The sequence below is a fragment of the Pelodiscus sinensis genome, chromosome 9 (genome assembly GCF_049634645.1).
Source record: "Pelodiscus sinensis isolate JC-2024 chromosome 9, ASM4963464v1, whole genome shotgun sequence".
NCBI lineage: Eukaryota > Metazoa > Chordata > Testudines > Trionychidae > Pelodiscus > Pelodiscus sinensis.
In genome coordinates this window covers 53,425,339-53,497,427 of record NC_134719.1, presented here as the reverse complement: position 1 = coordinate 53,497,427, position 72,089 = coordinate 53,425,339, and the positions used below count along the sequence as shown (strand labels likewise).

Sequence of the window (72,089 nt, the reverse complement as noted above, 5' to 3'; positions counted from 1 at the left end):
TTTTCCCTACTGGATAAAAAAAAGTCTTTTGAATTAACTTCATGGTAATATACAAGTACCTTAATTAGTATCCCTTCAGATCACTTAGGGTGATACCACAGAGTTGAATTGATGGCATTAACATACATTGTTAATGCCAGTTATGAAATGGCTTTGTAACGTTGAACAAAATTATGGATGTGGGTCATTTTCTTGACTGTGATGTCCAATAAATGCATGAGGCTAAGCATTTTACATGTGTATTTATTTCCTAACAATTGTACTTTAAAATTCTGTTCCTTGGAACATGGTTTATTTTATTAAACAGCTTTCTTTTTTTCTGAAATGCCTTGAGCAACAATGCCAAGAATTTCTGTGTAGCAGGTTGTCTGGACAGGAAACCCCACCCCTGGAGGCTTAATAGATTACCTGGAGAAATGTATTACTTGTGACGTTTAGAATGTTTTTTTTCACTTCAGTTGGTTTAACTATGTGGAATTTTAATATAAGCACATAATTTCTGGGCTTGGTTTTTTTTAACATTAAAATGCCACAAACAGATTTAACAATATGATTAAATTATGTGAAAATAGAAGGGAAAATATCGAACAGTTGTAAATGCACTGTTAATATTACTACAATATTTGCAAATTATATACTGGTACTAATTTTAGACTATGCATTTCAATAAATATTTTCAGAATCGGATCCTAAATATATGTCCAGAAACATAATTAACAGAAGATATAAAAAGATTTCTTTTAAGCCAAGGTAAATTATTTACAACTTATAAATGTTTAGCCAGTGTTTTTGCTAACCTATTAAGGACAAAATATCTTAATGTTTTATTTTGAAATAATAGAATATTAAATATGTGGGGATTGAACACTATAAGATGAGCTTATTTAAATGCTTACTTTTCCCGTTTTTAGCTAGAGCAATCCATTCTCTTAAGGACTGGAAATAATTATTTCCATTTGCATTGCAGAAACAAGATAAAGGCTTTTCTGATATTGCTCGAGAACAAATACAGAGGCAAGTATTTTCTTCACAGATTTTCTGCAAGATGAGTGGTATATAACAACAATAAAAATCTGAATTTAACACATAAAATGCATTGTGTGCAGAAATGAGGCTGTTGTAGAAATCAATTTGCTATACAATAGCATACACACACCCGAATTGTTTACATAAATAGACTGCCTGTGGCACCAGGGTGCATTTTAAATTGAAAATGGCTTGGAAAGAATCGGAGAGTCTATATTAAAGTTTCTATGTCTTCAGTGTAAATTATACATGTGTTTTTACATCACCTTAAAATCATCCCTACATCTACCACCTGGGGTTGACTTCAGCTAGCTACACAGCAGTCCGTATTAACAGTGCCTTGTCTCCAAAAGCATTTTACATCAAGATAAGTTCCTCAAGTTAGCTGCCATGATATAAAACCACATTTTTTTCACTGAAAACATAGCTAGTGAAAACATCATTGTATTTTGAAACTTTTACCAGGGATAGCTCACTTACCTGTTTAAAACAATAGTAGAATTATTCCTCTTACAAGAACCACATGGACTGTCAAAATATATTTATAGTCCTTCACTTTTCCACTTGCCTTATGTTTTCTCATTGCTATTTTAAATTCAGGCATAAATTCATAGTTGGACCAACATGGCATGGAATGTGATTTATTCTAAGCAATGTGGAGTAACCAGGTTGTATAATTAAGGGTTCACCTTATGTTTCCTTTTAAATTTTCCATTTGATACTGTAATTTGGTGCAAACAAAATTATTAAAACTATGTATTGTGGCTTGAAAATAAAACTTGCAATTTTCTAAACAGTTTACCAGCCACATATTGTAAGAGAAAACTTTCCTTACTGAAAGACAACTCTTGAAATGAGCAATGTACTATTATATTTTGTGTTTTTAATATATATTGGAACAATGCTCTACATTTTACCTTTATTTTCTCTTTTTCTTTAGTGAGAACCACAATTTTTAAAATGCCAGCAGTTCAGATAAAAACTTACACATATTGATAGATACCTGTAGGCACATCACTTCAGTGAAAACAACCTTTAGTCTTTAGGGAATTGTGTGGTTTAGCAGCTAGAATACTGAATTAGAATTCAGGTAGACCTATCTTCTACTCCCTTCTCTGCCTCTAGCTTACTGGGTGACCTTGGGCGATGCACTTCTATTTGTCTCTGTTTCCCCATCTGGTAATGATAGAGACCTATTGAGATCTATAGATGAAGAGATAAGGATTTGTATTAATTATACAGGTCAATAAAAGTATCAGAGCTACAAGTAGTAATAGTTTTTAAGGGTTCCTCAAATAAGCACACATTCAGTGTGCAACAATAAATTTATTTTTTCTCTATATCTTTTTCATAAACTGCCATTTGATTAAATGAAGGGGAAAATAGTCGTCTTAACCTCATGGCATTGCACCAAAGTCTAAAAGATAGAAAATTAAATGAATCAAATCAAAGCAGTCCTGATGGACAGTGATGGTAAATTCTGCCTACAGAATACTGAAGGAATTTGGAATTATTTTATTAATTGCTTCCCATCCCCTTTGGTAATCCTCGAAATGATCAATAAAAGAAAAAAATCCAGTTTGCATTTGCTGAAAGTTTCCAAGAGAATGTTTCAGCATGACATGATAAAGAAAGTCCTGTCTCTGCTGAAACAAGAACCTCTTTAGTGGAGTAAGAGGGAAAATATACAAGAAGATTTTTAAAGATACAAAGTGCAGTGAGGTGCTTAACTCACTGTTAATGCCTATTTGTACTTTTGAAAACTTCCTTCTTCACCTACAAAGACTCCGGAGCTTCCAGGCTTATTTTTTTCTCTCTAGATAGTGCTAGGGTTTAAACCTTTTTTTTTTATTCAGTCAGGAACAGGACACACATTTTGCCTATCACAGTCCCATAACTCTCCAATGCTTCTAAAGATTTTCTGATAAAAGAAATGAACCTTTGTGCAGACAAAAATGAAAGTCACATCCAGACTCTTCAAAGGAATCTACACAGAGCAGCTTCACACAAATGAAGACTATTTTCAAGCACCACGTTTTTGTATGTACCCCTCATAGGCTCCTTTATTTCTAATCTAGCCAGAGGTTTAAAATAGATAATGCATCTCAGTATAGATTGTGGAGTCTCTCAAAGTGTGAGCTGGATCCTTGTGCTTGATGAATGCCTTTTCAAAAATCCAGGGCTGAAGTGATAAAAGTGACAAGCGATGGGGCTATAAAATAAACTCTGAAGGAAATTGAGAGAAATTTTCAAGAGGGTTTAAAACACTGAACAGACCGTCTTAAAGGGTAAGCATTGGTTAAAGTGATCAGTAATTGAGAACTCAGGTCTGCCAGATTCAAGTTGTACCACTTTAAAAAACGTGCCTACATACAAGGTCTATTTTACAGATGGAAACAGCTGGTATAAGGATACATGTTTCCCTTCATTTCTTCCCTCTCACTCCCCCCGCCCTCCCATTCTTTCATGGCATATCATTCCTTTCCCATATTATTACTTTTTCCATTATATTCTCAGTGTATCACATCTGAAATCTGTCACCTTAGTTGTGAAAGTGTTTTTAGAATACACTCTGTACCTGCAAAATAATGTTGCAATATTTTGGTGTTCAGATAATAATCAGTTTGGAGGTTTCACCGTGTTAGTTACATATATAAACACACACACACGCACACACACTTCTAATTAGAAATCTAATCAGATGTCAGTGCCAAAAGCAGACTGAATGTGAGCTGAAAGAGGGAAACAGGTAACTTGCTAGATGGTCACAATGGGTCAAATGCCCCATCAGCCTTGGGCCAGGGTGTGGAGAGGAAGGGATAGGGACAGAGAGGAAAGTGAAGGGGTGGAGTCAGAACCTCTTCCAGCCCAGTGCAGTGAAGTATGCAAGCGGACTGGGGGAGCGCTTGGCTGTGGCTTTTGGGGACAGCTGCCAAGTGAGCTGGAGCTCCTCCCCCTTGGCATGCTCAGAGTTGGCTGCTGTCCCCAGAAGCTCAGACTAGGCAGGGAGTAGACTGCTACCGCCACCTCTCCCCAGCTCTCTCGCAGGGGAGGAGACACGTGTCCTGTATCTCAGGATACAGGACACCAGTCGTGTAGTCAAGTCTCAACATCTTTTGAAGAAATAGCCAGGGGATCTAGGAGCAGCCGAATAAGCCAAATAAGAAGAGGAAGCAATGTGACTTTAACACATTTTGCTATGGGGCAAACCTTTGGATTCACAAATATGTGTGACCTATGTCAGACAACCAGGATATGGTCCATATTCATTTTCAGGGGAGAGGGATGTCAGTCTGTCAAAGAACATTACAAACATTTCAGAACATCAGCATGGTGTGGGATGTGTTATGGCAATCCTTGTTTCTGACTTAATTCAGCTCTTACTAGTGTGTGTGCATATAGTGTGTATCACCAATTCTATAATTACATTTAATCATTTAAACCTATAGGCTGTGTCTACACTGGGCCACTTATTCTGGAAAATCAGCTGCTTTTCCGGAATAAGCTGCGAGCTGTCTACACTGGCCCTTGAATTTCCGGAAAAGCAACGATGCTCTACTGTACAAAATCAGCCGCTATTCTGGAAAAACTATGCTGTTCCCGCTCGGGCATAAGTCCTTATTTTGGAACACTGTTCCAGAAAAGGGCCAATGTAGACAGCCCAGTAGTCTTTTCCGGAAAAAATCCCCAATTGTGAAAATGGCGATCGGGGCTCTTTTCCGGAAAAGCGCATCTACATTGGCCAGAGACGCTTTTCCAGAAAAAGTGCTTTTCCAGAAAAGCAGCCTGCCAATGTAGACGTTCCTTTTCCGGAAAAACTGAAAACGGAATAGTATTCCATTTTAAGCAGTTCCGGAAATTCATGCCAGTGTAGACACAGACGGGCCACATAAGACGGAATAGGTATGCAAAGCAGGCAAGTCAGAATAGGGAAATCCGCAGGGGATTTAAATATCCCCCGCGGGATTTAAATAAACATGGCCGCCGCTTTTTTTCCGGCTTGGGGAAAAGCTGGAAAAGAGCATCTAGACTGGCGCGATCCAACGGAATAAAGCCCTTTTCCGGAGGATCTCTTATTCTTGCAAGTAGGAATAAGAGATCCTCCGGAAAAGGGCTTTATTCCGTAGGATCGCGCCAGTCTAGACGCTCTTTTCCGGCTTTTCCCCAAGCTGGAAAAAAAGCGGCGGCCATGTTTATTTAAATCCCGCGGGGGATATTTAAATCCCCCGTGGATTTCCCTATTCTGACTTGCCTGCTTTGCATGCCTCCTCCGTCTTACGTGGCCAATCTAGATGTAGCCATATAGTCATAGTACAGTGACAATGGTAATTTTGTGGTTACACTGGTCTACAATTTTTCAGAGATAAAATGTGCTATTTATTATGTATTTTGACGTGCTGAATTCAAATGTGACAATTAAAACAACTGATTGGCTACTGTTTCCAAGATATTTAAGTTTTTACATTTTACGTCTATGTACATTGTATAGATAGTAGAGTTTTAATCATAAATTATAAACCTAGGTCTTTTCATGTGTTTATGGTTGCTTTACATGATAATATTTCACCTGTCCTGTTTATGTACCACTTTAAAAATCAGCAAAAGGGTTATATAAATAAAATGTATTATGAAACAAAAGGCAAAAAACTATTATGTACATAGTTTAGTCCTATTCAGTGTCTACTTGGCGCTTCTTGGCTTGTCTCTTGTATTCATTAAATGGAGCATCTCTTGTCACTGTCCAGCAATAGTCTGCAAGTATTGATGGGCTCCATTTGCCCTGATAGCGTTTCTCCATTGTTGCAATGTCCTGGTGAAATCACTCGCCGTGCTCGTCGCTCACTGCTCCGCAGTTCAGTGGAAAAAAATCTAGATGAGAGTGCAAAAACTGTATCTTTAGTGACATGTTGCAACCAAGGCTTTTGTATGCCTTGAGGAGGTTTTCCACCAACAACCTGTAGTTGTCTGCCTTGTTGTTTCCAAGAAAATTTATTGCCACTAACTGGAAGGCTTTCCATGCCGTCTTTTCCTTGCCACGCAGTGCATGGTCAAATGCATCATCTCGAAGAAGTTCACGAATCTGAGGACCAACAAAGACACCTTCCTTTATCTTAGCTTCAGTTAACCTTGGAAATTTTCCACAGAGGTACTTGAAAGCTGCTTGTGTTTTGTCTATGGCCTTGACAAAGTTCTTCATCAGACCCAGCTTGATGTGTAAGGGTGTAACAAAATCTTCCTCGATTCAACAAGTGGTGGATGCTGAACACTTTTCCTCCCAGGCTCCAATGACTGTTGGAGTGGCCAATCTATCTTGACGTAGTGGGAATCTCTTATACAACTATCCCATTCACAGAGAAAACAGCAGTACTTTGTGTATCCAGTCTGCAGACCAAGCAAGAGAGCAACAACCTTCAAATCGCCACAAAGCTGCCACTGATGTTGGTCATAGTTTATGCACCTCAAAAGTTGTTTCATGTTGTCATAGGTTTCCTTCATATGGACTACATGACCAACTGGAATTGATGGCAAAACATTGCCATTATGCAGCAAAACATCCATGACTTCTAGGAATAACATGATGGAATTCATATAATGTATGACGCAATACCAGCTTCAGATTGCCTCATTCATTGTTTTGCCTAAAAAGCAAGTACTGTCCAAACCCAGTCATAGATTTATTCATAGATCCAGTCAAAGATGTATTTTAGTCATTTCTGGTTTAAATTGAGATCCCTCCCCTTTATAACTCACTTATCCTCCGCCATTTGCAAGTCAAGGGTTGTATATACCGTCCCAATAGCATATCTTGAAAACTAGAGCCAATCAACAATTTTAAGGATCATTTTCATTCTCAGTGACCCAGAATTAGTAAAGTTTGACTACATTTATTTTAGAAGCATTTTGGCTGTAGATCAGTGTTATAAGCGAGGACTCCCTTTCATTTTAAGCCCATGTTTCTTCATAACATTCTGACTGAAAAAAAGGGGGGAGAAATCTTAGTGGAACTGAAATTTCTTGCTTTCAGCCTGCAGGAAAACAATTTCAAAGATGAATTATGCATATTTAATTTGGAGTTGTCATAGTTTATTTTAGAGTCCCCTGTCAAAAGTTGCTCTTCCTTAAACAGTTCCATGCCAGGACTGCCTTTAGCATTGTGACCTGTGTCCTGGGAAAGAAGTGGACATCATATGCCAAAACCAAGAAAGCTATCTTTCTGATTAGTAACCAAATATTAAATCTGCCTAGAAATGTGTTTTTCTATTGCATTTCCTACAGTGATATTTTTCAAGCAGAGAGCTGGAGAAGACAACCTATTATGGGGACACTGATGCACCAATGTGCGTAGCGAAAAGAGAGAACATTTACATCTTGTCCTCTTCACACAGAATCCTCCCTCCTCGCAAACTAGTAGCACCCACGCTCCTGCCCGGGGGATCAGAGTAGCGATGAGCACTTTATGATCTGCTCTAGGCAGCACACTACTCTCCTGTTGGGTCTGGGAAGGAAATTTTCCCTCACCTTCAGGCTATCCAAGGTAGGGTAATTTTTTCAGAAGGTCATGGACATGGTTGGCTAAACATTGAAGTTGGATCCAGATGACAAACTTTAGTAGTTAGTACGCATGCAAGGAGTACAGTGCAGCTATGTGTTTCAGATGGGATTTACTTCCCTGGCATACTGGAGTAGGAAGAAGATTTAGGGGAAGATCTCACTTACAGAAATTGGGGGAAGAGGGCTGGGGTCCTAACAAGTGGTACATGAAGGAGAACCCCCTTTACCCTCAAATGAGTGGTGGGTGGTGGGGTGCCAGCAGTGGGCTGAGCCCAGGTTGGGAAGATGGGGGGCTGACAACCTTCCCCAATAGGTGTAAACAATTAGGAAATAAGCATGATCTTTGCTGTAATAGAGTTTCAGGCTAATTAAACCTCATTTGTTGCCTCTTGTCAATTCCAGTGTGGCTGAGATAATTGTCAAATACATTTGTTTCTTGAACTCTTCAATTTCTAATTTTATTGATAGTCCTTGGTTCTATATGTTAAAATTCAAGCTGCAAAAATGATTTGTGGTGAGTCATGACAGAAAATTTCAGCAAACAACATTTGTGGTCAGGATCATTCAGTGTTCCCATTTATTAACCTTTATTGTCTGGGGTTTTAACCAAGTTTTAAAAATTTGCTTCAGGCTGAAGCTTGGCAAACATGATTTTTTGTTTTATTTTTTTTTAATTGTTAAGTTCCTCAAGTTTTAGAATAAAAGTACTGTGAACAGCATTCATGTTGACTCCTCATTTTATAGTGTTGTACCTTAAAAAAAATTAGCTTGTCTTTTGATGAATGCTTTTCACTGCAAAAAAATCAGTGATGAATGTTTGCTTTAAGTTTACATGTTAAAGACTGTTACAAGGAAGAAGGCTAAAATAAACTTAGGTTAAAGATTCAAAACTGATATTCAACTTTTCTTTTTTCTTTTCTTTTTTTTAAATCTTCAGAAATTAGAGTCTGGAGCCTGGGCTTTCTCATTGAGATTTCGTGTGTTTGACTAAGGGCACATCTCCAGAGGAATGGAGTGGCATAATTCCCTTCAGAGGAAGATAAACAAGGGTAAATTGTGCTTGAGTTTAATAACTAAAAGTAGCAGTGTGGCCATGGTGGCACAGTCAATGTCTCGAGTTAGTTACCTGAATAGGTACACATAATGCCATGGCTACATGGTTGGTTTTAGGTACTAGCTTGAGCAGAGCTAGAGTATGTCCATCTACCCATACTGGGAAGCACCCTCCTTAATAGTAGCTTTTTTGCCTACAGATGTGATCTACATGCAGAGTGTAAGCATGATCCTTGGCAAGTCCTTGGCAAATATTCTGTTTTTTCATACGTCAGAACTTCTCTGGGGGAAAGTTTCCTTCATTGTTCGATTTCTCTAACCATAATCTGAGAATGATTACAAAATACTAAAATTTCTGCATTTATAATTGTTATTGTTCAGTTAAGCTGAAAGAATTCCCTTTAACAATTTATGGTAAATTGAGCATAAAATTCTAAAATTGTGTTTTTAAATTTTATTATCTTATTTCCTTGGCTAAATGGGGAATAAAATAGATGGGCTGATTAGACAACTTGGAGAAAGATAACAAAGGGGAGAAATTGAGAGAAAGATGATGTATTACAGACAAATATGCAAAATAACTCAGCAATGTATAAATGTGAAATATTTGTTAACTAGGTCTGCCTTTTAGTGTTCATCTCTTTTTTCACTGAAAAATTGGATATCTGTTTTCAAATATAAGGTAGTGCTTGCTTTAATAAGTGAATGGAGGCCCCTGCAGAGAAGGGCTCTTTGCATGCCATTTGAAGCATCTCTGAAGCAGTTGCATGCACAGTGTAAAATAAATTACATTAGCAGATGGAAATGGCCCACTGCAAGACTCAGAAATAAGGCACCACTGTGCTAAGGAGCAAATGTAAAATAAAATAATAAAATAAGCCACCAAAGTATCTTCAAAGTTTAAGCCTCCTGGAGACTAGGAAAGAAGGAAAAGTGAAGTGCCGGTTCATCCTCAAGGAACACACATTGCAATACATCTTACTAGCATTACACTTTTTCTTTTTTTCCAAAGCCATGGTAGGATGAAGCATCTCTTTATCTTTGAAAGGCAGAGCTGCCTATTTACAAGGCAATAGCCCTTTGAATTACTACTCCAAGACTCCCCAAGAAATGAATAACTATTTTGGAGGAGTATGCGAGTTTCAACCACCGTGGATTTCAAGATGAAGATGGATCTCTATGCCAGCAGATGATATTGGTGAGTCTTCCTTAATATGAGCACCTATCAAACAGCCAAAGTAAAACGAAAGTCAACAAGTGCATAACAATATCTAATTTACCACATAAAATAAAATCAATACTACACTTTGACTCAAAAAAGGCTTTTTTTGTTTAGAGGAAAAATTGAAACTGGCAGGCCAGAGAAAAAGAAGTCATTGGTTGACCTTAGTCTCCTTATAGAAAAGGTGCAGTGATCATATGCTACAGCCCCTTAATTTGAATATCTGCCACAGTGTTTGTGTAGAGTCCTCTACCGCAACCTGTGCTAGGGAGTGGGGATGTTAGCTCAATTCCTCACTTTGCAATTACAGAGAGGCCCCAATGGAGCATTAGACCACAATACTTTCAACATGGAGAAAGTTTGGATGGGGCTCTGAATCCCAACTTTGTGGCTTGGTCACTTCCCTAAATTAACTTATAGATTATAGAAGAGAATGAATATGCTCTCAAGTGAAAGTGCAATGTCAATAATATTAGGAGAACAGAAATTTTCTATACTCCTTACACATATACAGCTCTATATGTATGTAATTATGTTCAATACATCTCTAATATTTGGGGTAATAGCACTAAAAGGAAGAAAATGGCATTTCAGATCTTCTGCAGTGATATTAATTTCAGGCCAGCAGAAGAAGCAACTCAGGTGGAGTTATAATAAAGTAACATTGAGATTTTTTGAGGGGGATCCCAAGATAGTACCAACTTGGAAAACTACAATGGTAATTAAATGATTTACTTTAATGGAATTTAATTTTCAAAAAATATGTGAGGAATATCTAGATTTTAATTGTCCCATATGAAATGTGCTTTGCATTTGAATACATATGCTGTACTGAAACAAATGGTTTTCTTTTCTTTGTTTAGTGCATTCATTCATATTGCAAATCTGGGGAGTAAAATTTTATCTGTGCTTTGACAATGGTTTTTGCTAAAAGGTTTTTGTTTCACTTCCTTTCCAGTAAGGAAACAAATGAAACACTTTTTTCCAAAATGTAGTTGACAGGACATGAACGCACAAATAGATACTATCTCTCATTCTCATTATTATCACCAGCATGTAAGGAGGTTCAGAAATGCAAGATATGGAATTACTAATCCTAAAATGAAGAAGTGGATTTTAACTGTCAGCACAGCTGATAGGCCTATTTTTGCAGCATAAAGATTTCTGAAATGTTATTAAACTTGTCTGGGTTATACACTGTAGTTATAAACTTGTCTGGGTTATACACGGCTAGTTATTGAGTTCCAATAGGAGTTTCTGAAGTTATTAATGGAATAAGAGGCTGTTGCTTTCTTTTTAAAAACATGTAATTTGATGGGGAAAACATACTTGAATTCTGAAATTCTTCTGTCTTGAAAACTAGATCATTTTGGACATTGTTCACAGTATAGAAACACTTTAAATGGCAGATTGCTATTCTGCATGTTCTCTGCATCAGTGCTGAGGAAAGGACATGACCATTCTGATGCTGGTGGTTGTCTGGTGGCTGGTCAAGTTCCCAGTCAGTCAATCCTCATCACAAATTTCATCCCATAATTAATCTCTCTACTGTCTTGGTAGCAACCTCAAAACAGATTTACAGGACTGATTTGACCTGGGGATCTAAATACCCTGTCACCTATTGAGGTGACCCTTCTAGTTAGATTTGAACTAGATTAGAAGGGCAAATTGAAGAAACTTTAAAATCTGCTGCTTGCCTTATCTTTTTAGAAGATAAATAGAGCATTTTAATGTCTAGTGTTGTCAATATGCTTTCACCAGCAATAAAATCACTTATAGCTGTTAAAAAGAAGAGCAAAACCACCAATGAAATAAAAATGATACATAATGCTTTCTGGCTGTAGTTATGTATCATGGTTACAATGGTTATTTGTGACTTGTGAACATTAAGTTATTAACTGTAAAAATCGATGTTAAAGTGAACATTCAAGGTGGACAGTTAAGCACACATAAGTCAGGACATGCCAAAATTAATGGTGAATGTGCTGGGAGATACTGCCCCCATCTATAATGGGCCTTGCCCACAGTCAGTCATAAAGCCTTACCCAAACAAATCAATTCAACCTTCATCAATGAACCCTTGCATTCTCTTCTTCCTTTCCATTCTATTAATTCACTCTCATTTCTTAGATCACTGGGCCACCAGGTCACCCCTTTTACTTACTTGCATGTTCTTTGCAGCAGGGATCTTTTCATTCTATATCTGTACTATGCTTACCACAAGGAGGGGCTTAATTTGGCTCTCTACCATTATGAAATTAAATAAAATGGTCAATACAATCATGTAAATCAACTCATTAATCATATCAGTTCACCCCCCCCCATCGATTAATCAAATTAATTCACCCTTTCTTGCTCCCTTCTGATCAGTTCATCTCCAATAAATTCTCACATCAGACCATTTTGCTGCAAAGAATGAAATCAGTTCAGGTTCTCACCCATGCACTGTACGCTGCACCTAACGTGATATGCCCAAGGATGCCAAATACAGGTGCCCATTTAACTTCAGATTTTTCCATCCTGCTATGCTCGCCTCAGATACATTGCCCTAAGGTTCAGTTCACATCTATTTTACAGCAAGTACACTTTAGGGAGTCCACAGTGTAGAGATACCCTATGAGAAGCTGAAGATGAATAGTTCCAACAGCTTTCAAAGCAAATCAGTGGAAATTATATGTTCTGGAGTTAACACTCGTGTTCATTAAAATGAATGGGGGGGTGGTCACATGACAATCAGTATTTGACAAAGATTGTTATCACCCTGTCCCTGGACACACATCAGGCTGCCAGAAATGTGGATATATAGAGCAGAAAATTGAAATTTATATGGAAGGATAATTTTGTGGTTAAGGTAGCGCAGTGCCGGGAAAAAGGACTTAGTTCATTTCCTGGCTCTGAGCCAGATATTTTGTGTGACTGGGCAAATTACTTAATCTCTCTCTGCCTCAATTTGGCATCAGAAAAATGCAAGTGACAATAATTCATTCTCCCACCCTTGATGTGTGTGGTCTGTTTAAATTACAAGAGCTCTGGGGCAGGGAATATTTCTTTCTATGACTTCTATGGTATGTCTGCATTGCAAGCTTCTTTCGGAATAAGCTTTTCCAGAAGAGGTCTTCCAGAAAAGCTTATTTTGAAATAGAGTGTCTAGACACAAAAAGCACAATGAAATAGCGATGTGTAATTTTGAACGATAGTGTCCACACTGATTGGACACTATCTCACATTTAAGGCCACTCAGAACCAGGTCAGGCAGTTGTTTCCTCGAGCTGCTGCTGCCTGAGACGTGTGCTTACAGGGACCCCCCTGAACAGCCATTTCTCAGGCTCTTGTGCTTGCTTGCCTACCTCTCTGAGAATCTTGGATGGGGAGGACAAGCAGGCAAGGGAAGTGTCCGGCCACACTGGGATCCAATGGCTGGAAGAGGGGCCCCAAGCAGCCTGGGCTTCCATTGGTGTTGCACACACACCTGCGCCTGGCAGCGCTGTCCCTGGGAGCTGGTGATGTCTCGAGCAAGGCACTGCAGAGTCTGTGTGTGGGCATGTGTCCTTGTCTCCAGCACTGGCTGGTGGTGTGTGGGTGGACTCCCCAGATCCTGTGAGCAGGAGCTCAGGCGTGCTCCAGTGCTGAGTCCTGGTGGACTGCAGCGCAATGGCCAGGCTGAGAAGTCTGAGTGATGATTGCACCACAGCTTCTCAACCCCCGCCACACCCACTCTGTGTATGTGAAAAACTCAGACCACTCACCTGATGATCCCTCCCCAGCCTTGAAGGATGCCTGGGACACATCCAGGGCATAGAGTACTGGCTCCAGGGTGATGGTGGTCACTGTGCTCGCCACATCCTCCGCCTCCTTCAGGGGTGGGGAAGGAGGCTGCACTGATCCCCCAGGATGTGGTACAGGTCCTCAAAATAGGGACAGAAGTGGTGTCTTGCCCCAGAGCATGAGCTGTGCTCCCTTGCTCTGGCATAGGCCTGCCGGTTCTCTTTCACTTTGCTCCAGACCTGCTCCAGGCCTGGTGTGACCCTTTGTGGCCAGGCTCTTGGACGTCCAGCCATCTATATCAGCATAGCATTATCTGGAGTGGAGATTCTGGAGGTTCTCCCTGTTGCCCCACACCTCCAGGAGGACCAGGATCGCCGACCCAGACCAGGAAAGCACACACCTCTTGTGGCCCATGATCTCCTGGGAGACCTGAGCATGCTCCCTGGGATGGGCAGAGAGCTCTTGGGGGGATTGTGGCTGGGACGTGGTGCCCAGATGTCAGGCACTGGCAGCTGTGCTGTGGCTGGAGGTTCTGAGAGCCCGCTTCCTGCCGTAAGCACTGTCCCCTGTGTCTGCAGCTTTAAGAGCTCTTGGGGGAACAGGAACTATAGAGTTCCAATGAGTGTGGATGGAGTGGCCAGCAGGGCACCTGTGCGATTTCCTGGACGTCTTTTTTTTGTTTTTTGTTTTTTTACAAAACTCCCTGTTCTGCATCCACACAAACCCTCTTCTGAAAAAGGCTTTATTCCCCATGGAATGAGGATTACTGGCTTCTGTTATTTACTGGCTTTCTTTTGAAATAACGCCATTTCAGCGTGGATGCTAGTATTGAATAATGGATGTGATTCCAGAAAAAAATGTGCAGTGTAGATGCACTCCTACACAGGGGGAAAGTAAGTACCAGGATTCACGGTTATGCAGCCTGGGGCGGCCAGGGTCCTGAGAAAGCAGGGAGGGGAAGCTTTGAGCCCTGAAAAGTGCAGATCCTTGGGCAGAAGGGGTGAGGCTGGTGACCTGACTCCCCCTACTATGCCTAGATCTGCAGTGGCAGCTGTTGGGAACCATGGTGCTCTGGTGGCTATTTGAAAGACTCAGGACTCCTTTTTAAGTCACCAAGCCCTGGGGAAACTGCCTCTTTTGCTCCCCCCATGTCAGCGGCTCTTCTGGACCCTACCAAGAGTGAGGAGCAAAAAGGGCATTGATGTTAGAGAATTGCTGTGGCAGCACTTTCACATCGGCCTGGTACCAGCAGCCTCTTCTTGCCAGGACACTATACTGACCTGTACTGGTCCACTCTCATCTGTCTTCTATGGTGCCCAGAACAAGGCCCAAATCTTGGTTACAGCTTCTGGGTGCTAGTGTCATATACATTATGCTACTAGCAATATGCAGAAGATTTTATTTAATTTTGACACATTTAAAATTGGCTTTTGTTCTGTCCCTCACTTCATTTTTGCTGTAAAGGAAAAAGAAAATGATCATCTGACTTGAAGATGAAAAAGCTACCTTCACACTGAATAAAGGTGTCCCTGATTTCTCTGGTCTGCCAAATCCACTGTGGAATGAAACAGGCCAGAAAAAGACAGACGAGAATTGCTCTTGTACAGATGAGCTCTCCCTATGTACACCGCTGACAGAGATCGTGAAATCCCTGACACTCCATTGAAGGGGGCTTTGGTGTGCAAGTGATTGGCTGCCATCCAGGAGGAGCACAGAACAGAAATCACTAAGGCTATGTCTAGACTGGCATGATTTTCCGCAAATGCTTTTAACGGAAAAGTTTTCCGTTAAAAGCATTTGCGAAAAAGAGCGTCTAGATTGGCACGGAAGCTTTTCCGCAAAAGCACTTTTTGCGGAAAAGCGTCCGTGCCAATGTAGACGCACTTTTGCACAAAAAAGCCCCGATCGCCATTTTAGCCATCGGTGCTTTTTTGCGCAAAACAGTACTGTGCTGTCTACACTAGCCCTCTTGTGCAAATGATTTGCGCAAGAGGGCTTTTGCCCGAATGGGAGCAGCATAGTATTTCCGCAAGAAGAACTGATTTCTTACAGTAGGAAGTCAGTGTTCTTGCGGAAATTCAAGCAGCCAGTGTAGACAGATGACAAGTTTTTCCGTAAAAGCAGCTGATTTTGCAGAAAACCTTGCCAGTCTAGACACAGCCTAAAGGTATGTCTACACTGCAACACTATTTCAAAATAACTAGTGTTATTCCAAAATAATATAGTCCACGTCTACACAGCAGGCAGTTATTTTGAAAGAGTGTCACCATTCTGTCAAGCTGGAAGACTTCTTACTCTGAGTCCTAAAACCCTCATTGTATGAGGAGTAAAGGTGCTGTATTTCAAAATAAGTGCTGTGTAGATGCTCCCTATTTTGAAATGAGCTATTTTTAAATGAGACACACAATTGGCATAGCTCAATTTGTATAGCTTATTTTGAGTTAAGCCCAGCAGTGTAGACGCACCCCATGGGTGTAAGTTAGGAGTACCAAGGAACAGTTTCCAGATGCAAGGGCTGGAAGCAACAGGATCAGGTTGCTCCCTGTGTAAATCTGTCTCCACCGCATGTGAGGAGAAATCAAGTGGGGAGAGAATCCAAATTTCTGTGAGCAAGCCTTTAGGTTACTCCTCCTCCTGATTAATTCAGAGCTCATGGCTGAATTTCAGACCCTGTTGAAGTCTATTAGAGTATGTCTACACTACCACCCTAGTTCAAACTAGGGTGGTTAATGTAGGCAACCGGAGTTGCAAACGAAGCCCTGGATTTGAATTTCCCGGGCTTCATTTGCATATTGCCGGGTGCTGCCATTTTTAAATGTCCACTAGTTCGGACTCCGTGCCCGCGGCTACACTCGACACGAACTAGGTAGTTCGGATTAGGTTTCCTATTCGGATTAGGTACACCTAGTTCCACGAGGATAGCTGTGCAGAGTACCCCAAGACATATTGTTTGATTTTTATTGATTTATTAGTAAGAATTTTGCATTGTCACATGGGATAAAAGATGCCAACTGGTCATGCAAACTGGTTATGGTCATTTCTTTGCTATGCTGTCTTGCTGGTTAATACCTGTAAATGGAAACCATTACATTTTCTGCAGACTACTCAGTTATTTTTTCCCCAGTTTCCTGAAGGTCTGCCCTCAGTACTTCATCAACATACACATTTCATTTAACTGCACTAGCTCTTTAAAGATAAATTAATGTGGGAGCGCTTAGACTAAAATCTTGATTAGCCACCTGCACTCCAAATCATTTCAGTGTGGATTGCACTTCAGTGTGATCCTTCACCATACATTTGGCAGAAGACAACTGAACTGTAAGTTTGAAGCCAGGAGTGTAAAGGCTAGAGCACACTTTGCAGTATGACATAACTTTGTTCAGTTTACTGAACAGTCTTCATTGCTTTTAGTTGTGCTTTTTTAAAGAAAAAAACTATAAGAATTAATGTTTTGATGTCATGTAAATACATGCACAAATATTTCTTATTGCACTCATTTTGTCATTGCAAATAGACTCTTGTATCTCAAAAAGAACAGAGCTATAGTAAGTGAGAAACAGTTGAGAGCATTTTCATACATTTGCCTGTTGATAAGACTTCTAGTCTTTCTTTTATCACTATCATAATATAAAAGCTTTACTATACTTTCATGTGTATAAAAAGTAATTAACTAGTTCTCCAGTTGCTCATCAGGCAAAACACTTTGCTTTGGTTTTGCAGGAATTACAGATGAATTTTTTGTAGCTCTTGTTGTGCTGTAGCTTTTCTTTAGGGTTAAAAAGACAGAGGATCTTTGCATCCGTCAAGCCTGAAAATTCTAACAAAGTGTAATGAAACTTTGTACATAGACAAGAAGTCTTAGTGAGGTAGCCGTATTTTTCTGTAACTTTAAAAACAACGAGTAGTCCTGTGGCAACTTAGAAACTGATGAAGTGGGTTTTACCCACAAAGGCTCATGATTCTCTCTATATATTCTGTTGGTCTCTAAGGGTATGTCTACACTACAAAGTTAATTTGAACTAACAGCCATTAGTTCGAATTAACTTTAATAGGCTCTATACATGAAAACCGCTACTTCAAACTTAATTCGAACTAGCAGAGCGCTTAATTCGTACTAGGTAAACCTCATTCTACGAGGACTAACGCCTAGTTCGAATTAAGTAGTTCGAATTAAGGGCTGTGTAGCCACTTAATTCGAACTAGTGGGAGGCTAGCCCCCCCCAGCTTGCCCTGATGGCCACTCTGGGCACAGCCAGGGAAACTCTTCTGCCCCCCCTCCCAGCCCCGGAGCCCTTAAAGGGCCACGGTCTGGCTACGGTGCCCGTGCCAGGTGCAAGCCTGCCAGCACCCAGCCAACAGACCCTGCACCTGGCATGGCACGAGCCAGCCACCCGCTGCCACCCAGCCCTCCGCCTCTTCCCGGGACCACGCTGGTGGCTCCCAGGAGCCTGCCCGGGGCCGCAAGAGGCAGGCGCCCGCCTGGTCTAGTGTGGAGATCGTGGACCTTATCCAGGTTTGGGGGGGGAGGCCTCCAACATCCACGACCTCCACACTAGGCACAGGAAAGTGGCCATCTAGGGCAGGATAGCTGCCAGCCTGGCCACCAAAGGCCACATGCAAACCCAGGAGCAGGTTTGCATGAAAATCAAGTTGGTCCAGTGAGACCCCCGACCCTGAGTCCTGAGCTTAGAACATAAGAACATAAGAATGGCCGTACTGGGTCAGAACAAAGGTCCATCTAGCCCCGTAGCCTGTCTGCCAACAGCAGCCAACACTAGATACCCTGGAGGGGATGGACCAAAGACAATGACCAAGCCATTCGTCTCATGCCATCCATCTCCCGCCTTCCACAAACAGAGGCCAGGGACACCATTCTACCCCCTGGCTAATAGCACTCCATGGACCCAAACTCCATGGCTGTGTCTACATTGGCACCCTTTTCCGGAAAAGGGATGCTAATGAGACCAGTCGGAATTGCAAATGCCGCGGGGGATTTAAATATCCACCGCGGTATTTGCATGAACATGGCTGCCGCTTTTTTCCAGCTTGGGGCTTTGCCGGAGAAAAGCACCAGTCTAGACGGGATCTTTCAGAAAATAAAGCCTTTTCCGGAAGATCCCTTATTCCTGATTTTAAGGACACTAATAACACTATTCCTTTGGTCCCAAATTCCAGTCAGCTTTGACATTCAGAAGTTCAATGAGTCATTGTCAATTTCAGAAGGTATAATGAAACAGCCAAACAGATTAATGCTGCCTCTTACGTTTGATTCTTAAATCATAACATGCTAATGATAGAAAGTTAATTTTTCAAAAGCAAAGAGCCATTCTGGATGCCTCAGTTTTTAGGTGTGCAACTTGGGATGTCTTTTAGAGGCACAAATTTCATAATATGGCCAATCTCAACTCTCTAAAAATCAGGCCCATTCATGGGGTCTCACAACGGGCATACAAAAATTCAGAATTCAAAAATCACTAGCTAACCAGAAAATCTTGGCCCTGTAGGTATTTTCTTGAAAATGTTTGTCACTTCTTTCTTTGAAGATAATGACATTCTGCCACAGAAATGTTTCCTTAACTAATATATTAGAAGGAATTAGAAAATAAACTTCTACATTACTTTCATGTCAAGAGGTGAAATGGTATTTATTTTAGTCTCAATGGCAATTTACACATAAAAATGCAGAAGATCAATCAGTACTTTATAAATATTTATTTAAACCAACTAGAGACCTTCGTTTCACAGAGGAAGTATGTTGGCTAATGTAACGAATATTTTAAACATTAAGAAACTTTTTTATTTGTATTGATCTCATCTCTTAAATGATTTAAATGATGCATATTGTTCCAAAAGCTTAATTTAGCCACCATGGCTGTGTCTACACTGGTGCGATCCGGCGCAAAAGCGGCCGCTCTTCCACAAAAACTTGCTGCCTGTCTATACTGGCCACGCGTTCTTTCGCAAGTAAACTGACATTCTAATGTATAAAATCAGGGCTTCTTGTGCAAGAACTCTGACACTCCCACTCAGGAATAAGCTGTCTTACACAAGAGCTCTTCCAGAAGAGGCCAGTGTAGACAGGCAACATGAATTTCTTGCACAAGAAAGCCCTATGGTTAAAATGGCCATCAGAACTTTCTTGCGCAAGAGAGCATCTACACTGGCATGGATGCTCTTGTGCAAAAGCACATCTCTTGCGCAAAAACACATGCCAGTGTAGACACCCTCTTCTGGAAGAGTTTTTGCAGAAGAACTCTTCTGCAAAAGAGTTTTTGCGTGAGAAAGTACCAATGTAGACATAGCATATGTTTCATCTTGACAGTCCTCATTGTTATAACAATATATCTCTCTGTGTCTTCTTCAGTTATAAATACTTGCACTTTAATGGTGTGCCTACCTGTAGATGCAGTCCGTGTATACTTCAAGTTTGTTATTAGCCAGACTATTCTGTGTTACTGAAGTTTTGGCCTATAAAGGAGTTACAGAATATAGGTATCATTTGACTGACAGCAAGTGATAGGGTTTTATGAATCACTGATCCTTTTCTACATGCCACTGGATGACTTTGAACATATTTGTTCCTTGTGTGGCTTATTTTACTAATCTGTGCAGTGCCCATGATAATACATTTCCTGTTTTTCTTCACAAGACTCTGACAGATACTAAGTATTGAAGTGCACTGAGTCTGATTCAGCGCTCACTGAAACCAATGGTGAGGTTCCCAATGATTTCAGTGGTGTGTGAATCAGGCATTTTTTTATTCCATGTTGAGTGGTGCTATGTGGGCTGACCCGATTCTATTAGAATCCACTGATCCAGTTAGAGTAAAGAGCAAAATGGTGTAGTTAGTTATAGGATTCTGTGTACACTGTGACAGCTAGTATTCCCTGAATGCCAAGAAGAAGCTGCTATTCATGGATTCAACATCTTGCATTTTAATAAACAGCTGCATCACTTCAACACCTCTTTTAGATGTGCAGTAATTTCCTCTCCCAAATATGTTCTACATCACTCCTAGGGGCATTATGCCGAATGTTGGCACCGCAGACTTAACATCTTCCTCTGCTTGGTGCAGCTTTCCCACCTCGTTCCCTTTTGTGACTCTGACCCTTCTTCCTTGCAAATTCTTACCAGATTTCTTCGTTGTAAACATTTTCTCTTTTCTTAAATTAAAAAAATAGTGAGATATAAAAAGTATAGATAACATTAAAAAAAACCCAACCAATCTTCTATTAGTTCACTTCTTGTTTTTAAAACAAATTTGCTATACAACAAACCCTAATTTTCCATAAAAATTATAAACATTACCAGAATTTACATTTACATTTCATATTATTTCATATTATCTAACAGTAATAAATGAGTTGTCAATTGCATAGCACAATCCCAAAAAAATGGCAAGGCTCAGGACAATGTAATAATGATGTTCCATTTCAAAGTTTATTCTTCTCTGAGCAGAGAACAAGATCCAACCTCACTTTGAGCAAATCAACCAGCACTCCATAGGGAAAGCAATGTGCTACAGTTCTATATTGTACATGGACTTTTATAGCTTTTCACTTATAAATTACAAAGACACTCTGCCTTTAAGATAGAGAAGTTTCTTAGCACAGACTATAGTAGACGACTGCTAACATTTTATTAAGCAGGTATTTTTGTTCCCTGGCGAGGACTGAGTATATACAAAGTAAGCTTGACTCTTAATGCTAGTGTGCACATAATATGAATAAGTTTGATCGTTCATAAACATATAGACATTTTAATACATATTTAAGTCTCACTGAGAGTCTAGGGCTTTTGCATATTAGTGAATTGCAGTATTGGGCTTAAATTCTTTCCTATTTTATTGTTCCTGAACTAAGAAAATAGGAGTTGCCAAAATTTATCACGCCAAAGATCTCTCTGGCCTGGTATCCCTTGTTTTTCAGTTGCAAATGCTAAATTCTTCAGAGAAAGTAACAATTTTTCACCATAAGCAATATCTTGCTCTTTTTCCTCAGGCCAGGCTGTTAGTGCTCCCTATTATATCCAAAACCATGAGAATTTATCTCTCTTACTCATTCCTATCTAAACGTAATTGCGCATATTCTTATTATTCATAGAAAATTTTAACCGTATTGAGAATCTTTCTATGCTCTCTGAGTATCTGTGAGTTCACTTTCTAATTACAAGTATCATCTATCATCAGTTTTAAATTTGTTGCCTTTTGATTTCTTTGACTTTTTACATTGTGAGAATGGGAACAGAAAGTTCAATCTATCCACTTCAATGGAATATTTCATTTTGCTGACCCCTGTCATATTATCTTTTCTTTTCCTCTGTAAATGATATAGTCAGAGATTCCATTTTAACTGCTCTTGTTCACTGAGTAGCCGTTTCTCTTGAGATAAGTGGCTGTTTCCAGTGATGGTGGAGGAGAGAAATTATTTCCAATTAATATTTGTTGGTTCAGGTGAAGTATATTGATTGACTAAGTCCTGTCATTAGGAGATAGGTTTCCTTATCACCATCCCATTTCCCCTACTTTTGACTTGTTTCAATAGTTTTACCATAACGGCAAGGAAGGAATGGCATGAGTGAAGAACAACTTATACAGTACTAGAGAATGAACCCTTACATTAAAAGTTGAGGTATATTGATGGGGACACTGTGAAGAAGTTTGCTCTGCTTCCCTACATATTGTGCCTTCATTTCCCCAAGGTAGTAGTGCTTACAGAAACACTGTATTTCTCCTTCAAAGCATTTAGAGAATGGCAAAAGAAGAGTAACTGGTTTCTCAGTTCCTTTGGTAGCACGCCTGCGAGCTATCATGGTAAGAACTGTATTTTCCCCCTGGACATTCCTTTTTTGAAAGGAACTTAATAAAAGACTACTGAAGTCAGGATCATTTTTTCCATTTACTTTAATGTGTTCTAGATCAGGCCTTTTGAGATAGAGCCTGGCACATTTGCCAGTACCCACAGATCATTTTCACATATAGTGGAGTGGATGCTGGCGCAGTGCTCTTGCCTCTCATACCCCACCAGGCAGTGTGGGGCACCAGAGCAGGCCCCTACACTGCCAGGGGGAAGAGCAGCAACAAGCTCTTAAATCTCCCTGTAGGAGGGGCTGAGTGTTGGCCCTGCTCACCCCACCCCTCCTGCATGGTGAGCACATGCTGCCCACCCTACATGCTGTTCTGTGCTGCCAGCTAGTGCACAGCTGGTAGCATGTGGGGGGGAGATGACTGTGGGTGAAGGCCTGGCTTGGCAAAGCAAGCTCCAGCCCCACCCCTTGCATGCCTATCAGAGCCTATCCCCATTGTGGCCACTGGTCCCATCCCACACCCCCAGTGCCCTCCATTATGATGTCCTCCTCCCCCCCACTCCCGAAGACTATTGAATACAACTTCCCCACCCCAGCTCCCAGAGCACTGAACAGCTCTAGCTTCCTCCTGCCACATCCCAGGAGCATTGTGACCCCAGTCCCAGCCCTGGGAGCAGCTCCATGGGTCTGGCCCCAGCTCTGGGAGCAAGCTCTGGCCCCAGTAGCCACTGGGAAGCCAGGTGGTTGCAAGAGCAGATGTGGAGCCATGTGACCCCGGCACCAGGAACAACTGGATGGCCCTGGCCCCAGCTCCCCTGAAGCAGCCAGGCAGCCACACTGCAGCTGGAGTGCCACTCTTCCCAGCTGGCCAGAGTAGGAGAGGCTGGGTCAGCCCAGATTTCTGGGAAGGCACTTCCCTCCCTTGCCTGTATTGCCTGCCACCCATGGAGAAAGCTGATTTCCAGAAGAAGGGGAGGGTTCCCAGCAAAAGAATGAGCTGCCTTGCTCTGAAGGGGAGACCCCAGCTCTATGGGGGTGGGGCTGATGCTGTGGGGGCAGCACCCAGGGAAACAGCCAGTTCCTGGGCAGCTGGGTTCCCCACTGCCATGGGATTTGCAGTAAGTAGGGCCCCAAGGCAGTATCCCTCCATCCTGCTGTGATCTGACAGAAGCTCCTGCCACCTGGTGCCATTGCTCACGAGCCCCCAGCAGCAGCAGTGCACAATGCAAGTCTGTTCCCTCCCCTCTGTCCCCCTCTCAAGACCCTCACCCTGTCCCTGTACTGCCCCTTAGCCCATGTCCCTGCTCTCATGCTGCCTGCCTCTTCACAGTGTAACCTCCTTTTTCCTTCCCGAGTTACTCGGGAGCAGGTCACACTCAGGTGTGCCTAGGCACCTGATGGTCTTGACATAAAAGGAGATCCTGAGTACCCCCGTGGTGATGTTGATGGTTGGGGAAAACCTATCCACCCCCTTGATGCAGTCCCTTGTTCATAAAGAATGTACAATGGCAGTGCCTCCACCTGGCTGGCCCTGTACACACTGGTGTGCATTGTAGTTTTCTCAGGAAATCCGTAGTGGCTATGTGGACTCTCACTCAGACCCTACACCACCAGCACTTCCAGTTACCTCCATGACGCTATGGATTTCCTGAGAAAACTACAATGCATTGGTGATCTTCCAGAAAACACCATCCTAGCCACCATGGATGTAGAGGCTCTCTACACAAACATCCCACATGCAGATGGAGTACAAGCTGTCAGGAACAGTATCTCTGATGATGCCACAGCACAACTGGTGGCTGAACTCTGTGAATTTATCCTCACACACAACTATTTCAGATTTGGTGACAATATATACCTCCAGACCAGTGGCACTGCTATGGGCACCTGCATGACCCCACAATACGCCAACATTTTTATGTCTGACCTGGAACAACGCTTCCTCAGCTCTCATCCACTTACACCCCTTCTCTACTTACGCTACATCGATGACATCTTCATCATCTGGACCCATGGGAAAGAGACTCTGGAAGAATTTCACCACGATTTCAACAGCTTCCACCCCACCATCAACCTCAGCATGGTCCAGTCTACACGGGAGGTCCATTTCCTGGACACCATGATGCAAATAAGTGACGGTCACATCAACACCACCCTATACCGAAAACCTGCTGACCTGCATGCCTCCAGCTTCCATCCCGGACACACCACACGATCCATTGTTTACAGCCAAGAACTGAGGTACAACCGCATATACTCCAACCCCTCAGACAAAGACCTACACCTACAAGATCTTCAACAAGCATTCTGTAAACTACGATACCCACACGAGGAAGTAAGGAGACAGACTAACAGAGTCAGACGTGTACCCAGAAGCCTCCTGCTACGGGACAAGCCCAAGAAAGAAATCAACAGAACACCACTGGCCATCACCTACAGTCCTCAGCTAAAACCTCTCCAACGCATCATTAGTGATCTACAACCCATCCTGAACAATGATCCCTCACTTTCACAGGCCTTGGGAGACAGGCCAGTCCTTGCCCACAGACAACCCGCCAACCTGAAGCATATTCTCACCAGCAACTACACACCGCACCATAATAACTCTAACTCAGGAACCAATCCATGCAACAAACCTCGGTGCCAACTCTGCCCACATATATACACCAGCAACACCATCACAGGACCTAACCAGATCAGCCATACTGTCACTGGTTCATTCTCCTGCACATCTACTAACGTAATATATGCCATCATGTGCCAACAATGCCCCACTGCTATATACATCGGCCAAACTGGACAGTCCCCATGTAAAAGAATCAATGGACACAAATCAGATATTAGGAATGGCAACATACAAAAACCTGTAGGGGAACACTTCAATCTTCCTGGACACACAATTGCAGATCTAAAGGTAGCCATCCTGCCGCAAAAAAAACTTCAGGACCAGACTTCAAAGAGAAACTGCTGAGCTACAGTTCATCTTCAAGTTTGACACAATCAACTCAGGATTAAACAAAGACTGTGAATGGCTCGCTAACTACAAAAGCAGCTTCTCCTCTCTTGGAATTCACACCTCCAGATCAGCTACTAGAAGTGGGCCTCATCCTCCCTGATTGGATCCACCTCATCATCTCTAGCCTGATTCTGACCTGCATCTTTATACCTGCCTCTGGAAATTTCCACTATATACATCTGACGAAGTGGGTCTTTGCCCACGAAAGCTTATGCTCCAACCATTTGTTTAGTATATAAGATGCCACAGGGCTCCTCGCCGCTTTTGCAGATTCAGACTAACACGGCTATCCCTCTAATACATCTAATAGATTGCATTAGAATGAACAACCTTTACTTAAATCCTGTTTTTTTAAGTTAACAAATGAACAGTGAATAACATCAATTAACAAAGTACACAGAAGTAAAAGGAACTTACCTAGCTGCCAATATTTATCCCACCCTGGTGTGCACATCCCTGGACTCAGAGTCCCAGATTCTTGCTTGCATGGGCGCGCTTGAAGAACTGCAGTTGTAATGGAGATTCTCTGTAGGTAGTGTATATGTGGGTCCAAGCTATGCAGCAGCTCTGGTTCACTGCGTTGGCCTCTCTCCCTATCTTTGAACCTAGAGTTAGTCTGAATCTCTGAGGTCTGTCCCAGGCAGTAGGGTCAGCCTTAGGCCGATTCAACTGATTCAGTCGAATTGGGCCCCGCGCCCCTGAACCTGGAAGTGCCAGAGAGTTACAGAGCCCGGGGCACTGCTCCACCAATATGTGGAGCTGGGTCTCTCTCCCAGCTGTGCCTGGAGTGGGCCCCGGACCTCCCTGCTGGCCCTCCTGTGCGTCCTCTCATCCCCCTGACCATCCCTGCCATGTGTGGCTTCTCCTCACCTCTTGCTGCTGCCCATGTGCAGCGTTGCAGGTGGGCGGGAAGGACACCCAAGAGCGACGTGATGTCACGGCCCGGGATTTTAAAATTCATGGGAGGCACATTGCAGGGCCTTGCTGGCTCCGGGTTCGGCCTCTGGGGCCTGAGCGCAGACTCCGGCCCCACAACGTGGAAGGCAGAAGGTAGGGAATGGGATTGTGCGGCGGCAGTGGCGGCAGCGGGGGAAAGGGGCTTGGGCGGGGGGAGGAGAGAGAGGAGGCAGCGGGGGGGAAGGGAAGGGGCTTGGGCTTGGGTGGAGGCAGAGGCGGGGGAGGGGTGGAAGGAGGAGGAGCTTGGGCGGGGGGAGGAAAGGCACCAAAAGACAGGGGTGCAGGAGAAACAAATGGCAGGGAGCCAAGTGCAGACAATGAGGGAAAGAGCAGGAGGGGAGGTGTCAGTGGGAGGGGGGACAGGGTGATGCTGGAAGAGGAGAGGAGAGGAGAGGAGAGGAGAGGAGAGGAGAGGGGAAGGGCATTGGTGGCTAGAGGGGGAGGTGCTGGGAGAAGGCTTGAAAGAAGGGGTGGGCATGAGAAAGGTGGGGATGGAGCAAGGCATGTGTGAGAGCACAGAAGGGCAGGAGCGGAATGGGGCAGAGAATGGTGAGGGAGTGGGTATCAGGGAAAAAGAGGGCAAAGGGGGCAGGGGCAGTAAAGGAAGGAGGAGGCACCAGGAGGGTGCAGGGGTAAGGGAAGGTGCAGGTGCCAGGGGATTCTGGGGGTGAAGCAGAAGGGTAGACACCTGCAGGGGAGGGACCAGCACCAGAGGAGAGAGGCAGGGCAGGTGTGTAGATAGAGGTGTTGGAAGAGGGGATGAGAAGGGGTAGCTCACATAATCAGAGTGGGGCTACTGGAGGAGTGGGCACAGGGGGGAGAGAACAGCTGGAGGAGGGGGGCAGGTCGCAGGAGGGCTGAGGGCAGTGAGAAGGGCAGGAGTCAGGACAGCAGAGGAAGGTGAGGAGTTGGGGGTTAGCAGGCACCAGGGGAGATGATGGAGCAAGGAGAGGAGACATGGCAGCACAGAGAAAAGGTAAAGGTTTATAAAATACTTATTAATAACTTGATATGCTGCCCATGGCCAGATTGTTTGCACCCTATGGTGCAGTTTGGGTTATGTGAGGATCAATACGTGGCCAGCAAGTGGGATCCGAAACAAAAAAGTAGTCAGTGTAATGATCTTCTGTTGATATGTGTTTTAGTAGTTAAATTCTTGGACTGCTATTGCTCATGAAAAGTGCTGTCACATGGGTAGAAATCGGGTAAATATTGCATTTTTAATATCAGCAGAACTGACTTAAATGGGGCCTGTGTGTTTTGTAGTCTTGCCTTTATCTTTGTATTCATGCCTGTCAGTGTGAGAAGCTATTTGTATATATTTGCTTGCATATGCAACCACACTTAAGTTGAGGCCCTCAGCATGTTCTGTAAGTATCAGTGTGGCCCCTGGGGCTTCCAAAGTTGAGTTGCCCTAGCTCATCCCTGACAGGTGTCTGTCTAACCTGGTCTTAAATATCTCCAGTGATGGAGATTCTGCAATCTCACTAGGCAATTTATTCCAGCGTTTAACCACCCTGACAGGCAGGAAGTTTTTCCTAATGTCCAACCCAAACTCCCTTGCTGCAATTTAAGCCCATTGCTTCTCATCCTAACCTCAGAGGCCAAGCAGAACAATTTTTCTTCCTCCTCCTTATGATACTCTTTTAGGGTATGTCTACACTACAGCGCTAGTTCGAACTAACTTAGTTCGAATTAGTTAATTCGAACTAAGCTAATTCGAACTAACGCGTCTAGTATTAAAAACTAGTTCGAATAAGCATTTTGCTAATTCGAACTAGCAAGTCCACATTGAGTGGACTCTGAACAGGGCTTAAGGATGGCCGGAAGCAGTGCCGGCAGGGCATAAAAGGAGGACTTAGAGCATGGAGATGCTGTCTCAGGCTAGCCGAGGGCTGCGCTTAAAGGGTCCCGACCCCCACCCTGGACACACAGTTCTAAGGGGTGCCCCGCTTACAAAGAAGTTCTGGCTTGGAGTGCCCGGAGTACCCACACTGGGCACATCACACCACTCGGCCATCAGCCCGGCTGCACTTGCCACAGGCTGCCATCTGGGGAGAGGGGGCAATTGGGGGGCTGCAGGAGAGCTTCCACCCCCAGAAGCCCGCAGAGCCAGCCCAGTCCTCCCCATCGGGGGCTCGTACCCCATTCCTCCCTCACCTCCTTCCACTTACCCTTCCCTAGCCCCCCTTCTTATTGATGTACAAAATAAAGATAACGTTTCTTCCAACATTGACTCTGTCTTTATTGAAAAAAACTGGGGGAGACTGGGAGAAGGAGGTGGGAGAGGGGAAGAGAAAGGCTGGGAGAAGGGAGGGCAACTAACATGATCAGGGGTTGGGAACAGGTCCCAGATGAAGAGAGGCTACAGAGACTGGGACTGTTCAGCTTAGAAAAGAGGAGACGGAGGGGGGACAGGATAGAGGTCTCTAAAAGCAGGGGTTGGGTGGAGAGGGTGCATTCAGAAAAGTTCTTCCTGAGTTCCCATAAAGAAGGACTAGAGGACACCAAAGGAAAGGAATGGGTAGCAGGCTTGAAACTAGTAAGAGAAAGTTGTTCTTGACAAAGCAAATAGTTAACCTGCGGAACTCCTTGCTGCAGGAGGCTGTGAAGGCTAGAACTAGAACAGAGTTTAAAGGGAAGTGAGATCAAGTCATGGAGGTTGGGTCCATGGAGTGGTATTAGCCAGGGGGAAGGAGTGGTGTCCCTGCCCAAAGTTTGTGGAAGGCTGGAGAGGGATGGCACGAGACAAATGGCTTGGTCACTGTCTTCAGTCCATCCCCTCCAGGGTCCCTAGGGTTGGCCGCTGTCGGCAGACAGGCTACTGGGCTAGATGGACCTTTGTTCTGACCCAATACGGCCATTGTAAGCTCAGGGCTCAGGGTTGGGGGTCTCAGTGGACCCCCTTGATTTTCATGCACACCTGCTCCTGGGTGGCCAGGCTGGCAGCTCTCCTGCCCTAGACGGCCACTTTCCTGTGCCTAGTGCGGAGATCATGGACGAGGTCCACGATGTCCGCACTAGCCCAGGAAGGTGCCCGCCTCTTGCGGTCCAGGGCAAGCTCCCGGGAGCCGCCAGCCTGGTCCCGGCAAGAGGAGGTGGGCTGGGGGGCATCGGGTGGGTGGCTCTGTGCCGTGCCAGGTGCAGGGTCTGCTAGCTGGGTGCTGGCAGGCTTGCACCTGGCACGGGCACCGTAGCCAGCCCGTGCCCCTTTAAGGGGTCCGGGGCCGGGAGGGGGGCATCGAGTTTCCCTGGTGTTGGCCAGAGTGGCCACCAGGGAAACCTGGGGAGGGCTAGCCTCCCACTAGTTCGAACTAAAGGGCTACACAGCCCTTAGTTCGAACTAGCTAGTTCGAACTAGGCGTTAGTCCTCGTAAAATGAGGTTTACCTAGTTCGAACTAAGCGCTCCGTTAGTTCGAATTAAGTTCGAACTAACGGAGCGCTAGTGTAGCGCCCTGGAAAGTTAGTTCGAACTAACGTCCGTTAGTTCGAACTAACTTTTCAGTGTAGACACACCCTTAGATATTTGAAAGCTGCTCTCATGTCCCTTTTCGGTCTTCTCTTTTCCAAGGTAAGCAAGGCCAATTTCTTCAGCCTTGCCTCATATTTCATGTTCTCTAGATTTTTCATCATTTGTGTTGATTTTCTCTGGACTTTATCCAGTTTCTCCACGTTTCCTGAAATGTGGAGCCCAGAACTGGACATGACACTCCAGCTGGGGCCTAATGTAGATGGCTCATTCCCTGCCTAGGGGACGTGTAACTGGGCGGGTTAATTTCCACTCCTGTTGATTCTTTTCCTAAGCCAGGAGGGCACAGTAGTTCTGATGGGGACTCTGCAGGAAGGCAACCTGCACTGCCCCCTTCCTGAAACCTTGTGCAGGTGTTAAACAGCTGTCCAGTCCAACCTAGAGGTGACTGCATTTCAACGTGCCTGAAGCAACACTGCACCAGCAATGGACAGGAGAATGGCTCCCAGGCATGGCTTGCTCATGACTGCTTCAGTCCCGTTGATGGGCCTCAGCCTCTTTCCTTCCACTCCCCTGCTTTGCAATGGGTCTGTAGACTCTGGGGAAGAGGGGTGGAGGCAGGCAGAGGTGTCTCCCTACAGCAGATGTGGACACGTCTCTATATTAATCATTCTCTCATTGAAGTTTTTAGCTTTGTATTGAGTCCTTTTACATGGAAACTTTGTATTATGTCTTGGTAGAATAGTTCCTAGGACAAGTGAGGCAGAGACTGTCCCTGTGGGGTGGATGAGGTGGGAATGGATGAGGTGGAAGGTGAGCACCTCTGGGCAGTTGCAAAGGTTGGAGAGGGGATGGAAGCCAGATCCGAGATCAATGAGCCCTGGGAAGAGGGCCCATTGAAAGGAGACTGGACCTGTGGATGCCTTGGGGGTCTGCAGCAAGGGCCTGCTTTGGGAAGCCCCCTCTTTGGAGGTGAATGTGGCAGCATTGAGACACCACCCAGAAGACAGCAGACACTAACTGCAGAGTCATGGGATGGCTCTCACAGATCTTGCACATGCATAAGATGATAGATCTGCAGGAGGGGGGGCAGTGGCATGGTGAGGGGGCTGGAGGGGTCAGTTGCCCCTGGGAGAAAAATAATATAAAATTTAGTTAAAAATAGATGTCACACGTATTTAAAAGGAATACCATCTCCTGCCTTTTGTCTATTTTTGTCTCTTTAGGCCCCCAGTTAAAATTTTCAAAAGCACTTGAGTGACTAAAGTCATTTTTGAAAATTGGACTTGGAAATCTAAGCTCAGATTTTCAAAGGTAATTAAGCTCCTAAAGAGACAGTTGTCAAGCCGGATCTTCAAAGATATCTATCTGATCTTTACACACCTTTGAAAATCTGGTCATAAGTGTCCTAGTCAGTTCTGAACGTGAGATGTAGGATCCCAGTCCTAATTCCTTCAGGCTTTTTTTTTTTTAATTTGAACACTTATTTACACTAATTCCCCTCCTTACTCTTTCACTATCTAATAAATGCATGGATTAAAATTATAGGTACTTTATGAATATGCTGACTTGAGAGTGGAAAGATTTCATATTGTCATGTATGATTCCTGGTAACCCATCTCAAATATGAAAAACTAGGTTGATACCTGTTCATATCAGGAGCTGTTGAATTCAGTTCCTCATTTTCAGTATCTCATTAGGATGTTTAGTGGAGATGATATTGTGGGTTTTTTAGGTTTTTTTATACTGTGGGCAAAGCATGGGCTCACAAGAATTCCTCTATTGTTTTACCATGAGTCTCAAAACATTTGGTGTTTTTCTAAAGGCCTGGAGTCAATTGATTATGTACTTCTGGGCCTTACAGCTGAGGAGGAAAGCTTTAAAACATGAACCATAAATACTCAAGAAACAAAAGGCCAATACAAATCCAACATGTTTTATTTTTTTAAAAATCTTACGATATGTAGACCAGTCTCATAACTTTGTGTAGGTGTTCATTGTGAATCTTGGGTTGGTAATACTGCTCTTTGATTGGTGAATTTAGAGAGGGCTCTCCCTTCAGTTTCCCTTTCCACCCTCTGTTTTTGTCACAGGTCATCAGAGAATCATAGAGACAATGGAGAGTAGGGTAAGTCCATGACTATGGTTAATGACTGGTCTGGGTGACTAACTATTATCAGCCAGTGGTCTGAATGAGCTATGCAAAGGAGGCAATGGTGGTGAGGTACCATATTACCTAGTGAAATCATTGGTGCTGAAACCACTAAGGACTGGAATTTGACCACAGAACTGACACTTTCTTAACAAAGACTCCATTTTTGCTATTTAAAAAGAAAATCAAGGTAACAGAAAACTGCAACGCTCTCTGGTAACTTTTTAAAAATCAAACTTTTAACTTTATTGAAAAAATTGGATCGTTTGCAATTGAAAATATTTGACCTACACTTAAGGCAACTGATTTAATTTTGTTTAAAATTTTGCATAATATAGGATGGCATTTGTTTTAAATGTTCAACTATATTGATATACATTTTATACATTTTGATCAGATCTACTTCTGATGTGATATTTGTGTGTGGTTGTGGTTTGTTGTGTGGGTGGGGTTTTTTTTTTTTTTTTTTGCTCAACAAAAAATCCTTGGGGGGCTGGGGGGTGCCAAAACTGTTCAAATTGGGCCCCGCACTTCCTAAAGCTGGCCCTGCCAGGCAGTACAAAGGCTCGTTGTGCCAGTCTGTAACTTCAACATAACAGCTCCTGAACAGGATCAAACTCCTCCACAGCAGTCTGGCCCCCTTTCCACTCCAAAAACAGAGGGAAAAGTCCACAGACTGCTGAGTCTTCCTCCACACACTGGAGAGACTCAGATCTCCCAAACAAGAGTCACTTCCTTCCTGTTTTTCCCCAAGGCTCATGGGAATTGTAGTCTGTGAGGCTAGACTGCAGCACACAGGGTCTTCCCAGAAAATAAGCAGAGGCACCTTTAGTAAGGGGTCTACACCAGCAAGATCCTGCCCCCTCCTTGCTCATCCATGCTCCCTCCCTCCTCCATACAGCTTGCTATGTGAACACAGATGAAAGTAAAATCTGCATGATAGACTGAGGAGCTGATGATGAGTTGAGCCTGGGAATGCAGAGCAAAGGAGGATCCACATTTTTTACCTGTGCAGGGCTCTACTTACACAGCAAGAAGATTTTCAGCTAATGAGTTTCTAACTTTATTTTATTGCTAGAAGATTTACCCGGAGCTGCTTGTGCCCTTAACTCTTTGCTCTGGGGAGGGGCTAGGTATGAGGAGGTCTGTATGCAGGCTGCCCTGGGGAGAGAGGATGACCCCAGCCCTCTCTCACCACAGCAGCTTGTGGACAGGTGCAAGGCCGAATAAAGGGGGGAGGGCTAGCTGGGCAGCTGCCCGGAGCGCCAACCTATAGGGGGTGCCTGATGGCAGCTGTAAGAGGTGCCGCACACCCGGCTGCACAGCACCTCTTAGAGCTGCAATCAGGCACTGCGGGCCCAGGGCCGGGAGCTGGGCAGTGCCCCTTAGAGCTGCCATCAGGCGCCACACGCCTGATTGCAGCTGTAAGGGGCACAGCACGCCGGGGGAGTGGGGACACACATACGCCGTGCACTTGGGGGCAGAGCCCTGCATGCATCGCGCACCTGCTGCCTGGGGCGCAGGAATAACTCGAGCAGGCCCCGACCGGTGAGAAGTGCCTCTTCATGGCTGCTGCAGCTCCAGCTGGGACATGTGCAGGTTCAGCTGTCCCCTGGGCTCCCCAGAGGAATTCAGGAAAGTGTGCAGTTTCCCCTCACCCTGTGATGAAGGGGAAAAGCCAGCAAGTCGACAAAGGAGGAGAGCTTCAGCCAGCACATCCTCCCTAGAGTGTGCCAAGGGGGCGGCCAGGGGTATTCCCAGAAAGGAGTAGAGGCGTGCCTCCACCCAGCCCCTTTCACCTGCCTGGTGATTCTGTTTTTTCTCTCTGGTTTTATGAGAAGCAATCCCATTTCAGGCACCTCCTGTATTCCTGGCACAGCCCAGTCCCTAGCCTGAGTTAATTCATGATAAAAGGAAGCTGTATGCCAGATTTAGTGGTCCTGGTTCTTACTATTTAGGAGTGAAAAAAAAATAATGGAGCTTGTCTATCTCCTAGAACTGGAAGGGACCTTGAAAGATCATCAAGTCCAGTCCCTTGCCTTCATAGCAGAACCAAGTATCATCCCTGACAAATGTCTGCCCCAAATCCCTAAATGGATTCTACAAGGATTGAATTCACAACCCTGGGTTTAGCAGGCCAATGCTCCAACCACTGAGCTATCCCTCCCCCTGTGTGTTTTGAAAAACACATAGACTCACTCACACACAAACTCACTCTCTCAAATATATGGAAGATGTATATAAATTATATTTAAATATAGGTTAAATATTCATGTGCCATGAGTAGCAAAATCAAGCAGCCACTGTGTCCAATAAACCCTTTGGATTGTTCTTTCCCTAGTAAAATGCTAATAAGATACCACTTGAACTTTTTCTCCCATAGGCTATGTCTAGACTGCAGGCTTCTTTCGAAAGAGCCTCTTTCGAAAGATCGCGTCTAGACTGCAGGCGGATCTTTCGAAAGAGCAATCCGCTTTTTCGAAAGAGAGCACCCAGCGAGTCTGGATGCTCTCTTTCGAGGAAGCCCTATTTACATTGAAGAACGCCTTCTTTCGAAAGAGGAACTTTTGAAAGAAGGCGTTCTTCCTCGTGAAACGAGGTTTACCGCCATCGAAAGAAAAGCCGCGTTCTTTCGAAATTATTTCGAAAGAACACGGCTTGAGTCTGGACGCAGGGGAAGTTTTTTCGGGAAAAGGCTACTTTTCCCGAAAAAAACCCTGAGTCTGGACACAGCCCTAGTGATATAGCTGCATGACTTACAGTAAGGTCAATGGAGTCATACAGATTGGATTGCAATCTTCAAAATGTTGTTGTTACTAACTTGGTGAAGATTTGATTTTTCAGCTTTGAGTTGCGTTGATGACTTTCTTGTATAAGTTATTGTGATAGAAAAAGTATGGGAAGCTTTATTCTCTCTTGTGGTTATTAAAACCACAAGATCAGCAAAGTACTTAAGCATGAGCTTCATTTTAAATAAGTGCTTAAGTCCTATGAGATTCTAAATGCAATTTGGAGTGCTTTGCTGAATCAGGGCCCAACTTATTTATGAGTAAAACAGAAAGATTGACATAAACCTAAATATTCACCATGGAATTTTCTTGCTCGAGACAATAATTCTTCCACCACATGCTGCAATCTGTCTTTATTAGGTAATCAGTATTATTGCTATAGCTGTTTTAAGTAACAAAGGGAACAGTTCTACCTGTAAATGTACCAATGGTGTGAGACTGAAACAATGCTGATCCTTCTAATCAAAAGAGGGACAATATCTCACAAATCGTGGTCTGCACTTGGGACAAAATGGATTTATTTTTTAATCATATAGGCACATTAATAAGAGCCTTAGGGTTAGTAGTGATATATTATTAACTTTTATAGCTTCTTAAATTTTTCATAGAATCCTAAGTGTTCAGTTAAGTTGGAGTTAATCAGAAATAATAATGAGTCAGCTGCTGAAAATGTTTCACTTACTAACATAATAGAAAGAATAATATCATTCCTTATATTTCCTCCCAAGTAGAACACTCATTAATACTGTTTGTTACTAAAACAAATTAGCTATTCATTAGAATCATAGAATCCCAGGGCTCTAAGAGACCTCAGGAGGTCATCGAGTCCATCCCCCTGCCTAAAGCAGGACCTACCCTAATTAAATCAACCCAGTCAGGACTTTAGCAAGCCAGGACTTAAAAAGCTCTAGCGACAGAGATTCCACCATTTCCCTCAGTAACCCATTCCAATGCTTTACCACCCTACTAGTGAAATACTTTTTCCTAATATCCAGCCTAGACCTCTTCCACTCCAACTTGAGACCATTGCTCCTTGTTCTGCCAACCGTCACTACTGTGAACAGCCTCTCTCCATTCTCTTTGGAACCTCCCTTCAGGAAGTTGAAAGCTGCTTTGAAATCCACCCTCACTCTTCTCTTCTGCAGACTGAGGAAGAACAGCTCTTGTGCAAAAGGGGGGGTTTTGAGCAAAAAGGTGCTGTCTACACAGAGCTTTTTTGCGCAAAAACCTCTTGCGCAAAAGGGAAAGGAAGAGGAAATGGGAATGAGAGCATGACCTATGCAAATGAGTCCTCCATTTGCATTTGCTCTTCCTCAAGAGGCTTGCAGTATAGACATAGCATAAGTAAGCCCAAATCCCTCAACCACTCCTCGTAGGTCATGTGCTTCAGCCGCCTAATCCTTTCTATGCTCGGGGGCCCAGAATTGAATGTAATACTCCAGATGTGGCATCACCAGTGCTGAATAAAGGGGAATAATCTCTAGATCTGCTGGCAATGCTCCTCCTAATGCACCCTAATATGCCATCAGCCTTCTTGACTACAAGAGCACACTGTTGACTCATATTCAGCTTCTCGTCCACTATAATCTCCAGCTACTTTTCTGCTGAACTGCTACTTAGCCAATCGGTCCCCAGCCTGTAACACTGTCAGCACTTGTCCTAGTTGAACCTCATCAATTTTCTTTTGGCCCAATCCTCCATTTTGTCTAGGTCACTCTGAACCCTATCCCAGCCCTCCAAAGTATCTACCTCTCCCCCTATTTTAGTGACATCCACAAGCTTGCCAAGAGTGCAATCCATCCCCTCATCCAGGTCATTAATAAAGATGTTGAAAAAACTGGTCCTAGAACCGATTCTTGGAGCACTCCAACCACCAATCATACATCAATCACTACCCGTTGGGCCTGACAGTTTAGCCAGCTTTATATCCACTGTGCCTATTGGAATCCGGGAGGTGGGCGGGCGTTAGCCGTCCACATCTAAATGACCTCCCCTCAGCCACTGAGCGCAGGAAACCAAGTAATTACTTGGGACAAATAAAAGGAAAACAGGGACAGGTGTGAGGGTCAAAGGGCTAAAACAAAAGAACCGGATGGGGACACTGCACAGAGAACCCCGGACAGTGCCCGCTGCCCCTCGAAGGTCTCGAGAGAGCCAGCGGATGCCGCCCAGTGGAACTCTGCCCGGATACATGAGTGGATGCAGGAACGGAAATAGGCCCCACAGTCGCAGGCCCCTCCCTCGGCCAACCTCTGCTCCCTGGTCTTATAAATTACCATCTTGGTGATAGCAAGGAGGAGATTGACCAGGAGGTCCCGTGACTTTGTAGGGACTTGGATGGGGTGTGCATAAATTAACAGGTGAGGGGAGAAGTGCAGCCAGAACCTCAACAAAAGGTTCTGGAGGAGCCGAAAGAAGGGCTGTAACCTGGTGTACCTGAGGTACACGTGCGCCAGGTTCTCCCTCTCGCCACAGAAGGGGCAAGTGTCAGGAATGGGGGTGAACCACACCAAATACACGCCTGTGCTCACAACTCCGTGCAGGATTCTCCAGCTGATGTCCCCAGTGGGCTGTGGAACCAAGGTGGAATAGAGACTGTCCCACTGGGGCTCCCCACCCTCTATTGGTGGTAGGAGGTCCCACCACTTGGTGTCTGTGTGGGACATGATGGTGGGGAAGGGGAGCGTGTGAAGCACGAGGATGTACAGGTGACTCTTTGGTGTAATTCGGAGGGGACCGGCTGCAATGCGTGCAGCCGGCTCGGGTGACAAAGGGGAGGCGGTCGGGGAGGTACACAGGGCTTAGGGTCGATGGATAGATCGGGCGGGCCAGAGGTGAGGGACCTTCACCTCCTGAAGTATGCGCCAGGAAGTACGTAAGGTGGAGAGCCCCATGCTCTGGGTGAGCGCCTGAGGATCCACCCAGTCTCCCCGGTCGTAGTCCAGGAGGTCTCCGATCCTTGTGACTTCTGTCAGGACCAGCCTCCGGCACACCGAGGGGGACTCCACCACCTGCACACGTAGATGGGGATTGTGTAGCAGGGGCTCCATGAGGAGGTCTGCCCCCACGGTGGCTCCCAAGGACCTGGTTGCCTCTAGCAGCGTCCAGGTCCGGGGGAGGTCCTGGTAGAAGGCCGGCAGCTCGGAGAGGTCTCACGGAAAACCTCTCAAATAAAGGAAGTGCCGGTCATATCGGAGCCCTTGGAAATGGCGAAGAAAAGCGTGCACCAGCGTGCTCCATGCCGGACTACCTGCATCAAATAGGAGCCTCTGCAGGGCCTGGAGGCGGAGGACACAAACCCGCGTGCGCAAACACATCAGGTCCTGTCCTCCCTCCTCCAGGGGAAGATGGAGAACCCCTGCAGAGACCCAATGCAGTCCTGACCAGAAGAACCGCAGCAGCAGCTGCTGGATCTGATCCAGGAAACCCGGGGGCGGGACCAGGGTGCTGAGACGGTGCCAGAGCATGGACAGGACTAGTTGGTTAAGCACCAGTACCCTCCTACGCAGGGAGAGGCTCCAGTGCCACAGAGAGTGCAGCACCAGAGGCCTCAGCGCCGGGGGTGATGGATATTAGTGGGCCCTCCTGTCCCCTGAGAGCCTTAAGGGTTTCGGCAGCCGCGGCCGAAACGCTGCTGATGGCCGGGCAGATGGTTGCACCCTGGGGCAACTCAGAGGCAGGGAGAAGGGATAGCAACGAGTCAGAAGGGGAAGGAGAGGTCTGTTGTTGTCCCTCCAGGACTTGATGATCCCCCTCTGAGGCAGCCGGGGTCAGCCCCAAAGCCTCCACCTCCTGAGAGAGGAAGGTGAGCCCGCTGCCCGCCACCAGATGGTGATCTTTGTCGGTGGCAAGGTCAGCGGCCACCCCCTCAGCAGAGGTGGGAACAGTGGGAGCATCCTCCACAGATGCCCCCTTTTGCAGGGACCCCAGAAGGGAGGTGTTCACCTCTCCCGCAACCTCCATGGTCACCTCAACCGCTTCGCAGTACTGTGAATCGTTCGAGGGCTCAGAGGGTGGGACGGTTCCAGCGTCCATCCCCATAGCTGCAGGGAGGTTGTCCTCCCCGTGAGTGGGCGGGGTGGAAATAATAACCCCTGCTTCTGAAGAGGCATAAGCTTATTTCAAAATAGTTATTCCAGGAGTTATTTCAAAAGAACCAATTTAAAAATAACCTGGTAGTGTAGACATAGCCTTAGTGAACAATCTCTAGGATAGAATGTATATTATTCCCAGTAAATCCAAAAGTCTTGCCACGGTAGCAATAAGTACTCGAATCAGCAGGTCCCCCTGTCGTCTGATACTGTTATTTGGAATCCTGATTCAAGTAAAGTAGCTGGGACCAGGAAATAAAAGTACCGTTTCTTACCAGCACCTGATGTCCCAGAACTTTACAGTATTGGATGTTACTTTAGTTTGTGCTGAAATGTGTCTCTAGTTGGAAGAGAATGATATTATATACAGGCAGTCCCCGGGTTACGTACAAGATAGGGACTGTAGGTTTGTTCTTAAGTTGAATCTGTATGTAAGTCAGAACTGGCATCCAGATTCAGCCGCTGCTGAAACTGATCAGTTTCAACAGCGGCTGAATCTGGACACCAGTTCCGACTTACATACAGATTCAACTTAAGAACCCCAGGCATCCCCAAGTCAGCTGCTGCTGAAACTGATCAGCGGCTGGTTCCAGGAAGCCCGGGGCAGAGCAACTCTGCCCTGGGCTTCCTGTAGTCAGCCGCTGGTCAGTTTCAGCAGCGGCTGACTTGGGGATGCCTGGGGCAGAGCAGCTCGGGTGCTGCTGGGTTGCTCCAATAGCACCGCTCCTCGGTCCACACAGTGCGCTGCAGTGGTCAAAAAGGCAAATAGAATGTTAGGAATTATTAAGAATATTAGCCCAGTGTCTGACAGTCTGAAAGGCTGAGATGCTGGCTATTCCCTCTGAGTGGCCTGTGTTGCATGGGGAGTGCAGGCCCAAATGGCCGCTTGCGCCCCTTACTCCTCCGCGGTGGCCCAGCTGAGCAGTGCAGAAGTCAGCCAAGTGCCATGGCAGGAGGGGAAGGAGGGTGGGGCAGTGACGTACATGGCCAGGGGGTGGAGTCTGGCCGTGTATGTCACTGCCCCGCCCCTCTTCGCCTCCCACCGTGGCACTCGGCTGACTTCTGCGCCGCTCAGCCGGGCTGCCATGGGGGAGCCCAAATGGACGCTTGCTCCCCCTCAGCAGCCTGGCTGAGCGGTGCAGAAGTCAGTCAAGCTCCATGGCAGGAGGTGAAGAGGGGCGGGGAGGTGACCATTTGGGCCATTTGGGCTCCGTGGTCCCCCGAGGGAGAGGCAGAAGGGGAAGGAGAAGAGACAGAGAGAGGCAGGAGGTGGAGGAGAGCTGAGAGAGAGAAACGGGGAGTGAGTAGGAGGAGGAGAGAGATGGAGTGAGAGACCGGAGGCTCAGGAGAGAAGACCAACATGGAGGAGAGACCTGAAAATCCCATCTTATGATGGGCTAATTGGCTATTATTAAGAAAGGGATAGAAAATAAGACACAATATCTTATTGCCCCTGTATAAAACTATGGTATGCCCACTGTGTTCAGATGTGGTCTCCTCACCTCAAAACAGATATTTTGGCCTTGAAAAGGGCAACTAAAATGATTAGGGGTTTGGAACAGGTCCCATAGAAAAAGAGGCTAAAGCGACTGGGACTTTTCAGTTTGGAAAAGAGAAGACTGAGAGGGCATATGATAGAGGTATATAAAATTATGAGGCTGTGTCTAGACTGCATCCCTTTTCCATAAAAGGGATCCAAATTAGACATATAGCAATTGCAAATGAAGCAGGGATTTTAATCCCCCCTGCTTCATTAGCATAAAAATGGCTGCCGCTTTTTTCTGGCTCGGAGCTTTGTCGGAAAAAAGCGTCAGTCTAGATGTGGATCTTTTGGAAAATAAAGCCTTTTCTGAAAGATCCCTTATCCTTCTTAAAGGATAGCCCTATCCATTAGGCCACACTGGAATCCGCCCCTCCACCTTACTGCAGGTAGGCCCTTTATCCCACCTGCCCCAGTGCCACCCTACGAGAGCCCACCTGACCCTGGGGGACTGGGGACTCAAACCTGCAACCCTGTCCTCCCCATGTGGGAACCCTATTCACTAGGCCACATGGGAACCTGCTCCTCTATCTTAAAGGGATAAGTGATCTTTCGGAAAAGGCTTTAGTTTCCAAAAGATCCATGTCTAGACTGGCGCTTTTTTCTGGCAAAGCTCCGAGCTGGAAAAAAGCAGCAGCCATTTTTATGCTAATGAAGAGGGGGGGATTTAAATCCCCGCTTCATTTGCAATTGCGATATGTCTAATTTGGATCCCTTTTACGGAAAAGGGATGCAGTCTAGACACAGCCTGAGTGATGTGGAGAGGGTGAATAAAGGAAAGTTATTCATTAGTTCCCATAATATAAGGACTAGAGGACACCAAATTAAATTAATGGGTAGCAGGTTTAAAACTAATAAAAGAAAGTTCTTCTTCACACTTCATAATCAACCTGTGGAACTCCTTGCCAGAGGAGGCTGTGAAGGCTAGAACTATAACAGAGTTTAAAGAGAAGCTAGGTAAATTCATGGAGGTTAGGTCCATAAAAGGCTATTAGCCAGGGGATAGAAATGTTGTCCCTTGCCTCTGTTTGTCAGAGGCTGGAGATGAAAGGCACGAGACAAATCACTTGATTTGTCTTCGGTCCACCTCCTCCGGGGCACTTGGTACTGGCCACTGTCAACAGACAGGCTAATGACCTAGATGGACCTTTGGTCTGACCCAGTACAGCCATTCTTATGTTCTTATGAAAAGTGATCTTCCTTCAACTTTCTGCTGTGTAGGTAGAGCCAACAGCCGAATTAAGCTATTTCAACTTAAGCTGCTCAATTGACATAGCTGAAGTTGCATAGCTTAATTCGACTTTAGCACTGCTGTATAGACATGCCCTAACTTATTTTTAAATAACCTGGTAATATAGACACAGACTTAGAGTCTTCTACCTTTTCCGGTATTACTAAAGAATTTCTGAAGACTTTTTTTTAATTGGGTCTCATTTTCCTTGTATTATTCTAATGCCTCTGAGTTTTCTATACTAACACTTCCTATTTCTAGAACATTCTTTACAATCCCCAAGGATTTGATTTTCCTGGTTGTTACATATATTGTACATAATCCATCTCTGTGCTTTTTATTTAGAAATAAATTGCTATTTAATCCACAAAGATCTGTTAAAATGTTTAACTATTATTACTTTGCTCTTTCTTCCAGAACTTTGCATTAGGGTAAATGTTAGACATCTCCGAATTTTGCCTCCCCTTCTTTTTCTATTCTCCTTCCTTTATAGGTGTGATTATTTTCCTTATTGGGCCCAACACTGGGTGTGTGTATCCATGATTAACTGTTGTCAGCTATGCCTAGGGTTTGGTCGGTCAGTCTGGTTGGCAGAAAGTGAGGAAAGCTCTCCTCTGTCTTCTGCCTGCATACTGTATGGGATTCTGAAACCTCGTTGCTGCATGTGGTTAGCTTTAAGTATGTGAGCAATGGCAGTGTCTTCATGAAGCTCTCTTTACTAAAAGATGAGGTAAGAGTAGTGCTTCTAGGAAAGACACAAAGTATTATAACAAATACTTAAATGTTGATCACAATAAAATTCCCACAATTCCTGATTCAGCAACTTTCTTCTCGAACACTCACATTTCCCCACTTTTGAAAGAGAGGTTATAATAACCTCCTGATATAACCAGATACAGATTCCCTTTTTTCAAGAGCAGAAGGCTTTGGTTTTGTCCACTATATGTCTACACTAGCCCCCTAGTTTGAACTAGGGAGGCTAATGTAGGCATTCAAAGTTGCAAATGAAGCCCAGTATTTAAATATCCCGGGCTTTATTTGCATGTTCCCGTCCAGTTGCCATTTTGAAATTCCACTAGTCTGAAGTAACTGCCCACAGCTACACACGAGAGTGAAACGGTAATTTGAACTAAGTCTATTCTATGAGGATTAACAGTTAATTCGAACTGGGACTTAGTTCGAATTACCGTTTCACTGCCACGTGTAGCCGCAGGCAGTTACTTCGGACTAGTGGAATTTCAAAATGGCGACCAGAAGGGAACATGCAAATAAAGCCCGGGATATTTAAATCCCGGGCTTCATTTGCAACTTTGAATGCCTACATTAGCCTCCCTAGTTTGAACTAGGGGGCTAGTGTAGACATACCTAGGAGTGCTGGTCCTTAATGAAAAGATATAAAACCAGCGCAGTTTATTCCTGATTTCAGCACAGAATGAGTCTAAGGATAGAAGAAAATTATGAGAGAAGCAGGATTTTATAAATCAAGGGGCCTGTACATAAATGTATAGATGTACAGATGCAGGCTGTACTGATTTCTCTGGACAAGTCTTGGTGTAACGCTCTTCACCAAGACAGGTTGGAGAAGAATTTCCAGCAGAGCTGTGGAACAGATCTGGTGTAAAAGCAGGAATCTAGGGAACAGTAAATTTTAAAGTCTGAAAAGGAATGTGGAGGAGAAAAGAGAACTCTAGAGTATCAAGAGCAAAGTAAACTGGGCCAAATGCCCTGCATTAAGGAGTGGAAGTATAGATGTGCACAGAGAGCAGGAGGAGGAGATATCCTGGGACAAGAGAAGCAGTGTGGACTTGAGACATTATGTCTTCTTCTTTTCTTTAGGGTGCACACCTTGGGTTTATCAAAAGGATAGGAGGCAATTTTCCTTTTCTCTTCACCAAGAACAGCGCACATGAGGTGCGGGAGAGATTATTAGATTGTTTAAAAAACTTGGATTTTCAGAGTTGGGAACCTAAATCCATATTTATAGTGAGATGTGTGTGTTCTCAGCACCTTTGAAAATAAGGGCATTAGATTTTGCTACTTAATTTTTAGACCTGCTAGACTGAACATTTTAGCCTCTGTATATTCCTGTTACTACAGTTGACATTGCGAACAAAGGCTGCTGAAGCAGCTTTGAAATATCTATCGATAGGGGTGAAAAACAAAACTGTAGTTTTTCAAGGTTCTGTACCACAATTTCTTTAATTTTGAGGTGCATGATGTTCATTTCAGCCATATTCAGCAGCTACATGCATAGATAGCAATTGAATTGATAAAAGGATAAGAGGTTATGTCTCTCATTTTACTTCAGATTCAACTGGGAGATCTGCTAATGATCTTTAACAATTCACCATCTCTACATGGAGCATAACTGGGAGAGGAGATGCTATATGTTCATATTATGCTTTTTCTTTTATTCCTAGAAAGGAAGCGCTCATGTCTTAAAGAGATAGCTGGAGGTCTTTGTGGAGCCCAGTGAGAGAGGAAGATTGGTTTTGCCCTTAACATGAAGTCCTATAAATGTCTTGTTCAAATCATAACATTTCTATCTTTTGTGGTTTAACAAGTCATCTATAAGATAATGAGGTCATTATCCCTGAATGGACTTGTCCCTTTTGTCCTCTAAGCTTTTCTTGTATCCAGGTATTAACATAGTAGATATTCCAGTATTTATTAAACATTAGCAATAAAAGAAACTCCCTAAGACTTCATCCAAATGCATACAACCTAATTATTAGCTTCATTATGGCTAAGAACAAAATATTATTAGCTTAATGAATTTTGGGAGATCAGTAGCACTTTCTGACTGTTTCTTTTTAAGCTATAGAAGCTCTGCCAGATGCAGGCTGTACTGATTTCTCGGTCATCAAGCCCACTGTGCTGGTATAATTTGTCACTAGTATTTAGTAAATAATATTGCTTGATAGGTAGCTCACTCGTGTGTTCTTTGGGAAAATAGCAACTGCCTATGCAACTGGTTGATGGCTCAGACAGATATTGTTCCCTTGTGTATTATTGTAACAGAGTAGGTTTTCACTCCTGTCTTCTTTTCCTGGAAACTGTGCAGCCACTATTGGTTGTGCAATCACAGCACCTTTCCATTTTAAGTTGCCTCCACTATTACCAGAACAATTTCCTTGCAACAAGGGTGGGCAACATTTGTGGCCTGAGTATCTAATTAGTTCCATCAGCTTTTTCTGGGGAATTAATTGGCATCTAAATATCCAGAAGGCTGGCTCACTCATTAGCCACTATCACTCTGTCACAATTACTCTGCATTTAAATTAAGTGTGTTACATTGCATATTCTAATATCTTCAGATATATAGGTTTTCTCAATGATCAGAGAGGAGTATAAAGAAATGTTTCAATATCTAAACTAGCACAATGTAGCACAGTGTTAATCATCTACCTTTATATATCCAATATAAACTGAATACAATATTTCTGTAAAAATGTTCCTTTTGATTGGTGAAGCCAATTTTTTTTGTATACTAAAAAAATATAATCTCTAGTTTAAAGGAGCACATAGGCCCATGTATCATCTTGATCTCTGTTTAACACTGCAGATCACCAACTTGTAATATAGCTTTAAAGAGCATTTTCCATCAACATGAGATTATTAGTTTCCAATTCTCTCCTCCACTTTTAAAGATCACTCTCTCTGCTCTCTCCAAAAATAGCAGAAGAACACAAATGGCTGTGAAAGAACCCTTGACATGGATACCTAACCCAAATGAAGCTCATGAGATGCGAACACGAAGCTCAAAGGTCAGTGAACCTTGGCAAAGACACACATCAAACAGTGACATTTTGTTAACCAATTCAATGCAAACTATTAGAAGCATTTTCTAAGCTTTATAAAACTACATATAGAGAAATGTCAGATTGTGTCAGTGGGAACTCTCCAGGTAATGTGCTGTAAGCTATTAAAAATGTAAGGATCTGATTTTTGTTTTTAGGTCTGTTTCTCTTAATATGTTACTCTGGAAATAAAACCAAAAATCAAACCCCTGAAAACTCAACACAAATTTTCCTGGAGTGCATGAAACAACTCATTCTTTTTACACATAACTTCCTAAATTCTTAGAATTGAACAACTCTGGCCCCTTTATGTACCTGGCCACGAAACAGTTGTTTAACTGCCTATAGCTTCCCAACTTGTTTTTTTCCTGAAGGCTGTGTTTGCTGATTGTCATTGTATCTCCACTAAAATTTCAAAGTCACTCAACTCTCAAGTACATTTCTATATTTACCTTGAGCACACTATACATATGTCAGTCCTTCCCACTGTATGATGTGCCCTTTGAGCAGACTGAGTTCCACTTGAGCAATCCTATTCAATTACACAGCGTAAAACAGACTCAATTTGTCATGCAAGATTTCACTTTTCTCAAAAGTACAGAACACTTTCTCTCAATTTTGATAAATTTCTTTGCCCTTTTATGAGTAACCCCTGAGGCTTTTACGTGTGCAGTTTCTCTTTGACTGCTATTATCTCAGGGGGTAGAGAAATGTGCCCATGCATTAGGGACAGCACTTTAACATTTTCACACAAGTCAAACTGACTTCCAACTGAATTGGGCTTTATTGATATTGCAAATGGTCACCTTAAATTCACTGATATTATATTACTCTCCTCTATTTCAAGAGCAATAATGAAAATCTCTCATGGCATGACTTACTTTTAAATAAGTAATGTTGCAAGGCACAGACAAACTTAGATGGACACTGTGGTGTCCTTTTTCTTTTATTTCTCTGACAGTCACTTATTGCTACAAAGCACAGTAAAACATATACCTTTTAATTATCTAACTTAATGGACAAGTGCTTTTGTCATGGCTCCTTCCCCATTCTGGCATGATAAATACAGAAGTGGGGGCCAGCAAGTGTACCCCAAAGCCTTATCTACTAGGCTTTGGTATAAAACTTCCCCCAAAATCTTAAACCTAGATTTTGGGAATAAAACTTCCGCTGCCACCACCCAAATTAAGAACGAGATTAGGGGGAAGATCATTTGGGAAATCTCACCCCTATTATAAAAATAAGGACACACAAGTAACCAATGCCAGGTTAATAAAAAGAAAAGAGAACTTTTATTACAACTATATTCCTGTTGCAAGCATAAGGATAAGATGGAAAGGTAATAAAATATACTCATGGAGGAATTGCACCATGGGCTAGAACTTAGTTAAAAAGAAAGCCAAACATCTCTTAAGCAGTGCCAGATATCAGATCCCTTACCCAACCCTTAAAACAATAAAGCCTAACGAAACTACCTAAACTTTACCCTACTTACAGAAAGTGAAGAATTGTTTCCTGGAGAAAGAGAGAGATGTGCTTGTCCCTCCCTATAGCTGCAGAGGACTCACCCAGAGAGACAAAGGAGGAAAAAACCCAAATTCCTTTGTCCCAGTTGGAAAGTCCTACCTACATTCCTATTGGCCACTCCACCTGGCTAGGTGTAGTTAACCCCTTAATCCCCAGGCTGCTGGCTAACCCTCATAGTCATGACAGTTTTCATCTAATAATCTAATGTATATTATTTTCTATATTGTAGCATCACAGAATCATAAATAACAATTTGGAGAACTCACAGTAAATATTTGTTAAAAAGTAGTCATGTTAGTCTCTAGGGTGCCACAGGACTACTTGTTTTTAAATTTAAGATTAACACAAATATATAGTATCATGAGCTTTCAATAACAGAAACTAAGGGTACGTCTATACTAGCCCCCTCAATCGATCTAGGGAGGCTAATGAGAGCAACCAGAATTGCAAATCAAGCCCGGGATTTAAATATCCCGTGCTTGATTTGCATGTTCCTGGCTGGTCGCCATTTTATATATTGACTAGCCCGAAGTAACTGCCCACATCTACACATGGCAGTGAAACAGGATTCCGGAATAAAGCCCTAAATCAAATGAGGAGGTATTCCTCGTGGAATGAGGTTTACCACCTAATTTGATTTAGGGGCTTTATTCCAGAATCCCGTTTCACTGCCACATGTAGACGTGGGCAATTACTTCGGGCTAGTCAATTTCTAAAATGGCGACCGTCTGGGAACATGCAAATCAAGCACAGGATATTTAAATCCCGTGCTTGATTTGCAATTCTGGTCACCCTCATTAGCCTCCCTAGATCGATCTAGGGGGCTAGTGTAGACGTACCCTAAGTTATTTATAACAGGGGAAACAAGCACCTGTCAATTGTAGGACCTACAAGTACTTTTTTCTGTTATAAACAACTTTTCTGTTATTTCCATTCCAGCTCATCTGAAGAAGTGGGTTTTATCCATGAAAGCTCATAATACCATAATTATATTTTTGTTAGTCTCTAAGGTGCCACAGGAAAACGTTAGTAAATACTTGGAATTTGTATTTTTAATAATAATGGCTAATTTATATTTACATAATAGCTGAAGATTCTCAAAGCTGTTCCAAAATTAACCATACAGCAGAAGGCTGTTAACCATGACTAGAAGCCAGTCTCTCCTTCCTCCTGCACCTCTTCTCCTCCTCTGCTTGTCGGTGGGGAAGTTCAAAATGCAGGGGGTCATTGCATAGGACAGCTCTCCATTTTGAGTGATTCTGGGTGAGTTTCTCCCAAGTGTCAACATCAATGTTGAACTTCTTAAAATTATCATTTAGCAAGTCCTTATAATGCTTTGTTGTCCTCCCACATTACAGTATCGTTTCAGCTGAGAAAACAGGACCTGTTTTTGGAGGTGATGGTCTGGCATCAAACAACGTGATCCAGCCCTATGAAGTTGCAGATGGATGATCATTATCTCGATACTGGTGGTCTTTGACTCTTCCAGAACACTGATATTAGTTCACCTTGAATTCCCATTTGATCTTCAAAATCTTGTGGAGGCAGCATTGGTGATGCCTCTCAAGGACTTTCAAGTGATGTCTGTAGGTTGTCCAGGTTTCAGACTCATACAACAGTGTTGGGAGAATAACAGCTTGATAGACAAGAAGTTTGGTGTCTGTTTGAGTATCATGATCTTCAAAAACCCTGTAATGTAAACACGCAAAGGCTGCACTGGCAGAGCTCAGATGATGTTGGGTTTCTACATCAATATCTGCCTTGGATAAAAGATAACTTCCAAGGTAAAGAAAATTATTGATATCCTGCAGAGCGCCTCCACTGATTTTAATGGATGGGATGTATAGTACCTCATTTGAAAAGGGCCGATGGAGCACATTGGTCTTTTTGATCTTGAGGGTAAGACCAAGACATGCATGAGCATCAGCAAACACATTCAAGACAGTTTGAAGATCTTTCTCGGAGTGGCCAAAACTTCATTGTCATCAGCATACTGAAGTTCCACAACAGATGTGGTGAAAAAATTACTCTTAGCTTTCAACCTGTCCTGTGCAACCACATCTGAGGTAAAATGAAGATTGTTTCACCTTCCAACTAAATGCCAAGGTTAGCCATTAGATCGGTCCCAAAAGAACAAAAATAGAGTACTGTAGTGGGGGTCTATTTGAAACCATGGAAAGGTGGTTCTAGAATGTTCTAAAAGCCCCTCCCCCAGCCTTACAGGAGGGACAACTGGACCCATGTCCAACTAATCACAGGGGACAAATAATGACAAAATGATCAAGGGGTGCGGGTCACAGGTTCAAAACAAGGGAACCGGATGGAGACACCGAGCAGAGAACCCCGGACAGTGCCCACTGCTCCTCAAAGCTGGCAAGGGAGCCAGTGGATGCCAGCCAGAGGAACTCTGCCTGGATACGTGACACTAGGGAGGAGCGAAAATAGGCCCCACAGTCGCAGGGAACCCCCTCATCTAGCATTCTCTCCCTGGTGTTATAGATGGTGGTTTTAGCTAAAGCCAGGAGGAAGTTGACGACTTTGTGGGGCCATGGATAGGATGTGCATAGAAGAAAAGGTGTGGGGAAAAGTGCAGCCAGAACCTCAATAAGAGGTTCTGGAGGAGCTGGAATAGGGGCTGCAACCTGGCACATTCAAGGTAGGCGTGCACCAGGTTTTCCCTCACACCACAAAAGGGGCAGGCATCCGGGATGGAGGAGCTGCCAAATAATGTCCCTGATGGGCCATGGAACTAAGGTGGAATACACACTGGCCCATCGGGGCCCCCCACCCTCAACAGGTCTTCGATAGTCCCGCCGCTTAGTATCGGGGTGGGACATGAGGGTGGGGAAATGCAGGGTACGGAGCACGAACATGTACAAATATTCTCTAGGCGCAGTTCAAAAGCAGACCGGCTGCAGATTTTGCAGCCGCCTGGGAGTCCAAGGATGGGGAGGCCGGGGGGGGGGGGGGGAGGGCCCGTGGAACAAGAGCCCAATAAGAAGGGACAGAGGGTTTTCAGGAAGGGAGGGGAGGGGTGTACCCTCTCACGTGGACCACTAGAGGAAGCCAAGAGTGGGCTGCGGCAAGGCCTCCTTCACCTCCTGGAGTAGGCACAGAGGTGTTTTGGGGGTGGAGAGCCCCATGCGCTGAGCGAGCACTCGGGGATCCATCTAATCCCTCCTGTAGTCCAGGAGGTCTCCGATCTTGGTGGTTTCTGCCAGGATCAACCTTCAGCGCACCAAGGGAGACTCCGCCACCTGCACACACATGGCTGGATTGTGGAGCAGGAGCTCCATGATGAGGTCTGCTCCCTCGGAGGCCACAATAGACTTGGTCGACAAAAACAGCTTCCAGGTCTGGAGCAGTTCCTGGTAGAATTCCAGCAGCTCTGAGAGGTCTCACGGAAGACCCCTCAAGTGGATAAAAAAGAGCTGCCAGTAGTATCGGAGGTGGTGGAGGAAGGTGCATGCCAAAGTGCTCCATGCCGGACTACCTGCACTAAAGAGGAGTCGCTGCAGGGCCTGGAGGCGGAAGGTCCAGACCTGGCTGTGCACGCAGACCAGGCCCTGGCCCCCCTCCTGCAGAGGGGGAGAGACAAGACCCCTGCAGGGACCCAGTGCAGTCCTGGCCAAAAGAACTCCAAAGCTGTCCTCTGGAGCTTGGCCAGGACCTCCGGGGCCAGGCACAGGGTGTTGAGCTGGTGCCAGAACATGGACAGGACCAGCTGATTTAGCACCAGTACCCTCCCCCAGAAGGAAAGACACTGAAGCAGTCCTGCCTATCTCCGCAGCTGCTCACCCACCCTGGCCTCCAAACCCTGCCAGTTTTCCTGCGGAGAAGGATGCGTGGCAGATAAATAAACGCCCAGATAGAGCAGCGGACCCATGCTCCACATGATGGCCTGAAGTACGAGTGGGAGGGAGCCAGACTGCCACCCATCTCCAACCACCAGGCCAGAGCTCTTGACCCGGGCGGAGGAGGCCACCAAGTAGACAAATTGGGGTGGCAAAATCAAAACTAAATTGTAGTTTAACTAGTTCATGTTTTTTGCTTGATTATTGAAAACCAAAACCAATATTTTTCCTACGAAACCTTCCAAAAAAGAAATTGTAGAAAATTTGATGTAAATAGAAAAATAATGTAAAAAAATCTTCATGTGCAAGGGTAGAGGAAGATACTACCATTCCCTGGCCTGCTCTTGTTACAATTTATCTGCACATATAAGAATTTACCATGCAACGTTTGAAGAAACAAACTGACAACTTTTCAGAAGTCTGGGTAATGGTGTATAAATCCTATATAAATGAAGGCTGATTCTATGAGGGATGGATATATTTCCTCGTGCAAATTACCATATTCCTATCGTGATTCAGCATGAAATAATAACTAAATATATAGAAAAAATCTGCATTTGCTTTGCATGTATCACTTATAAACAGAGGAGACTAAAAATGCTCTCTATAGGAATTCAAGTAACATTATATATACCTTGCTTGTAAATTCTACACTAATTACAGCTTTTCTGCTTACTTCTGTTCCCATTTCCAGCAATTATTCCAGATTCCTGTGGACACTGCTAAAACATTTAGAATCAGACTTTCATCACCTCCCACATTTTCTTTCTGTCAGTAAAATAAAAGGCCTGTCATCATAAATTCTACATGGTGACCCTCCTTCCACACTGCATTCATCCTGTTCAGAACTCTGCTGCTCATCTCGTGGCAGGATGCAAAATATAATGGCCATAAAAGTAAAGTCTGCTAACTTTCCTTCTTGACAATTTGTCAAAAGGCACATTAAAAATAATTGGAGAAAAACTGCACAGATTTTTAAAATGTATTGAGACATTTTTCTTCAGTGCTTGACTGGCCAGGTTACAAGACACCATTCTCTCTGTTATTAACAAGCTACTACTGCTGCTTTAACAAAGAAATATCACTATGTCTCACAAACTGGATGGCTGGAATTTGCTACTGCAGGCCTTTGATTTAGCAGCAGAATCAACAGTAAAATTCTGGCCACTCTCATGTCTTCCCTTTCCTTTGCCTTTTAAAAAGTAACTACTTTTTACATTGTATTGACCATAGAGCAATATGGTCAAAAAAACCCTAATAAATGCCATAAAAAACTCCCATTAAAAAGTCAAGAGTCCAGTAACATTATGAACTGATTTGTTTTATGAGAAAAAAACATATAGCTGGTTTTAAAATGAGGATTAGTTATTGAAATATCTCAGTTCCTTTGGTTCCTATAGCCATTATATTCTGCAAATAAAATCTGTAGGTAAAAAAACAATTCAACATAGCTATGCTGACTCACATCCTCTGAAAATCTGTCCCAAACCTGCTTTCATGGACATAAATATGGGCTAAACTAAGATTGTTTCGGTGTAGTGGGATCATGACCTTATTTGCTTGAACTCTTGCTCAAGTTTTTTCTATTAATTGATAAACAAAATGATCTTCAACTCTCCTTCATTTAGATATAGCAATAATATGGAAGAGAGCTTCATGATGAACTTAAATAATTGGCAAGGTAGAAATGGCTAGCACATCACACACCAATTTTGAGAGCAAATTAACCCTTCTCACAACCCAGGATATTTTCTTCTGGCTGCTAAGCAAAGAAAATTTGGGGTATGGATTGCATGATAGTCTTAGTTAACAGACAATAAACCATCATATGTTATCTGAAATGTCTTACTTCACTTTTGCCTCTTGATGAGATCAATTTTTTGTTAGTCTTGTTGCATTACATTTGCTTAAAGTAAGGCATTAGGTAAACTTATTTACTTTGAAGAACTACCACACAGCATCAGATGAAAAGAATCTTCAATTTCCAAAGATAATGTATTCTATATTGAAAGATTAGAAGATATAAAATAAATAGGATCATTATCATACAATAATGCAAAAGCACATTAAGTTTAGGGTTTTTTTATTGTTTTTGGTTTTGGCAATTCTGTATTGTATATCTTTGATCATTTTTCAGTGACTGAGATATCTTTGTTTAGAAACATGAATACTGTAGTAATACTCATAATTGTGGAGTTCTTTGGGGATTTAATACGAGTTTTCCTTGGGGTATGTCTTCACTACAGAGTTTTGTCAGGAAAACTGCCATTTTTCTGACAAAACCTGTTATGTCCACACTGCTATCACGTTCTTTCAAAAGTTAATAATGGAGATTGCCTATCTCCTAGAACCGGAAGGGACCTTGAAAGATCATTGAGTCCAGTCTCCTGCCTTCACAGCAGGACCAAGTACCACCCCTGACAAATTTTTGCCCCAAATCGCCTCCACAAGGATTGAACTCACAACGCTGGGTTTAACAGGCCAATGCTCAAACCACTGAGCTATTCCTCAGAAGCAGGGTTTCTGGTATTGGTAACCCTCTTTCTATGAGAAAGACGACTTTTTCAGCAAGAACTCTTGGAAAAAAGTGTGTGTGGATGGGGAGGAGGGGTTTCTTTCAGAAGAAGAGGTTTCCAGGAAATAACACAGGTTCCCTGGTGGACAATCCGTCCATACTAATCAAAACTCTATAGTTCCTGTCTCTGGACAGCTCTTAAAGCTTCAGGCACCATGGACAAACCTTGTGGCAGGAAGCTGCCCTGAGATCAGCACCCTGACCATACGGCTTTCCCTGCCACAGGCCTTGCCACCCATGGCCCAGCCTCAAGCCCTCCCCCCCCCCCGAAACTCCCCTTGCCCTCTCAGGGAGCAGCCCCAGGGATCCTAGGACCCACCCAGGGAGACCAAGAGGCGGGCACCCTCCTGGTTCAGAGCAGAGATCCTGTTCCTCCTCAAACTGTGGGGCGAGGAGGAGACATTGCAGGATCTCCAGTCCAAGTGACAGAACGCCCATATATCTGAGTGCATGGTCCAGTCCCTGGCAGAGCATGAACATCCACCCTGGAGCTTAGAACAGGTCCTGATTAAGGTAAAAGAACCTCACCAGGGTACGTCAGGGCCAGAGAGCGCAGCTTGTGCTCAGGAGCAGGACCCCACACCTGATCCTATTACCAGGAGCTCCACCAGATCTGGGGGATGAAGAATCCATTTCCCCACCCATTGTGGTGGACTCCAGCCTCAAGGCCCCCATTGTCACCTGACTGGAGGTCAGGGCAGAGAAGGAGGAGAACCAGGGCCAGAAAGAGGAGGAGGAAGACATGGACACCATCACATTGTCCTTGGTGCCGGTTCCTGTCAGCCAGGATGTCTCCCAGGCCTCATCTGACATTAGTGTCCCAGGCATTAGTGTGTACCACACAGACTCAGCAGGCAGCCCCTGAGCACAGGTGGGATCCTGCTGCCAGCCTCAAGGGAATCCACACATACATCTGGCCCCGGGAGGGGCTTCCCAGCACCTGCCATAGCTGGAAGCAGACTAGCCACAAGGGCACAGGCATGACCCCAGATACCCCAAGGAGTGCAACAAACAACACACAGGGGCATGCCTGTGCATGCGAGGAACCATCTGCTCCTGCAAGCAGCAGTGCAAGCTGCAGGTGGATTTGTGGACCCCAGGGTGGAACAGGCTGCTCATGGCTCCTCATGGGATCCCACTGTGGCCAGACATTTCCCTTGCCTGCTTGTCTGTGGGCTGGGGAAGTGGGGGCAGCATGGTCCCCTGGGCACATTGGTGCCCTTGTGAGGCAGGGTCTGCTGTGCAGGCCACACATGACCTTGCTCCCGGAACATCCTCCTCCTCTGACCCAAGGACTGTTGGTCACTGCTCACAGAGGAGGGCATGGCCTCAGGGACATTGTCTACAGGGATGACTGACCGCCTCTCCCTCTCTGTGTTTACTACAGCTGGACCAGTCGGGACTTACGGGTGAGCCACGCCACCTGTGCCAGCTGCCACAGCCCAGAGGACCTGAAGGCACGCCAGGGTCAAGGAAGAACTCATGTGCCAGCATGTCAACATCCTGTGTGACATGCAGCAGACCCTGGCTCCGAAGATGTATGAAAACGCTAAGTGGCGGAACTGTTCCTGGGACCAATTCATGCAGCGGTACAATAGCATGTGTGTCGTCATGAGAGAAATGCTGGCACATCTGCCCGCTGTTGTTCCTCCTGCCTCCTTCCCCCCTGCAATGCCTCTTCTCCTTCCCCAAGCAAGGCTCATGCCCCCTGTCCATGTGATGCCTAGGCCCCCTTCCCCATCTCCCTTGCCATCCCTGACCCCACTTCAGCCCTCCCTCCTGCCCTAACCCCAACTCTAACGAGGTCCCTGAACCTGAGGTGGCACATCTAGATGCACCACATGCCACTTCAAGCCTCCTCCCCCTCCAGATTATGAGTCCCTTTCCTCTGCCCACTTTTTCTTAATGTAAGATAAATACAGATTTTATTTTGTTGGAAACCAAACTGGTTTGTTTATTGAGAGGTCAGAGAAGAGGCAAAGGGAGGGGTTGTGGTGGGAAAGGAATAGGACAGCAAGCCAGAGGCCCTTGTTGGGGAGGCTCTGGCGAGAGTTAGTGGGGTCCTTGAGATAATCTCCCCTTCAGGGCCTCCTAGATGCACTCCCCAGCCTGATAGTCCTGTTGGATGGTAACTGTCTGTGCATGCTGGAAGGCTCGCCCCTTGTCCCCAGCATCTGCCCCCCACCCTGTGAGGAAGGCCTCCCCCTTCCTCTCCACAATGTTGCGGAGGATACAACATGCCGCGACCGCCTTGGGGATATTGTGCCCCCCCGTGTCGAGGTGAGTCATCGGGCACCTGAACCGCACCTTGTGGCAGCTGAAGGCGCACTTGACCTGGATCCTGGCCCAGTTCAGGCAGCCATTAAATTGACCCCTTCTAGGGTCCAGCTGTCCAGTATAAGGCTTCATGAGCCATGGCATCAAGGGTAAGCCATGTCCCCCACAATACACAGTGACATCTGAATGTCCCCAATGGCAAATTCATGGTGGGGGAAGAATGTGTCCACCTCCAGCTTTCCGTACAGGCTAGAGGTCCAAAACATGTGGGCATCGTGTGCCCTGCCTGACCACCAGACATAAATGTCCGTGAACTGTTCCCCTGGTTGTCAGCCAATGGTCAGGGCAGTGCGTGGTGTGTGTGTGTGTGTGTGTGTGTGTGTGTGTGTGTGTGTGTGTGTGTTATACACCCGAGTCTTCAACTGCTAGGACCGGGGTCACTTCGCAGCGGGCGGCCTAGGGAAGGCCAACGGATGCCCCAAAGGATCTGACCCGTGGAGTCAACACGATCCAAACGCCCAGCTCTTACTGCATCTACCCCTATGACTGGCTGGAGTTCTTTTAATTGTGTTTGGCTCTGTTACAGCAACAGGAGGAGTCAGGTTAAAGCTTAAACAGTTAGGGTATGTCTACACTACCAAGTTAATTCGAACTAACAGAGGTTAGTTCGAATTAGCTTTGATAGGTGATACACATGCAAACCGCTAGTTCGAACTTAATTCGAACTAGCGGTGAGCTTAATTCGAACTAGGTAAACCTCATTCCACGAAGACTAACGCCTAGTTCAAATTAAGTAGTTCGACTTAAGGGCTGTGTAGCCACTTAATTCAAACTAGTGGGAGGCTAGCCCTCCCCAGCTTTCCCTGGTGGCCATTCTAGTTACAAAGAAAATAAAGATAGAAATAGAAATAATGGTACCAAGTGACAGCTTAATCTTTAAAGAGTTCTAAGTTTATGTGTACACTTAAGACAAAGGACTCATCCAGGTACAATTTTACCCCCTTCTGTGCCTCTCAACTCCAGCGTATCGGGCTAAGGCTGGTCCCTCAATTCCTAGGAAAGACGAATACGAGGTGGGCGTCCCCATGGAACCTCGGGAGGCCAATCACCTAAACTGACCAGCAGATAGATGGTAGATTGATGCTCAGAGTAAATGTGCTGCTGGACCCATCTTTATACCAACAGGGGCCCGTATCCTCTTTCTTATCTAAGATGCCAAATTGTGTTGGTCCGTCTTTGTGACGCCAGTTCTTTCAAGGGAGTTTCAACTTAATTTACACTTGCAAGAGATATAACTAAATTAGGAGTACTGGACATTCTTTACTGGGTGGGAGATTCCCCTCACCCCCACCGTACCTCACACCTCCCAACCCTCCTTTCCCAAGGGTCCCCCTTTTCCAGGACTCCTCCCCACCCCCATTCAGAGATTGTAGCTTGAAAGTGCCTTACCTCCATGAGGAAGGCCCTGAAGGTGGACTTCCCACACCAAACTGGTTGCTCACTGACCGGTAGCTGTTGGTGGTGGTGAGCTTCCAGAAGGCGATTGCGACTCGCTTTTCCAGGGGGATGGTGGGCCGCAGGTGGTGTTGCGTCTCCAGAGGGCAGGGATGAGCCGGGCACACAGCTCCAGAAAGGTGGCCTTCCGCCTGCAGAAGTTTTGGAGCCACTGCTGGTCATCCCACCGCTCTATGACCAGCAGTCCCACCCGTCTGAACTGGTGTCAAGCCTCCAGAAATGCCTCTCCACTGTGGGGGTGCGGTTGCCAGAATGTAGCTCCCACACGAGAAGGTCCCCAGAATGAGTTTGGGGTTGCACTCATGCAGGACCAGGAAGGCAGCTGGCACAAAGTGCTGCAAAAACTGCAGCATGGCCGTGTGGGGCCAGTGCATGCCTAGGGGCAGCTCCAGCTCTATGACACCAAGAGAAAAGGTGTGGCATCCAAAAAAGCAGGGCAACCACAGCAGGCACTGGAAGAGCTTTGCTATCCCTCAAAGAGGTAGTCGAGCATGCTGCAGAAACAGAGAAACGGCTGTCCAGGGAAGTCCCATTAAGCGCGTGTCTCCAGCACCAGCACTCGGAAGCAACTGGTGACCTAAAGCCCTGCCTGAAGTGGTTCCAAATGGCCTCTTATGCGAGAGAGCATCCAATGAGCCTGGATACTCTCTTTTGAAAAAGCAGATTGCTTTTTCGACGAACTTTTGTGTGTGGACATGCTCTTTCAGAAGTTTTTTCAAAAGATCTCTTCCGAAAAAAGCTTCTTCTGAAAGAAGTCTGCAGTCTAGACATAGCCGGCTACGTCTACACTGGCCACAAATTCCGGAAAAGGGATGCAAATCAGGTAAGTCAGGATAGGGAAATCCGCGGGGGATTTAAATATCCCCCGCGGATTTAAATAAACATGTATGCCACTTTTTTTCCGGCTTGGGGAAAAGCCGGAAAAAAAGCGTCTAGACTGGCGCGATCCTCCGGAATAAAGCCCTTTTCCGGAGGATCTCTTATTCCTACTTTGAAAAGGGCTTTATTCCGGAGGATTGCGCCAGTCTAGACGCTTTTTTTCCGGCTTTTCCCCAAGCCGGAAAAAAGCGGCGGACATGTTTATTTAAATCCGCGGGGGATATTTAAATCCCCCGCGGATTTCCCTATCCTGACTTACCTGATTTGCATCCCTTTTCCAGAAATTATGGCCAGTGTAGATGTAGCCAGCCTGAGTAAGGACTACAGGACCCAATCCAATAAACATGTCTTTATTTCATGTTTATGAGAGTCTCATTATGTTGTGTGATTATTACTTTTTGACCATCAGTATTGATGTTTCAAGGCATAAACTAACTTCTAGAAACTGGGGATATGTAGTCTGCTCTGTGAAAGAAGTTTCAAAAGCTTGGATGATGTGAATGGACTAGTTAGTGAATCCTCCTTCCTTCCTCCCTCTCTTCCTTCCTTTCATCCTTCCTGCCTTCTCTGGCTAGCCCCTGAAGACCACAGTGCTTTATGGCTGTGGGGGTGGGGAGGGAGAGATGAAAAATGATGCAAAAGGAACAGAGTGGTTGCTGGCGCCTCACCTGGGAATGCCAGGTTTGAAAAGGAGCAGTGCAGCCCCAGAGCCTTCCCCTTTGCATAAAAGAGGTCTGAAACAGGACCCATCCTTCCTCCCTCTCTTTTGGTGGTAAAATACCAGGTCGGGTATGTGCTGTGGACAGTATGCTAGAAATCACCGTTATTCTAAAACAAAAGTACAGTAAATAAGTGTTGGCTTCAGGGTGGAATTATATTATGGAACAGCTTTAGGCTGTTCTTTATCAAAAGCTCTAGATGGTTGTGTGCTTAGCATCACTTGGTACCTCTACACTTGCAAACCTCCTTCCACGAGGAGTACCGGTAGTTTGAATTAAGAGAGCCTAATTCAAACTACCTACTCCATGCCGCGTGTAGCCGCGGGCATGGAGTCCGCACTAAGGGGGATTTAAAAATGGCGGCGCCTGGCAAGATGCAAATGAAGCCCAGGATATTTAAATCCCGGGCTTCATTTGCAACTTCGAATGCCTACATTAGCTACCCTAGTTCGAACTAGGGTGGCAGTGTAGACATACACCTAGTTACTGGCAAACTGAGAGCAGATATTCTGAAAGGTATGTGGGAAGAAGAGGAACTCAGACAACTGTCAGTGTACTAGGTACAAACTACATACAGCTGAAATTTGCTGCCAGAACACAGTTTTGCTTGCAGTGTTCTGATATGTGTGCAAAAGTTAGCTACCTTCTATGTGTCTGAAGCACTTCTCTCCCAACCTGCAACCCACGTATGCAATTTAGTAGCCCCTATATGCTGGTCTCTCAAGAATAGTTGCAAACTCCTGTTTGTAGTCACACTCAGACTGCAGTGTTATTTTAACCTTGTTTATGCAGAGTTTGCCAGAGCAGAAGAATTAGCATTTTCCTCCCTCCCCCCACAATAGGAGATTAAATCAATAGGGCTACTCTGTAATACAACACTGAAGGACCTGGCCTTAAACTCCTTTTTCATTTGGTCTTCAACTACTTGACTCTTTGGCCGTGTCCAGACTCAGGGGTTTTTTCGGGAAAAGTAGCCTTTTCCCGAAAAAACTTCCCCTGCGTCCAGACTCAAGCTGCGTTCTTTCGAAATTATTTCGAAAGAACGCGGCTTTTCTTTCGATGGCGGTAAACCTCATTTCACGAGGAAGAACGCCTTCTTTCGAAAGTTCCTCTTTTGAAAGAAGGCGTTCTTCACTGTAAAGAGGCCGTCTTCGAAAGAGAGCATCCAGACTCGCTGGGTGCTCTCTTTCGAAAAAGCGGATTTTTCTTTCGAAAGATCTGCCTGCAGTCTAGACGCGATCTTTCGAAAGAGGCTCTTTCGAAAGATGCTTTCGAAAGAGCCTCTTTCGAAAGAAGCCTGCAGTCTAGACATAGCCCAAGTCTTGACACTTTTTGCACCTGATGTTTAGAGAGTTGAGAAATACAATAGCATCTGAGTTACAAACACCTCACAATAGATGTTTATAACTCTGAAACACTCAGAACTGTGAACTGAACATTACAACTGTTCTTTCAAACGTTAACTGAGCATTAACCTAAAAACAGCTTTAAAACTTATGCGCAAGAAAAATGCTTTTTGGGGGGGGGGGGGGCTTTGTAATAGTTTACATTTGACAGGACTGTTTTTTTACTTGTTTTTTTTTTTTCTGCTGCTTGTTTGTGCATTCCTGGTTTCAAAAAGAAGTGTATGGTTCACTAACCAGCTGGTAACTATGGTTCCACTGTATGCTAGGAGCACTGTTTATGTGACTACCAAACAAGCAATTTAATATTAGGGATATTAGTATTTAATTGTTGGGGAAAATAAAGTGATGGTTTTTAAAGTTACACAGACTAAGATGTTTTCATAACCAGATACATTAGATCAAAAAATTAAGACCATATTCCTTACTCTGAAGCATTTCCCTCAGTCCCCTACATCCTTACTCACTTTGTTTCCATGGCAATAGCCATGTCTTTCTCTCAGTCATGCTTTCTGTGACTCCTCCAAAAACATTCCCCCTATCAACCGTAGCTTCCATTCCTCCACACCACACTACTTGCACATTCAGGCAATCTCTCTGTTGCCATTGTCATCTCCAGAATATCTCAGTTTCAATAAACCATGGCCAGATAATGCATTTAATCCAGTCACAGGACTCCCAATGATGTCAGTGAGAGTTGAGACTTTAGATAGGCTTTCATTGTGTGCTACACTTAATTTCATTCATCCATCAAGAAAATAATTTCTTGCTATTTCCATTGCCACCTAAATAAAGAAATGGCGCATGAACTTATCTGAAGATTGATGGGGAGTTAGTATTTTAACTCCTTAAAATTATAATGTGTTTTTGAAATGGGTGATATTTGAACTATAGGAAAACAGGATCCTTGTTATAAAAGTGCTTTAATAAGTTTTTTACTTATTAAATTCATTGAAGTGTGTTAAAAAATAAAGTAAAACAAGAGATGATTTTTTCCAAAAGCAGCAATGTACAGTAAATAAGAAAGGTTTATTTAAATTTCAAATATTAAACCCCATTTTTAGGTTTAAATAATTTAGACAAAACCTAAAACCCTACATCTTTACCAACACGTCTGAGGTCTATACCCATAAAAGTCCAGTCTTCATCTATTCCTATAACATTTACCCTTAGTAGTTCCTTTTTCTACTCTAGTCTCTGCTATATGGGCTGTTATATCACACTCAATACTATGGTGTCCTGGTGTCTTGTATACTCCCTCTACAGTATTTATGTCCACTCTTAGCTATGGTCTACAGTAGGACTTTATTTTGAAATAACCCCCGCCCCCACAACGCCGACTTTATAAGTAGAGTGTCCACACTATCAAATCCATTATTTTGAAATAACAGGCCGTAGAATTCAAACTCTGTACTCCTGCTTTTCATCAGGAGTAATACTAATTCCGAAATAGTTATTTTAAAATAACTGTAATGTGGATGCTTTGGTGCTGCTATTTCAAAATAATTACTCCCCAAAGTAGTTTGAACTAATTACTTCCTAGTGCTTCCTGGGGCTCTAAGTCCGAGATAGCACGTCCACATTTCTGGAGCCTGACTTGGACTAATTTCGAGGCTTCCCCATCGTGTGGACACACAAGTCGAATTTGTTAAATCGGGAGTTATTAAGTTGAATTTAATAATTTTTAAATAGTTTCTAGTGTAGACATGGCCTTACAAGTTTACTTTAACTTTGTCCTGAAATATGATTCACGTTTAAGAAAATGGAAAAATGGACTTAAAAGAGCCCCACCCCCTCCCCAGCTTTTCAGGCTACTGACATCAGCATGTATCTTCTAAAATTCAAGTAATATTAATATGAAGGCAACATCTTCAACAATCCATAGTAAATCTATAGTAAGTAACGCCTGAAAGATGGGCCATCTAATTTTAATAGCTAAAGATACAATTCAATCAGTCTAAAAATTAAGCTTTTAAACATTGGATCCTTGCTAGTAAGGGCATGTCTACAGTAGGAAATTATTTCAAAATAACTTATTTTGAAATAATAAATCCCAAAATAGCTATTTCAAAATAGCATGTCCACACTACAGGGAAGCCTCGAAATTAGTTCAAGGCTAGCTCCCTTAATGTGGACTTGACTTAGAGACCCAGCAAGCACCGGGGAGCAATTTATTTCCATAACGCTGGGGAGTAGTTATTTTGAAATAGCAGCAGTGGAGCATTCATACTACCACTATATGGGTATGTCTACACTACAAACTAGCGGAGCGCTTAGTTCGAACTAGGAAAACCTCATTTTACGAGGATTAAGCCTAGTTCGAACTAGCTAGTTCAAATTAAGGGGTGTGTAGCCCCTTAATTCGAACTAGTGGGAGGCTAGCCCTCCCCAGGTTTCCCTGGTGGCCACTCTGGCCAACACCAGGGAAACTCGTCTGCCCCCCTCTCGGCCCCGGAGCCCTTAAAGGGGCATGGGCTGGCTACGGTGCCCGTGCCAGGTGCAAGCCTGCCAGCACCCAGCTAGCAGACCCTGCACCTGGCACGGATTGAGCCACCCACCCGATGCCCCCCCAGTCCTCTCCCTCTTCCCGGGACCAGGCTGGCAGCTCCTGGGAGCTTGCCCAGGACCGCAAGAGGCGGGCACCCGCCTGGGCTAGTGCAGACATCGTGGACCTCGTCCATGACCTCCGCACTAGGCACAGGAAAGCGGCCATCTAGGACAGGAGAGCTGCCAGCCTGGCCACCCAGAAGCAGGTGTGCAAGAGAATCAAGAGGGTCCACTGAGACCCCCGACCCTGAGCCCTGAGCTTACAATGGCCGTATTGGGTCAGAACAAAGGTCCATCTAGCCCAGTAGCCTGTCTGCCGACAGCGGCCAACCCTAGGGACCCTGGAGGGGATGGACCGAAGACAGTGACCAAGCCATTTGTCTCGTGCCATCCCTCTCCAGCCTTCCACAAACCTTGGGCAGGGATACCACTCCTACCCCCTGGCTAATAGCACTCCATGGACCCAACCTCCATGACTTGATCTTACTTCCCTTTAAACTCTGTTCTAGTTCTAGCCTTCACAGCCTCCTGCAGCAAGGAGTTCCACAGGTTGACTCTTTGCTTTGTGAAGAAGAACTTTCTGTTACTAGTTTGAAGCCTACTACCCATTCCTTTCCTTTGGTGTCCTCTAGTCCTTCTTTATGGGAACTAATTAAGAACTTTTCTGCATGGACCCTCTCCACCCAACTCCTGCTTTTAGAGACCTCTATCCTGTCCCCCCTCCGTCTCCTCTTTTGTAAGCTGAAAAGTCCCAGTCTCTTTAGCCACTCTTCATATGGTACCTGTTCCCAACCCCTGATCATTTTAGTTGCCCTCCCCTCTCCCACCCTCTCTCTTCCCCTCTCCCACCTCCTTTTCCCAGGCTCCCCCAGTTTTGTTCAATAAAGACAGATTCCATTTTTGAACACAATTGTCCTTTATTTTGTACATCAAGAAGAGGGGCTAAGGAAGGGTAAGTGGAAGGAGGTGAGGGAGGAATGGGGTACACGCCCCCGATGGGGAGGACTGGGCTGGCTCTGTGGGCTTCTGGGGGTGGAACCTCTCCTGCAGCCCCCCAATTGCCCCCTCTCCCCAAATGGCAGACTGCGGCAAGCGCAGCCGGTCTGATGGCCGAGTGGTGCGATGTGCCCAGTGTGGGTACTCCAGGCAATCCAAGCCAGGACTGCTTTGCAAGCGGGGCACCCCTGAGAACTGTCTGTCCGGGGTGGGGGTCGGGTCCCTTTAAGCACAGCCCTAGGCTAGCCTGAGACAGCAGCTCCACGTTCTAAGTCCTCATCTGATGCGCTGCCGGCACTGCTTCCGGCCATGCTTAACCCCGGTTCAGGGTCCACTCTGTGTGGACATGCTAGTTCGAATTAGCAAAACGCTAATTCAAACTAATTTTTTAGTCTGGATGCGTTAGTTCGAATTAGCTTAGTTCAAATTAACTAATTCGAACTAAGTTAGTTCGAATTAGCGCTGTAGTGTAGACATACCCAAAGAGATCAGACTCAGGTTGGATCTCCCTGCTCCAGCACTGTTAGGAACTGAATGAGGGAAGTTGCCAGATCAAGGACAGTCCCCCCCATGGCGTACTAGCACACTGTCCCTGGCTCTGGGTGGCTCTGCTCTGGCACCACTGCACTTGGGCTCCAGCACCACAGGACTTGGGTTCATGCTCTGGCCCCACATCAGCAACACCTACCCAGGGCTTGCAGGGATGGGGCTCAACTGTTACCGCCGGCCCTGCTTGTGCCCCTGAGTATGCTTATTTTTTAAGTTTAAATTATTATAAAACAGCTTTGAAAACTCAAGCACCTTGTGTTATGAATCCAAAATAGAATTTGAGAGTTGTAAGCTCTTAATGTCTACCAGGTTTTCTCTCCTTGGTCATATATGTTATTAGAAATATTTTTTTATGGATCTGAAATATTTTTACAACAATTTAAAGCAATTTAAATATTTTGTTTAAATTTTGAAATGTTTCTTTTTATCATTTTTTTCACTTTTCAAACATGTTTCTACCTTAATTATCATAAATTCTGACATGAAAATTCCATTTGAATAAAAGAAAAACATATTTTTGTTTTGAAAATATTAAATATCCTATTTAATTGTTGGGGAAGAAAACCAACCTTTTTTCAAGCTGAAAAATTTGCCAAAAGCAACATTTTTATGTGAAAAAAATAATTTCAGTAAAATAGGTATTTTTAACAAAAATAATTAGTTGAATATTTAGTACTGGCACTATTAGAAGAAATTCAGAACACTACTTCCCAATCGCTGAAGATATTTTCTAGCCACCAATTGATGACTTATTTGTTTGCACTGTGAGATTTTAAATTGAACAGGGCCTGAGCCAGGATCTGGAATTTGAAAGACTCCAGACACAGATACACTTATGTTGTTAGAGCTGGAAATATATAAAATCTGGGAATTAGAACAGCAGCAATTGTGCTGTGTCCTCATTTGGCTTCCGGGAATTAAGAGCTAAATCTTTCCTGAAATGCTGAGGCTGGAGTTGTGGAGACTTTATGAGCATCAGGGGAAATGCTTGCTATTACTTTCCTCTAAACAGGAGAGTTTATTATGCTTACACAGGACTAATAAATTCCAAAGGGAAGGATTTCAAATACCTTAATCTGAAATTCAGTAACTGCAAATGGCTGCCTCCCACTATTTTACAGTGATTACTGCTCAAGTTTAAAGTGTACTCCTTGTGTGAACATTTGTTTTTAATTAATACATTACAGAGTATGCAGTATCCAGAAACTGAATCCTAAACTTAATGAAAGAGTTTATGAAAGGAAAAGAAATATATTTCATAGGTAGGTCACTGGATTGGACCCGTCCCAGGTTGGCAGTGCCTAATATTTCTTACCATGTAATACAGGCCTGGGTAAAATATGGACTGTGGTATGGATCCGGTCTGCCAAGCCACTGCATCACATAGAAAAGTGGCTTCCGGGCCATTTCTCTTCAAAAATTGTGAGCCCAGAGGGGAGGGGGGAAGGGCTCAGTCACTGCCCTGCTCCCAGCACAATCCCATTGGCTGGTTTCTGAAAATGTTTGTCTTATATGTGGCCATCTAGAGGTAGCAAAAAGCTGGGACTTGTTAACGGAACTTGTTAAAAACTATCTACTAGCTTAGAGTCTCTTGAGGGTAAAGGCAGTGCAGAGGTGAACTATATGACATGTATGTCGGGTGCTAATGTCCAGTTAATCATAGAATACTAGGACTGGAAGGGACCTTGAGAGGTCATAGAGTCCAGTCCCCAATGTCATGATAAGTAGACAGGTTGATTGGAAAGGGGCTGTGCAGTCTTCCCTTTTGGTTACTAGTAATATTAGACTTAGGTGAGTAGTGACTGACAATCATTTGAAACTAATAATTATTGCAACCCATGTGAAATAGAGCTGAAATTTTCAATCCAGTAGACAGATGAAGGAGAAAAGAAAATTTTTAAAAAATCACACATCAGATTTGACCTAATAGAGAGTCTCACAAGCAAGACCAAACCCCAAATAGACCTAGAAACTGAGCAATCTTCCTATTCCAGAGATGGTCCCTCAAGCATGGTTCTGAGTTGTATTAGTGGGACATCTGGTGAAAACCAGTGGTGCATCCCTCGATTAATAGGGGAATTATAATACCCATTGTAACATCTTGCATGCACCTTTAATTCACTTGCAGTGAACTGTGTCCTATTCTGAAGTTGTTTACAGCCCCCAAAGCAGCAGAAGCCAGTTCTAGAAGCTTCTCTGATATAACTGTAGTTGTCTTATATTTGGTCCTTTTTTAAAAAATCTCCAGCAACTCAAATCATATGAGTACCTGAGCAGCTAGTAAATTTCATGATGAAAGTGAAAATCTTCACAACATGATCACAGAATTTCTTTATTCTTGAAGGTTGTGAGGTTGGCAACACTTCAGAGATATGACAGGACCAAAAAGAGTAGGGGCCACAAAGATGTTGTATGCACTTGAGGGGATGAGACTCCCACTGTCCTAATGGGTTTCACAGATTTTTTTTGGCAGCCTAGGAATGGCAAGACTCAGGAATCTTGGGTTTCACTCCAGGCACTAGAGGCCAGCGTGCTCTGGATGTAGATATTTCTGCCAGTTCACCCAAGCGTAATGCCTCGTGGTCTGTCCCATACAATCCGGTCCTGCCCAGTTCTGTCTCTTAGCACTTCTTCCCAGTCTCATTCTCATCTGGACCATCTCAGACTCCACTCCTCAGCTTCTGATCCTAGTCCCTGTCTCTTTGTGCCTTTCTTTAGACTCCCCAACCCAATCCCAGCTTTCTCCTCCCACTCCTAGTCTCCTTGGCAATTCATTCCCATTTCCCCATCCTCCAATTCTTTGTCCCCAGTCTCTTTGCACAAAGTATTCTAATCCCCTTCTTACAGCTTCTTGTTTGATATGTCTCTATCTATGCTCCCTGTAGACAGTCACCCCACAATCCATGTTCCTTGTCCTTATAGATTCCCTCTCCACACTCCTTTTCCTGTTGGTGCCTTTCTACCATTTGGCTCCCATTCCCAGTTTTCCTTGCCCAGCCAGTCCCAATTCTTCTTCCCCACACTGACTACTCATCAGCTCTCTCATCTCCCCACCTACTTACTCCCTGCCATCATGCCCCCGGTTCTCAGTCCAACTCCCTCTGCCAACCTACTCCTAGGGTACGGCTAGACTGCAGGGGGGTTCAGGATACCATAGGTATCCCAAAAAAACTGCCACATCCAGGAAACTGGTTTTCTCTTCCACTTTTTTTTGTCGGGAGAGCAAATGTGCTCTTTTGGAAGCTGCTGTATTCCTTGTTCCATGAGGAAGAAGGGGGCTTTCAAAAGGGGTTTTTCTGAAATTTGACCTGCTCTAGACAGGCCAAATTTTGGAAAATCCTCTTCTGACAAAAGTATCAGAAAAAGATACTTTTGCGAATCTGTTTCCAATAGCTCCTCACAGTCTAGCTGTACCCTTAGTCTCCCCCTGTGCAATCCTCAGCTCTTCCTGTCTGCCAGATAGGTCCTATATATCCAGTCAGTTCACTCGGGGGCAAAGATATTCCCTCATCAAACTGAAAAAGAGACCTTGTTCTGAAGCAGTGTTTCACAATGGAATGCAACATGCTGGTGTAAATGGAGTAGTAAGACTTTTTTATTCACCTCACTAAAGTAAAATAAGAGATATAATTTACTCAGCACTGTGATTCAGCAAATGGCTCTCTCTGTAGGTTGTGTATTATTATTCCTTGATAACCCTTAGGAAATAAATGATTTGAACATATTTATCATTGATCTTGAAAAAAAGCATATTATGGTTATTACACAACAGTCACACATCTGGAAATCTGAGGAACAGAAGTGTCTTCTTGTTAGATTGTTATCAAACTGTTAGATTAAAAATGAAAGTTTGGAACTGAGAACAAAGCCAGTAAGAAATATCAGCAAATACAGAACTGTACTGTTTGGGCCTCCAGATACTAATTTATTGAGGAATCAAAGTGGTTTTTTTGGACCTAGCTCTATACCTGCAGGCTCCATTTGCCATGTACTGTATGAAAATGAGATTGTTATTTCTAAATGATTGTGAATAGTGTATCTGCATTTCTGTAATGACAGTGAGGTAGATACTTTGACTTTTTTAAATAATGGGAACATTAACAAAAATATGAATAAACATAGACAGAAATGGAAAGAAATAAACTCAGAAGGCCTTAGTGATGCAGCTGATGGAAATACAGTGTTTTCAGATCTTGGGAGTGTACCTGTACAAAACTGCTCTATTTTGTCAATTTTCATATTCAATTTTAGTTTGTGTAACAAAATTTTACAATTTCAGTAAGTTCATTTCACACTGTGCATAGGGATGTAAAAGGTTAACCAGTTATCCAGTAAGCATTAGCCTTGCTAGCATGCTTTGCAGATAACTGGTTAACCAGAGAGCTTAGCCAGCGGAAGCCATCCCATCGCCCACAGTGGCCTGGCCAGCAGGACCCTGACTGCAGCGGGCCGACAGGACTGGAGTGGAGCCAGCCACCCACAGTGTGGTGGGGTAGGGCTAGAGCAATCTTTGCTGCCTGCGGCCACACTAGGGCTGGTGCTGGTGCAGCTTCCACTGCCTGCAGGCATGCTGGGGCCAGGGTCAAGGCCAGAGCAGTGCCCGTTGCCATGGCTGCAGTGGAACGACGGCTAAAGCATCCCCCGACACACTGTGGCTGATGGTTAACCAGTTAAACAAATGGCTTAACCAATTTAGGCAGTTTCTACATCCATAACTGTGAATTGTTATAAATGTAATCATAATAGAAATAGCGCTAAATAGTTTGTTTAGTTAGATTTAGTTTCCAACATTGTAAAAAGTGCACAGCATGTTATAAATCATACAAGTGTAAGTAAATATATGAACAAATTAAAAAGTGTCCATGAAAGATATTGCAATATATATTTACACTTGACTATTTAATAATATATATTACTACATGGACACAATTTTTTTCATAAATAAGTGTAAATGTTAAATGGTTTATAAAACATGAGTTAGTGTTACTGCTGTTAAAGAGACACCGTGACGTCCCAGGATTTGAAGATCTCACAGTGCATGATAGCAAGTGACTTGGGTGCAGCAGAATTACTGTCTGTTTATACAGAGACTTGTCTGGGTTCTTTTACCAACTCAATTTCCATATATCATTGCGTCTATTGTGTAAGTATTTTATTCCAGGGTCTATCTTTCTTGATATCTTTGTCCTGGGTTTTCAGTAATTGGTCTGTTGGGACTCATCTGTCCTCAAAGCAGACACGAAATTGTCTGATTTTTAGCTGCTTGTCTCCAGGCTCTTCAACATAATTATTCCAAGTGCCACAAAATCAGCCTGGAGTGATACAAAAAAGGACCCAAGTTCACTTGAAAGATTTGTGAACCTTAGTGAACATTTCAGAGAATCTAGTTTGAATGTAAACTTTGCAAGGAAATTATAACTCAGATACATTTCATCTGAGTTTGTGAACATTTTACATAGCTGTTCTTACCTCTGTCCTCATCTGTCAAACATACAATAAGGCTGCATCTAGACTGGCAAGTTTTTCCGCAAAAGCAGCTGCCAGCTGTCTACACTGGCCGCTTGAATTTCCGCAAGAACACTGACGATCTCATATAAGATTGTCAGTGTTCTTGCGGAAATGCTGCTCCCGTTCGGGCAAAAGTCCTTTTGCGCAAAAGCTTTTGTGCAAATGGGCCACTGTAGACAGCTCAGATTTGTTTTGTGCAAAAAAGCCCTGATGGTGAAAATGGCGATCGGGGCTTTTTGTGCAAAAGCGTGTCTAGATTGGCACGGACGCTTTTCCGCAAAAAGTGCTTTTGCGGAAAAGCGTCCGTGCCAATTTAGACACTCTTTTCCGCAAATGTTTTTAACAGAAAACTTTTCCGTTAAAAGCATTTGCGGAAAATCATGCCAGTCTAGACGTAGCCTAAAGGTATCAAGTTGTTGTAAAAAAAAATGACTCAAGAATGACCCCTCCTGCACACACCTCAATATTGTTTATGCATTCTTAAGCAATCCCTATCCTTAGTACTCCAGCACCAGCCAGTAACAAAAGGAAAGAAAAGCCAGCAATTTAAAACTAATAATAGATTAGAATCCTAGAACCATCAGATTGGAGAGGTCATCTAGCTGTAGGATCATAGAAGATAAGAGTTGCAAGAAATTCAGGAGGTCATACAGTCCAATCCCCTCCTCGAAACAGGATCAACTCCAACTAAATCATACCAATCAGGGCTTTGTTAAACCTGGCCTTTAAAACTTCTAGGGATGGAGTTTCCACCACCTCCCTAGACAACTTCCAGTGCTTCACCACCCTCTTAGTGAAGTAGTTATTCCTTATATCCAACCTAGGCCTCCCCCATTGCAATTTGAGACCATTGTTTCTCATTCTGGCATCTGTCACTACTGAGAACAGTCTTTTTCCATCTTCTTTGGAACCTCCCTTCAAGTAGTTGAAGTCTGTTATCAAATTCCCCTTTCTTTCTTTGCTTTGGAAGGTTAAAGAAGCCCAAATCCCTCAGCCTTTTCTTTTAAGTCATGTACCCTGGACCCCTAATAATTTTTCTTGCCCCCTGTGGACTCTCTCCAATTTGTCCGTATCCCCGGTGTAGTGGTGATGGGGATGCAACACTCTGGATGTGGCATCATCAATGCTGAATAGAGAGAAATATTCACTTCCCTCTATCTTCTGGCTATGCTCTTACTAACATAGCCTAATATGCTAGCTAAGTGTCATCCGCAAATGTGCTGAGGGTATAAGCCATCATCAAAATCATTAATAAAGATGTTGAACAAAACCAGCCCCAGTACTGAACCCTGGAGTACTGACTGACAATTAGACATTGAGCTTGTGATGGATAGGAGGAGTGCTGGCCAGCACCCAGTGACTAAGGGGTTAAACTTAGGCAGCTAACAAGGGTGTTGGCAAGGGGCTAGAAGAACCAATGGGGATACAGTGCTGAAATTTGAACTGTATTTAGATACCTTGCCTGCTCTCTTCATGTGATTCTAAGGTAAGAGCTGGCGTGAGCAGATGAAGTAATCAGAATTACCATGCCTATAGGAAATATTGGGCATGGGAGTGAACTGGGCCTTGAAGTATGGATCAACACGAATCATGAGTAGAGGGGAAAATGTATCTAATCACGATCAGGGTATTTTTCTTTATTTTGCTAGTTTGGTTTAAACTTCACAGTGTGAATCCACGCCTTCCCTCCACCATTCACTATCTAAGAGTTGTTCAAAGAGATTTTCTCTTTTTTAACTAGTTTTACTTAGTTGCACTATAACTCCTAGCAACCAAGCATGCTTTATCAAGTATATTTTTTGTTTTGTTAATAAAATCACCTTTTTAAGGTGATGATTTGAGTCTTGTGTCCTGGAAAGTAATTGTGTGTGTGTGTGTGTGTGTGTGTGTGTGTGTGTGTGTGTGTGTGTGTGTGTGTGTGTGTGTGTGTGTGTGGCCTAAGACTGAGCGGTCAGCTTTCAAAGACTGCAGCTTGTTTTCTTTTTTCAAGCTCTTTTGGGGGCAAAAGAGCTTGAGGATACCCCTGGGGAAGGAATTCAGATATTCCCTCCTGCCTTTTTTTTCAGGGTTAATGGTGGCAGCTTTTGGTTTTTGTATTTTTCTCAGAGCCAGTGCATCAGTGACTCTGCGGAGCTTTGGTAAGCAGAGCCTTTAGAGGTAAGGTCTTTAAGGCCTCTTGAAGGCCTCCACCTTTTGCATTCCAAGTGCCAGAGTGGGGAACAGCCCCGACAGAGCTGTTGATCACTACTTGTTGAGCTCAGTGATCTAGTC

The 72,089-nt window shown here is 44.2% G+C and overlaps 1 long non-coding RNA gene across 1 annotated transcript; it reads right to left on the bottom strand.

Moving 5' to 3' along the window:
- Window positions 1–14,527: 14,527 nt before the first annotated feature.
- On the bottom strand, window positions 14,528–47,020 carry LOC142830611 (uncharacterized). Its single transcript, XR_012906017.1, has 3 exons — window positions 46,965–47,020; window positions 20,016–20,086; window positions 14,528–15,074 (listed from the first exon to the last, which is right to left on the bottom strand). It is a non-coding gene; the product is annotated as an uncharacterized LOC142830611 (long non-coding RNA).
- Between the last annotated feature and the right edge of the window lie 25,069 nt (window positions 47,021–72,089).